A 62,572-nucleotide genomic window follows, 5' to 3' on the forward strand; every position below is an offset into this window, starting at 1 on the left:
AGTCAAACGAACAAAGATGAAATATATGGTTCCGATTTTCATCAATATTCCCAAGCCAATATGCCACCCCTTTTAAGAAAACAGAAGCTTTGTAAATAACGAAATGGTCAAGCATACAAATAGTATTCGGAAAACTGATATTCAACCCATCATTTCTAACAGTCCATTGTTGATCACGGAGTGTATAAACTGCAACATACATTTTTCTAAGCTCTTCACCCACACTCTTTTCCGATGCAATCGCAACAATTTTATAATCCTTACTAATAGCAGCGTACCCAAACAGAAAAACACAATACAGTAGCAAAGACCGGTGAAATGGGCAAGCGGGAATTACCAATGATTTACGAATACAAGGGTTCCACAATCTCAATTCCTTGTTCTTGTGAAAAGGAGGATCCTGATTTCTACTCACAAGAATCAACCCATTACAACTACCTATAATATGATATCTATACGAATCAGATATTCTGAAAATCAGATCGGTTTCTCGGAGCGTTTCGAGATGATGAAGTGTCAACGAATACCCTATCTCACCATTTAAACGGTGGCCCAAACTGTCCAGGGCTACTAACGATCTATTGTTAAACTCAAAATTAGTTTGGGAAATTTGAAGATGAATGTGAATAAAATCAGGGTTATCGATAATAGAGCACCAAGATTTACATACGCACCTTAATATTAATAGGGTTTTTGCTGGCAATTTTGCGAGAATCTGAAACCAAATTTCGGGTGGCAAGAACTTGAATTCTGAAATTTGGGTGAATTGATTGTTACTACTTGATGAAATTTGGGGGTTCGTCATTATTAATAGCTTGATTTTTCGAGAAAATGAGGGATTCGACTTTCGATTGAAGGTATATGATCAGAAGTTTTATTTATAACCAGACCATTAGGGATAACCTGATTTTTACGCAACTAACTTTTATTTATAACCAGACCATTAGGTTCCGTTCAGCAATGATTCATCTACCAATGATTCTATGAATCACTTTCATAACACATAGGTTTAAATCCGTGAAAATTTACGGGCATGCTTTAAAATATTTAATATAAAAGATTGTTATTACATTATTAATATTCATAAAAACTAATATTTTGAGATTGAAATTATTTTTTCAGTGTGTTCGTGATCCTCACAATATGTCAGGCTTTAAATATTTTTTTATTGTTTTAATGTACTCGACCACCTTATACACATTTATTATGATTCCTTATTTGCTCTTATTGACATATAAACAAAAAACTAGTTCTATTACCCGTGATAAATTCACGGGGTTAGCTGTATTGTCACGTTGGTGGTGTTATACAATCCCGGATTTGCGGTCGCACTGAGCCCTATTTACAAAAAGTACTCGTAAGAATTTTTTTTATCAATCTATACTTATACTACCATAATATATTGTCAATATATTATCAATATATATTTTCTACAATTTACTAAACGTTTGCCGTGGATTATTAATATTTTGCCACGAATATTGTTACCTTTATTAGTGTTTTCTCATGATTATTGTTATTGTCTTCAATTTTGTTTAGCTATGTAATTAATTCAACCTAAAAAAAATTCAAAATAGATTTTTTTATATTTTTATTTGTGAACAATAATTCAAGGTAGATTGAATGGTTAGCATTATTTTGAAAGATTATGGTGAGAATTATATTTGTGTTTAATATGAGATATATTGTCTTTAATTTTAAATTTATTTTTTCTTAACAAATAAAAAACAAATACTAATATTTATTGTGATTTAATTAGTTTTTAATATTATGATTTTTTCAATTTTTTTAAATAATAATGACGATGTGTCATGCTCTAATAGTCTTAAAGATGAATGTTGAAAGCTAATATTTAGGCTTGCCTTTTTATATTATACTAGTTTTGTATCCGCGAAAATCGCGGACTTGTTCTATTTGTTCCATTTATTTGTTTTTGTTGACGTCCATCTCTAACTAAAATATAAAATATTTTTTTAATCGCGAATAAGCTATAAACCAAACATTTGTAAATATTTATCTTTTACATTATTTTTCATGATCATATTAATATAGATAGAAGTTTTAATTTGAATTTTATTTCCATAGACAAATTTAACAAAAATAACCCAACGTTTATTAAGTATTCCGAAAATAACCCAACCTTTTGATTTTAACAAGAATAATCCAACGTTTGCTTTTGTGTTACAGAAATGTCCCAGCATTTTACTTATATTTCGAAAAATAATAATTTAATCATATATTAATCAATCCATTAACTTATTGACCATATATTTGCATAAGTAATTATATAAAATTATGAAAAAATTATTTAAGAACAATTTGAAGCATGGAAAAAAAATTGAAAAAATATTATACTGCCGTTCAAAATCCCAAAATGCATAAGTGATATGTTAAAAAATTGTTTGTTTTCTCAAATCCACGGTTTAAAAAATCAAAAGTATTTCTCTCATAACTATTTCCACAAATTTAAAATCTTTCTTATTTGTTATTTCTTTTCAAAAAAAATTATATATTTGTTTTATAATTAATTTTCCATTGACAAACTAAAGAAATTATAATTTTTCAAGTTTTTTGGTTATGAGTTTTTTTATATATGATATCACAAAATAGACTTTAAAAATTTATGAAACTATTTTACAAATATCATTTATCAATATTTGGTAGAAATTTGTTTAGTTAAGATTTCGGGATATTTATGTGACAAAAATACAAAGGTTGGATTATTATTGTTTACGTTAAAAGGTCGGGTTATTTTTGGAAGACTTATCAAAGGTTGGGTTATTTTTGTTAAATTCGCCTATATTTTAAAACATGTTAATATTATTCATGAATATTTTGTAGTCAACAATTTAATGTAGCTAATTTTATAACTATAAATGTTTGTTTAAATTTTTTATAAATTTGTTATTTTTATATATTTATGATGTATGTCATAAATAATTAAGGTAAAAACGGCTGCGTCGTTAGGTCGATAAACAAAGCACTCCAAGATCGCGGTTATATATCTGATAGGTTTTTTTTAAGAAAGTTAAATGGATACTATTAATTTAACTTTTCCTCAAAATCTATACTTTTTATCAAAAATATACATGTAAAATAGAGAATCTCGCCGATGATGAATGGTGATACTTTGTAAGCCAACTAAAAGAGTAAAAAATATGTTTTCGTTTTTCACATTTAGATCCAAACATGTAATCTTCACTTTTTAATAGCCTCCTCACAATCAATAATCTGCAAATTGAGATAGTTAAAATTAAAATTAAAATTAAAATTAAAATTAAAATTAAAATTAAAATTAAAATTAAATAAGCATCATCTTAATTACAAAACTAACTATACAACTTATTTACCGTTTAAAATTTTAAAATCTTAAAAGATAGAAATATGGAGTACTTTTAAGAAGACTATGAACGTTTGAATCACATGCACATATACACCTTATTTTTCACTTTTTTCGTAAGTGTGCTAATTACAATATTTAAGATGGTTTTGAAATAAATCAAAAGTAACAATATGAGAAATTGTGAAGCTTTATAATCCAAGATATATTGGATTTTTCGTTTACCACATATAAGACCTTTTAGCTACTATCTTTATTACTAATGAGGAACTAGTTTTGTGACCCGTGAAATTCACGGGTTCGGTTTAAGGATCGTTCATGCATTTTTCCCATTTTTCATTCGTGGTCTATCTCTATAATTATTTTAGCCGTTCATATTTTAGGTATGTTTTACTGAGTTAGAAAATGAGTCGTTTCTATGAATAGATAGCAAAAATAAAGTTCACACATGAAACCCTCCACGATATCTCATACTAACATACTCATATTTTTTAAACGTAAAAAAATGGGCTTTTAAAGAGGATGATGAATTTGAATTTATGGGAAATTAATGAAAGAATTAAAAGTTAGAAAAGATGAAAAGACACACAAAACATTTGTGTAAGGTTCTAACTATTGCAATATTATGATAGGGAAATTGAAAGGATGGGGTGTGGTTTATTCAATAGGAGATAATCTATTGTTAAAGTGTAAGAGTTAAGCTTTAACTTTTCATTAATTTGATGGCGTAAAATTTTTTTCTACTTTTTGTAGTAGCTTGATATTCAGTTGTTTACGATTTTACGTCATTCTTTAGTATTTTTTTACAATAACCTATTATTTTGTTATTCTCATTCTCATTACTTTTGTAACCAAATGATATCATTTTTGTTCAACGTCAAATTTGATATTTTTGTTAGTCAACTTTATTAAAATGATGATACTCCGTATTAATTAAAAAAATAATAAGTAGTATTAAACATAATTTATATAACTCTTTTTTTAGTTTGGAAATAATGATGATATTTAAGACTTAAAATATTCTTCACTTATTTTCTCTTAACTATTGTAACGTTTAATCAAATAAAAATAATTTAAATAAGGTGGGTAAATAGATAAAACATTCATTTTCACATTGAAAATTATAAGTGAAAAAGATATTCTACTCATTAGTATTATGTTGTTTTGCGTTAAATGTAAGTAATTATACTAAGAAAATTAATATAAACAGATTATCGCAAATTGATACATACGATGTACTTTTGACATCTTATCATCAAAGCAACAATAAGACAACAAAATCAAATGTATGTATCCTATCTCATCTTATTAGTATTGAAATCGTAAGAAAAATATAGATTTGCCCATCTAACCAACTTAATTATCTTAAATATATAGAGAAGTTGTTAATATCAATTTTAATAAATTTATTACACATTAACAATGATGAATATATTAAAAACATCCGCAAAACAATCTATCACTATTGAAAAGAGATTAAAAAAAACTAAAGTTACAATTTAGTCAAGTTATATTACTACGAAAATGCGGGTTACTGGCGGGCAAAATCCATCAGTAACAGCCTTTTTCCGTCAGTAATTCGCTGATGATTTCCTTCACCAAAGTTTGACCACCATTCGCTGATGATTATATCCAATCGTCGACGATATCATGTGTCTTTATATACAATCGACAATGCCTAAAACAAACTATATAATATCAATGCTTGTCGAATTCTCCACTTTTCTTCTACTTCCCTTTTATCTCTTCATTTCTTGTCCATTTGATTCCCACACACCACAAAGTAAAGATATGAGAATTGTTGAAAAAATAAATCAAATAAAACAATTTGGTGAAAATAAACAAACTTTTTCATTAATTTGTTTTTGCTAGGAATGTGCTAGAATTTTTATCAATTTATTTTCTTTTTTACGGTGAAATGTTTTCATAACGGTAGAATATAAAAAGATTAACACTAAATTATGATTATTAAGTGGAATAATGCATGGTAAATAAAAGTGTTTAAATAAGATGAATAATTAGTCTATTGATTACTACTTTGCCTTTTCATTTTATATTTTTACTTTTTTTTTATATAAAAAATAAAAAATTGATCTAACATGTAAATGTTGCGTGCCACGTGTCATTTTACTAACTACTCAATCTAGGATTTTACGTTATTATATAGATATCTTAAAATTATTAACTTATAGTTAATGCGTATTTTTTTATTGTAGCTTTTTCTAGTTAATTAAGTTTAAAGCTAATGGAATATGGATGAATTTTTAAAGGAAATAAGTGAATTAAATTAATGTAATATAATAATAAATTGATAATCCATATCATATTCATTTGCCAAGTCACATTGTTGTATGTGGCTTTTTTTCATTCCATGTGTCATTGTCTACGTGACATTTTTAAGCTAACCTTTTAATAATATTTATAGATTATATGGATAAATTTTACGATTTAAATTTAATAATGAGAGTAAATTCTTAATTTATTTTTGTAATTTAGTACATGATCTTATGGTTTCCACTAAAAAATATTATTAGTAACTTTATAATCCAAATTATTAGACTTTTTATTTACTACATATAAGACCTTTTAACTACTATCTCTATGGTTAATGAAGAGTTAGATGGATAAATTGTACGATTTAAATGATGAGAGTAAATTGTTAATTCATTTTTATAATTTAAATCATGATCGGTATTATGATTTCCATCAAAAAATATTAGTAAATTTTATGAAGAATTTTAATAAATGAGTCTGATGTAGCCTTAATATTAACCAATACTATAAAAATGACATGTGAATTAAAATTGGATGTTTTAAGTAGCCTTTTAACTATATTGTATTTTTTTTTTTTTTACAAAAACAGAGTTATAAAAAAAAACAATTTACTAAGATCCTCTAAATTCGAATTAAAAACTAAAAATGTTTGGTTTTTATATCAAGTGAGACAATTATGTACCAAATAAGTTTTAATATCATTAGAACATGGTTTAAGAACGGATATCAAGTTTTTGTTCAACTAAATCCTTCTGTTGCCTACACATTTCCCATGTAGTTTTTTTTAACACACTATGTTAATATTATGAGAAGACAAAGGAAGCATCACCTACAAAAATGGAATAAGAAACAAGCATACATTTAACGATAATTCAATTAATCTTGTAAGAGGGTTTACATAAAGATAGTATAAAATAAATCTACCACAAAGCGATATTAGTGGAATAAATTATAAAAAACTGTGCATTTTACAATAAGCTTATATAAATTACACAAACAAAACTCGTAGAACATACCTTATCTATAACGTAATTAACTGCACAATCCAGTTTTACAATAATAAGAAAATGGGATTTTCTGTACGGTACCCTCGTATTATTTTAGTTTCTACATAGTACCGTCTATTTTTTCAAAATCTATAAGGTACCCCCGTGTTATTTAAAGTTCCACATGGTGCCCTTAATCATAATTTCCATTAACTTTTCTGTCAATTAGTCATTTTTCCGTCAAACTTGTTTGCTTAATCCACAATTAGCGCTATGTTCATCAATACACATATTTATTAGCCTAATTAATGATCCGTTTTCTCTTCACCCACTATCTTTTTCACCACCATCCCATCATCTGCTCATGATTTTCTTTCTCCTTTTGCTACTCACTTTTCTGCAACTTTTATTTTCTTATTTTAACAATATTTTTGGTAGTTTAGAAGAGAATTGAAGGTAGTGGTATTGGTGCAAAAAAACGAGCATATCAGTGTGTGGTTATTTTGATTACGTAAAGAATAAATATGGGTATTATTGATTTAATGGTGTTAATGGTGAAAATGGTGGGAGGTAGAAGAAGGATTAAGAATATTAGTTATGGTGAGGTGATTGAGGAAGAAGGTGGATTAAACGTTAAATAAGGGTATAAGAGTCATTCATCTACCTAATTAGAAAATTTAACAAATAACTTAACGGTTTTCAAAGTGCAAGGTCACGGTTGGATTTGCATGTTGAATTTAGGGGGTATCATGTAGAACTTTAAAAATCGAAGGGTGCCATATAGAATTTGTATAAATTGGAGGGTACTATATAGAAAAACCCTAAGAAAATTGTACCATTCCATCTGCTAAAATAAATCAAGGTGAGAAATACAAATTGACATCAATAAAAGTTATTTAAACAATACCAAATAAAACACAAATCTTATGTATGATATAACTTTATTTTTTTCACAAATGCAAATGATTAATAAAAATTATATGCAATGGAAAGTTTCAATAACATATGAATATGCCAAAAGGTTAGAAAAAGAGGGTAAAAAATAAAAGTGCTTATTTTAAAGACTTTACTTATATTAACTTAGCATCAAATAAGGAGTTAAATTTTAGGGGGAGAAATGAATCATCAAAAAGGAAAAGGAAGAGCTAAAGAGAAAATGAAGAGTTAGAAATGAATAAGGGGTCATAAACGTGATAATAAGTATTCTATCTTAATTCTATGAATGAATATTATTAATTAGTCACACATTATCAAATGAAATTTTCTTAGTGATTCTACACTGCTGCATGTCTTATACATATGCTCAAGGTAGCCTATTTATATTATTGTATAGATATGACATGTAGATTATGATAGGTAATTTAGCATGCCTTTAAGTTAGATATATAGATTTTGTATTTAGATTATAGAGTTATTGATTTTACATACATAAATATGGAGTAAGGAGAAATGTAATATAAAAGGTTTGCATGAGAGTGGTTTAAAAATTATCTTATGAAATTAAAATAAGACATATAATTGATGGTTGATAGTTTAGCTTACTTTTTAATTATATTTATAGATTATTATTATTATTATTATTAAATCCATTTTGCATGAGAGTGATTTAAAAATTATCCTATGAAATTAAAATTATCTAAATTTAGTTTTTTACCATTAATTATGAGAGTAACTATATTTTGCCACATCACAATTAATTGTTGCCATGTCACATTTGTCTACGTGACGTTTAATGTCTAACCTTTTAATAATATTTATAGATTAACTGGTATAAGTGAAGTGATCATGGCATCAAGAAAGTTTGTCAATTATGTATATTCTCGATTTTTTACTCACAAAGTTTCTTATGTGTAGAAGTCTAATATGTTTTTGTACGCCCTAAACAATGAGACCGCTCATTTATTAAGACAATGGATGTTTATAATTATAATATTCTTATTGGTTTAAGTGCATGATAATTTCATATCCCGGGTACACCTAAGAATTTTTCTTTTATTGTGAATGCTTACAAAATTCACCAATTTATTTCTTTTATCCCAACTTACCGATTGTTTACTTTATCTATGTATAAATATTCTATTATATTAACTTTATCTGTCTCAAATATATAAGAACCCAATAAGATATTTACGTTTTTTTTAATATAAAGTGCTTCGTCGCATGTAATTTATCTGCGTTAAAGTTTTTCCTTTATCTGTGTCCAATACTATACTTTGAGTAATGGTATAGGGATCATAAAATAATTATATCTTATATTGTAATATTTTAATATAGTTGAAATCTTTTCGAAATAGGCTAGTCTAGCTAAAATTTCGTCTATTTAAAAAAAATTACTTAGTATTGCAAAATAATTTTGGCTAATTTTCGAAAAAGAAAATAATAATCCGTAAAAGATATTTTAAAAATCACATGTTAATCCTCTTTTAACTATGGGTTTGGGAGGGGTTAGGAGTGGACTTGAGACCGATATTGGGATATGAGAGAGTGAAGGGGTGGGTGGAGGACGTGTTGGGGGAGCTCGATGGGGAGGAAGTTGAGGTGTTTATTACGGGTGTGTGGGCGATTTGGGAGATGCGCAATTAAGATTGTATTCAAGAATAGGGTGGCACGGGTGGAGGACGTGGTGTTGAGGTTGAAGGGGCTTATAGATGAACTGAAAAGCGTGGAGAAGGGAGGGGAGCAGCGGGATATGGGGGAACCAGAGAGGTTCAGGGGAAGGGAGGTTGGAGCGCGGGATGAAAGGGTGGTGCCAGGGGAGGTTATTATTAGTGTGGATGCGGGTGTTAAGGAGGGTGAAGGAATGAGTTTGGGTGCGATATGTCGAGATGAGAATGGGAATTTGTTATGGGGATGGGAGGGACGCCGTAGAGAAGAGTATGAGGTAAGAGTGGCGGAAGCAGAGGCAGTTCTAAATGCGCTCCGACAAGCTCAAAGGATGAAGCATACAAGCATCCATGTGGAGAGTGATTGCAGAACTGTTATTGAAGCCCCCCAGTGTCGTCATTCTGGGCGTAGTGATTTTCATATGGTTATTAGTAATATTTTAAATTTGTGTGTAGGTTTTAATTCCGTTGCTTGGTCTTTTATTCGTAGAACATCTAACCGAGTAGCTCATATGCTAGCTCATTCTTGTACTGTGGGTGAAAGTAATTTCCTCGATGGTGCGTCTATTCCTCGTCACATCGTTGAAGTTGCTAAAACCGATTTATCATTGAGATTATAATCCTACCATAGGATTTTTCAAAAAATAAATAAATAATTGTAGTCGTAATTTATAAGACTTATAAATTCAGCTAAAATGTATTTCAAAATATATTTTAATATATCATAAAATGAGACATTTATAACGCATTAAAGATCATTGAATATAATATTTAGTAATTATTTTTTATTAAAGCCGGGTTTTAATTAGTCTTTGTTTTTTCCTTATTTAGTTGTGCTTTATTTAACCGCCACATCAACTCTAGATGAAAAACTATGATGCCACAACAACACATTTGGCTATTGCATTAAAGATTTATTTATAAATATTCTATTATATTAACTTTATTTGTCACAAATATATAAGAACCCAATAAGGTATTTATGTTTCTTTTAATATAAAGCGTTTCGTCAGATGTAATTTATATGCGTTACAGTTTTTCGTTTATTTGTGTCCAATAATATACTTTGAGTAATGGTATAGGGATCATAAATTAATTATATCTTATACTGTAACATTTTAATGTAGTTGAATTTTTTTCGAATTAGGCTACGTCTAGCTAAAATTTCGTCTATTAAAAAAAAAAACTACTTAGTATTTTTCAAAATAATTTTGGCTAATTTTCGAAAAAAGAAAATAATAATTCGTAAAAGATATTTTAAAAATCACATGTTAATCCTCTTTTAATTGTAATTGTAGTCGTAATTTATAAGACTTATAAAACACCACTAAATAAGGAAAAAACAAAGACTAATTAAACCTGCCTTTAATAAAAAAAAATTAATTATTACTAAATATTATATGGCTATGGCAGGACCGTTCTCAAAATATTTTTTTAAAGTTTTGGGTGTCTGAAAACCAATACTGCTATTGTTTTAAAAATTCAAATATTTCATACACTTCCAGTTTCGCATCCTCCTAACCATAATATCTAAGACCCTTCTAAATGTATGGACTTTGGAAAATAGCTCTAATGAGCAGTAGAGCAGTAACATACGTGCTCAACATGTGATGCACAGTATTCGTACTCCTTTCCCTCTTCTGCTTTCTCTTCATTTCTTCAGAGCTTTGCTGCTGCTCCTTCTCTCTTCGTTTCTTCATCGCTTCGTTCTTATCCTTATCTCATTCTCATTCTCTAAATTTCTTCATACCGATTAGTTACTCAATATCAACCATCAATTATTGTAACCCTTTTCCCTCATCAAACAACAAAACCCCATTTACCAACTCCAATAACCATATCCTTGAGACAGCAAAATCGGATCGGGAGAGATGGTTCTTGTTGGGTAATGAAGATGGTCGAACTATTGGGTGATGAAGATCGCTCGCCTTTGTTACTATTAGGGCTACAGCTAATATTGATGATTCCCAATAGTACGACCATCAATATTAATCATTCAATCTTGGCATTAGCTTCAAAGAGGCTGTGGATCTGGAATTTTATCATGCGTCTGGTATTGATTTCATTTGCTGATTTCCTCTTTTTTAATTTACTCATTTGTTGTGTTTTGATTTCCTTCTTTACCCATTAATAGAACCTTAAAATTTGTTGTCAACTCATATGTTTTCCAATTCCGATATTTGGAAAGTACTGTGTTATAGTATTGATCTAATTGTAATGGATTTGATTGCTTTTGCAACGGAGACATAACTGACTTGGCTGAAAGCTCGACCGATGCTTTGGTGGCATCTGTTTCAAACGACTTTGTTACTGTGCCTAATTGTGGCCTGTGATTGAATTTTATTTTTATTTGTTGTTCAGTGGTGCTTGCCAGATGGGTATCCAATACTAATATTACAGGGGCATAGAGCTGTTATTGCAATTGCATTTACTCACAGGACTGCTGCATACCAGCTGTTGTAGTAAGTGTTCTTTACACCTCGGGTACAACACTCACTACAAAAAGATAACCTGGAGGTGATGGCCATATATAAAATCAGATATTAGCTTTTCTTTTAATAAGATTGATAACAGGTAATCTTGAATCTTGACATTGTGTTTACCACTTTACCATACAGTTCATCAAGTGATGGGAACTGTCGGACATGGGATGCAAGGAACTCTCAGTGCAAGTCTCGAATTTATGTGCCAAAGCCGGGTGTGATTGGGATTGGTGAGTTTTTTCGGTTGTACTTTGTTACTTTTGACACGGGGTGCTATGATTCTAATATAAATATGCTTCCCTTGCAGCTACTGCTCAGCAAAATCATCAAATTTTATGCTATATACCTTCGCCAGTCTATTCTCAATCACCATTTTTCCAGATATGTACCCATGTTGGAATTTCAGTATATAGTTCATTGTATTGCTTGAGTTAGTCTATCCGTTTTACAATCTTTGTTGTTCAATTCATTGAGGCTTTTAGTTGTTTTTGCTTGAGTAAAGTAAAGTGTTGGACAGTGGACCGAAAAAGCCCTGATATGGTCTGTTTTATTTTTGACAGTGTTTGGAACAGGCGGATGGTTCACATTATTCTGGTAATGACCCCTTTTCAATTTATATCTTCTTAATTCTTAAATCAACTATCATGTATGGGATTTGATAACTAACGCCGCCAGTGGTATGATGATCCGACAGTTGCATTAATCGTCTAACTTCTTACAGTTCTTATCAATTAATTTTTAAACGCCTTCAATTTGTTAACTGATTTACTCTTCTTTTTTTCAAACCTGCCTTGACGTTTGAATCGAAGGATTCCCCATACAGTGGGTCAATGTGGGATTTCGGGTATCAAGCTTTGCACAAGGTTAGTTTCAAAAAATGCAATAGAATGAGATTATACGAACATTTTCTTATGAAGTATCTATGTTCTATCTTCCTCTTTTACCAAAAACAAAAAAGAAGCTTATTATAGAAAGATGATGATCTATTTTCTCGCCTTGGTTGTTTACTTTCACACTTGTATTCAAGTGATTCTTATGGCAGTTCTAATTTCCTTGTAAAACTTTTATCTTCAGTGATGTGGCTATGATTTTATGAATATACTCTTTCCTATTCATCTAATCTATTTTGCCGCTTGTTTACCTTTGTTTCAGATGATTGATTCTGGATTCAACAATCTTTTGACAGAACTAACCATAAAAAATACAGACGACAAACTCTTTTAATTTAGCACTGCTTTGCATACATACTTTCAGGTAAGTATTTAAGTTGGTAGTGGCGTGGACCATTAATGCCAATTTGATTGAGAAGCACCCGTATTTAGTAACAAAGGGTAATTTGCTCAATTCACATCATTTTTCATTGGAGAAGAGATTAACTGCCAATGTGATTTTAAAAAGTAGATTGAAAATGTTGTTTTTCCTAAATCTTAGTAATATTGCTTTTTGAATGTTACTCCAAGCCAGTCATATGAAGTTATTTTAAGTTGGGCAGGCTTAACTTATTTCGAGGTCGAATCAAAATATGTTTTTTAATTAAAATTAAGCTAATTCGGATCAAGTCATATTGCATCGGCCCCTTTCGACATGCACTAGCTAATGACAGATCATATAGTGACCTCCCTATACCACATTCCTGATCACGTACCGTCAAAGCAATATTTGCATCTAATCAATTTTGACAGCTATTACCTCGTCTCCTATCTCTCCTCTCTAAATCGAGTTCGGACGAAATATGTGAACTTCAATTTGAAGAAACTGGTGAATGAGTGTGGGGGTGCTATGGTAGAATCTTAGGTAAAAAAATTGAATCTTTGTACGCTATTGTGTTTAGTATACACATTTATCGAGACGCTAATTAATTCATGATATATCAACAGCCTAATCGTTCTACTGCCTGACGATCTCGCTACATCACAAAGTTGAATACTTATAGTTGGTTGAAGATATATTGGGTAATCTGGGAAAGTAGTGTGAAAGCTCAGGGGATTGAGCAGCTTTTGAGGTGTAGATACCTCCTTATGTTGTGAACTGATTCTTGAAGTAGTAAGATGGATGAATTTTGTAGATAGAGGGTGTATCAGTTGATTAAGAATGCAGGTTGTATATAGTTTGCTTGTGTAACTGTGTTAGGGTGGGCGCACTTGAACTTTCTTTTTTATTTTCAGTTCTATCTTCAGTGATGTGGCTATGATTATATGAATATACTCTTTCCTATTCATTTAATCTATTTTGTCGCTTGTTTACCTTTGTTTTAGATAATTCTGGATTCAACAACTATTTCGACGGAACTAACCATCAAAAATACAGACGATAAACCCGTTTCATTTAGCACTGCTTTGCATACATAATTTCAGGTAAGTATTTAAGTTGATAGTGGCGTGGAACATTAATGACAATTTGATTGAGAAGCACCCGGATGAATGGAAGCCGACTGGTATGGCTTTTCGTGTTCCTATTGTTGATGTTTCAGTTGTTGACCTCAGCGTCAGAATTGAGAAACCTGCAACCTACGAACAAGTCAAAGCTGCCATCAAGTAATTCACCGTGACCAATACAGTAATATCGTGTAAATGGCTGTTAGTTACTACTCCCTCTGTCCCGGTCATTTGTTGTTCTTTTCCATTTTGGGGTGTCTCAATCATTTGTTGTCCTTTCTATTTTAAGAATGAATTTGATGAGTAATTTGATCATTCCCTCTCAATTTATTCCATTTGTCATTTAGTAATTGGCTCTCTCCCATTTCCTTGGTCTTAGTGCCAAAACCAAAGGACAACAAATGACCGGGACGGAGGGAGTATTAGTTTCTAATTATGATTAATCTCATTTATTCTCACTGCATGAAAATAATGTAAAATCTTAATGCGGCGATTGGCAGGGAAGAGTCAGAGAGCAAGATGAAGGGAATTTTGTGCTACACCAAGGATGACGTCGTCTCCACCGACTTTGTTGGTGAGAACAAGTATATTAATAATATGATTCCCTAACTTCATTTCAGAAATTTAACCATCTTTGTCGTCATTTTTGAATCTATTAGCCAGTTTTGATTAATTGTTCTTTTCTCCATGAATATACAAATCAAGCAATTTTGATGCTAAGGCTGGTATTGCCTTGAATGACAACTTCATTAAGCTTGTCTCATGGTGCAATATCGAATGGGGTGATTTACGGTTCCAATACATTGTTAGGCTGATAAGATTGATGTTTTTGCATAACGTTGGGTCGATCTTATAACGGATTTGTTGTGCTAGCTACTTGTGAGTTATGTCAAAATATCCAGGTCACTTGCTAAAATGTGAGTATAGAATAAAGTTGATATGATTAGGTTAATAGTATTCATATATCATAATTACCTGATACTATCTACACTCTTTTAGCTGATGTCCAGGTTTTCATGTTTCAGTAGAGAAGTCGCAAATACGGATGAAAGGTGACGGAGAAATGAAGCACCTAGAGGCTGCAGGTAGTGAAGGATCCAAAGATGAATGAAGCGCAGACAGAGATGAAGAGCTGGTGCTTTTTTTCCCTTTTTTTGTATAGTTGGGTAACCCATTGGATTATGGGCGCCTTAAAACTGTTTACTGCGAGATACTTCGCATCATTTACTGTCTGAAGCCCCTTTTTCTGCCTATCGTAGGGACAGTCGCTTCAGACTCATGCATGCATTTGTGATGTCCTAATTACATGCATTGTTCCCCAATGTGTAAATCTATTACGTTTGTATGTATTTACTTTAAAAAACAATTAAAGTAATTTACATGTTACTACTGTCAAGGATAAACATTTATCGAAGCAAAGACCGAGTCCGAGCTCTTCAAAGTCAAATTTCGTATTTTCATAATTCATTTATATGTCAAATAGACAATTAATGGTCTCACATGGCTATTTTATCCTAATAAAATTTTAAAACCAATAAAAAATGTCACCAACTAATCACTTTTAATGAATCTATTGCTCTACATTATCATTTAAAATGACTAAATGATCTCCATTTTCTTTGGACACTTAAAATAGCGCCAAATGAATGAAATAATGATGCTACTTTAGATGGATAGCTTGCATAAAGTTTTGCAAGACATTGTTTCAACCACATCCTATCCCATTTAACAAATTTGCACGACAAACCATTATAAACAACAAGAAGATTTCATCGACAACTAAACGCTTGCTTTTCTGTGATTGTTGCTGCTGTTGTCGGCTCCTAAATCGTCAAGGAATCCTATGTTAACCTCAATATCGAGCAAGACATTTATAAGACATTTATTCTTTGTGAGGGCTATTTTAATTAAATGTAAACAAATGACTAGGACGTAGGGAGTACATAGATAATTGTAAACCTCAACGTTTAATTGCCCATTTTGAAGACAATTGTTGTTTGAGAAAATATTGTAGAACACTCTTTAGCGAATATATGCAAGCTTGATAGTTCGAAAAAGACGGAGATGGGCTTTGGAACTCCGCGCGCATCGCGCGCGGAGGAACAACTAGTACATTAAAAATGATGAACTTTAAGACCTCGCGAACTTAAACAATTACGAGTAACATTTTATTCTCCGTATAACTTTACTACCTATCGAGCAAGACATAATAAAATAGTAAGGGATACGAAAGAAGGGTTAATCCAGTGGCTAAAAGGAAACAAATAACATGTTCGAATTCTCTTACTCTCCTTTTTTTTTTTATTTATCTTGGCCACTTATGGAAAAAAAAAGACGCAATAAAATGTCATCAACATAATAAATACCAAGTGTTAAGGGTTTATCTAGTGTAACTAGACATCACACAGTCAAGACCATACAAATGCAAACGTGTTAAAACTCGAAAGGGATGGTTCTGGTTCACCACCCTTGTGTCCTACCCGGTCATATCCTGACTATAAATCGAATGGTTTACACGAAAACAAATACCTGATAAGTCAACATCGTTCTCCTGTCAGGACCAGCATATGTTACTCTCCAAATAGTGCTAGCCTTCAACAAGTAGGCATATTATAAAACATGACAGTAAAGACACAAACAGAAATAAATTTTAAAATACATGATTCAGTCTCAATCCACCTCAAAATCCACATAAATAGCAGAAATAAACTTGTTAGAAATAGATCAAGCTCTTCTGATCAGCTAGCAATAGAAACCGAAAACAGCAGTCGTAACTCGTAAGAAGAGCCACACAACATCTAGCTAACAATGTTCAGTCAATGCAAGTGATACTGAAACGACCTTTCAAAAGATTTGCGTACTTTGACACTGGAATTTCTGTAGACGTGGCTTCAAACTCGAATTATTCTCTTTTGTAGCCGAATAACGACAAAAATATGCTAGAAGAACGAGTATTCCATTGTTTACCAGCAGAGGTTCTCTTTTTAATGGGAAAGTCATCAAATCCTCGGCTTCATATACTTTGCACAACAATAATGATAATGAATCAAGTAATTCAGACTGAAAAAATTAGGTAGGCAAATCAGATTTAAATTGAACCATAAGCTATACATTATACAAACACACCTGCTTAAAATGTTTTGCACAACTGGTCAGTTTTGGTTAAATAACCACAACTTTCCAACAGCACGAGAGGTTATGAATCCAAATTCTCTCAAGTCTTCGTTTTATGCTGATCACTCATATACAAGATGTTTATGGTGTCAAATCATCCTTTCCAGCTCTGATTCGTAAACAACAATCATATATTTATGGTTTCTCAATGAGTTTCCTACTAGTATGTCATAATCAATCAGTAACTTTATTATACTACAACTCAGCATGCAACTAAGCACATTCATTCATAAAACAGTAATCCAAATTCGTACTTCATGTTTACACTCTAGAGTCTCGACTCTAGAATGACAGCGAATTTCATATATACTGTAGCGGTGCAGCAAATACAACAGATGCATACATATCATAAAAACTTGTACCTGCAGAATTCAGCTCTCTAAGCAAACAGCAAGAGGAATGCGTAGCAGTTGACATATTTAAGGTCGCTTGACTAACAGCCAAAGGTTCTTCCCGAAACCATTGGTAAGACACAGAGTAGCATCCACTCAATCATGGAAAAAACCTCAAATCGCGTGCTCCGTATCCGTTGGACAACACCAAGCTCTCCGAATACATTTCCAGTTGTAAATCTAAGCAATCCAGACCTCTGAACCTCTGCAGTCCATTGTTGATCGAGGAGTCTATAAACTGCAAGATACATTTTCCTAGCCTCTCCATTCCGACTTTTCCGTGATCCAATCGCAAGACTTTATAATCCTTACTAACAGGAGCGTACCCAAACACATACACACAATCCTCTAGCATATACGAGGGAAACGGACAAGCGGGAATTACCAATGATTTACGAATACAAGGGTTCCACACTCTCAATACTTTCTGGGATTCATAAAAAACACCAGTTCTACTGACAAGGAGCAAACCATTACAACTACCAATAATACAATACCGGTAAATATCAGATTTTCTGAAAATGTGACTGGTTTCTTCAAGAGTTTCGGGATGACTAACTGTCAACAAACACCCCGCACGATGATCTGCATAGATTTCCAAAGCCTCAAGGGCTAATAATGATCTATTAATATTATTATTCCCAGAATTGGGGATTTGGGAAATTTGAAAATGCGTGTGAATGAAATCAGGATCATCAATAATAGAGCACCAAGAATTTTAATAGGGTTTTTGCCGGCAATTTTGTGAAAATCTGAGTCCAAATTTCGGGTGGGAAGAAATTGAATTCTGAAATCTGAGTCGGATGATTGTTAGTGCTTGATGAAATTGGGGCCTGTTCTGTTGTCGTCATTGTTTTTTTTTTTTTTTAAAAAAAAGAGGGATTTTGGTTGAAGGAATGATTGCAGGTTGTCATATGGTTATGCGGGATTTTTGTTTATGAAGGGCGTCTTAACGGAAAATTTCAATCCCCCTCTGACTCCGTCTCAACAATTGTTATTTGTTGAGACGGAGTCATAGAAGATTAACTAATTGTTCCATTTCATGCTTTGCATTTCACATCGGTAGAATAAAGATGAAAGCTCATCTTTATAAGTGTCTACAAAATATAATAGTACGAGGCCTTTTGGGAAGGAGCCCAAGAGTAAATCCGTGAGGGCTTGGCCCAAAGCGGACAATATCGTATTATTATGGGTTGTGGACACAGATGCAGCAGATGCCCAACACAGGATATTCACGTTTCCGCACAATCAGACATACTAAAATTGCACAATCGGACAAACAACGATTTAAATTCAAGTACCACCTCAACATTGAAACGGAGAAAGCAAGAAATAGAAAGAGCCATACAACAGTTAACTAACACACATTCCTTCTCTTTTGCAGCCACATTGCAAGGTTGCAGGCAATTACAATCAACAGAAACAAAATGAAGAACATCAAAGCCAAACAGCGACAATAATATGCTAGAGGAACGAGTAGCGATAGGACATATCCATTGTTTACCAGCATCCATAGTATTCTTCACTCATGGGAATGACATCAGATCCTTGGCTCCGTATCCTTTCAACAACACCAAGCTCTCTGAATACATTTCCAGTTCTATACTCGAGTCATCCTTAGATTCATTCACTTTCTGCACATGGCGAGTGACAATGTTGTAGGAACAATTCCCACAAATAAGACGGTCGCCACCATCACTCTCACAATAGAACACATTATTCCATGGGAACGCATAGGGGCTGAATACAATATAACCATCCTTACTCGAAAACCAAATAGTCCATTCCTCCTTTTCCAAAACCCATACGCCGGAGCTTCTATTGAAAATACTGAAAATCGCTAGTGACTCCCCAAGAAGAAATAGAATATTTAATGGGTCTTTTTTGTACAAAGCAAAGGGCAGTTCAGAACAGGTGAATTTTTCCGTATCAAAATCAAACGAAACAAGATGAGTTGATTTGGTCGGCTCAATACTCGGCCCAGAAGATTGATCTTTTCCGAGCCAATGTGCTTTCCCTTGAAAGTAAATTGCATTTGATTTGTACATGTTGTGATAACCCCTTAACAAACCCTCATAATACGAAAACTCAATATTAAATCCATTGTTTCTAACTGTCCATTGTTGATCACTAAGTGTAAAAACTGCAACATGCATCTTAGTAGTCTCATCACCCTCACCTTTTCCATATTTCATCGCAACCACTTTATAATCGTTAGTATCAGGGGCGAACCCAAAAATATACATAGCAGTGTCGAGCAAATTCGGAGGAAGTGGGGTTTTGGGAATTACCAATGATTTGCGAATACTAGGGTTCCACAATCTCAATTCTTTCTGGTGAAGAGGACCACATCGTTGCACCACTAATAGCAAACCATTACAACGCCCTAAAACGAAGTATCCATGTGCAGCACCCGTTTTCTTAAATATGCGGGTTTTTTCAAGAGTGTTTGCCTGAACAACTGTCAAAGAGCACCTCTTTTCTCTATTGCTGAGAATGCTGACCGAGTTCTTAAGGACTAAAAGTTTTTTATCCTTGTCGCAGTTAACACGGCTATATTTAATATGCATGGATACGAAATAAGGGTCAGCAATAATGGAGCACCAATATTTACAAACGCACCTGAATCTCACTAGGGATTTCGCTGGCAAATTTACGAGAATTTGAGTCAATACTTCTGGTGGCATGTAACTGGATTCAGACGGCAAGAAATTTGAGTTCAGGATTTTGTGAGGTGATTTGCAATTTGTTGTCATTATTGTTTCCGGAGCAATAAGTTCAGCATCGAACAGCAAGAAATTGATGAGGGACAAATTATGGGCGATTGGGTGAACACAGCAAGAAATTATTAGGGACGGAAATATTGTTTATATATACTCTTGCTATTATAGAGCTTGATTCCGATTCTGATGATTATTCTTCCTTTCATTATTGAGGTTCTAGTTTCCTATTATTAGCGGACCTCTTGTATTGGCCGTATATTTGGGGAAATTGATACAGTTACACCCGTGTATATGATAGAATATCTATTTTTATGTAGAGGGAAAATTAGGAAAGAAATCAGGATTAAGAGGGAAAATAAAAATTAGGAAAGAAAATCAGTATTTTTCTTGTAAATAAATTATTACTTCCAAATATTGGATTATAATCATTTCATTTAATTAATTAATAAAAGAAAATACTCCATGTATTTTCTTCTAATTTGGAGGTGGAAGACATTGGCCAAGTTTTTCACTCATATTTGTGATGGTATAAATGCTAGGTAAAATAAAATTATTCCAGTTGTTTGATAAGAGGTATGGTTTCCTCATGTTAAAAGAGTCGGTAATGTAGTTAAAAGAGTCGATAAAGAGTCGGAAATGTCGCTCACTTGATAGATAGATCTTTAACCTCCAATGGGATGTTGGAGTATTGTTCCAAAATTAGTTTAAGATATTTCCTATTTTTTAGTCGTGGATTATGGCCTCATTGGGTATATTAGTTGTTCACAAATTCTCAAAAGAGACTGTCTCTCATTAATGTTAGTGAGAGACCTCTCTCATAAAAGTTGCTTAGTTTTATAGATTGTAAGCCAATATAAAGGTCATTAGTCCATGTTTATTTCACTGACTGTTTTTTTATCGTGGTCCCAAACTCGCGTGCTTCTTGGAGTAAACATGACGAAACATTTTAAAATCAAATGACTTCGAAGAAATGTAACGTCATACAAGAGATTAGCAAGTGATAATGGATAATCTCCCGCCTGTGAGACATCTCCGAAATGGAGGGACAGGGAGTGTAGTGAGCTGCTGTTTTGGCAACAATAAGGTAAGTGGGGGACTGTGCAAAACGAACAGAGAAATTGTGTGGAAACGAACAGAGCTGTTTTATCACAAGCTGCTTCAGTTTTTGCCAATTTAAGTGCATTTCCGACTTTTTATTGAGCCCCGTCTCATTTGGTGCTAAACCATTCTGAGGCAATGTTGGTTGTTTCTTGCAGAATTAGAATCTTGCTCCATTGTGCAGAAACTATTCTCAAATTTATTGTTACAAGACACATTCATTTTTTACCTGGAACTTCGGCTTTCAATCTGCCGAACCAGATTTAGTTATACCGGAAACTAAAATAAAAATAGACATTGACGGAAATATTAATCTGCGCAATTATATTCAATTGTTAAACAAGAGTAGGAAGAAATAAGAAAAAAAACAACAAATACGAATAACAATAGCAAATCTAGTATTTACCAGCATCAATAGTATGCTTTTGCTCATGTGAACGACATCAAATCCTTGACTCCGCATTCTTTAAGCAACACCAAGCTCTCTAAATACGTGTCCAGTTCAAAATCAAAGCTCTTAGATTTAGTTAACTTCTGCACTTGGCAAGTTGCAATGTTGTATGAATACTTCCCACAAATAAGATAACCGCCATCATCACTCTCACAATAGAATACGTTTCTCCATGAGTACTCAACCAAATACGAGCTGAATACTTTATGACCATACTCGCTTGAAATTCCCGAAAACCACAGAGTCCATTCCCCCTTTTTCAACACCCTAACGCAGGAGCTTACAGCGGAAATACAGAAAATTGCTAGTGACTCCCCAAGAACAAACAGAGCACTTGATGAGTCTGTTTCGTACAAAGCAAAGGGCAGCTCCGAAATGGTGAATTTTTCCGTATCAAAGTCAAAGGAAATAAGATGAGTTGATTTGTTCCGTTTAGTACTATTACCATATTGATCATTTCCGAGCCAATGTGCTTTACCCTGAAAGTAAATTGCATTTGATCTATACTTGCGGTGATAACCCTCTAACAAACACTCAAAATACGAAGGGTCAATATCCAACCCGTCATTTCTAACCGTCCATTGTTGATCACTGAGTCTATAAACTGCAACATGGATCTTAGTCGTCTTTTCAACCCGACATTTTTCAAATACAATCACAACCACTTTATATTCTTTACTACCAGGGGCAAACCCAATTAAATACATAGCCCGGGGGATCAAATTGGGGCGAACTGGGATTGCGGTAAGAATCAATGATTTGCGAATACAAGGGTTCCACAATTGCAATTTTGTCGAGGAACAAGTACGATATCGTTGTACTAATAACAACCCATTACAATTCCCTACAATGTTGTATCCATAGAGATCCGATATCATTAAAATGCGACTTAATTTTTTAAGAGTGTTAGCGTGAAGAATTGATAAAGTGGACATCTTATCTCCCTTGCTTGCCGACCTCTTAAGGACTAACAGTTTTTTATTCTTGTCGCAGTTAACACGGCTATGTTTACGATGCATGGATACGAAATAAGGGTCATCAATAACGGAACACCAAGATTTACAGACGCACCTGCATCTCATTAGGCATTTCGCTGGCAAAGTTGCGAAAATTTTAGACAACACATCTGGTGGCAGGTAACTGGATTGAGACGGCAAGATATTTGAATTCAAAATTTTGGGAGATGATTTGCAATGTGTTGGCTTTCTAACTGTTGTCATATGGACGATTGGGTGAATTTTAACAAGAAGCTAGGGTTTTTGGTAAGTATACATGTGGATGAATGATTTATATTTACGGCTTCTTACACATGTGTCCTTAGGTAGGGGTGAGCATTGAGCATAGGTCCAAGACCGGACCAGATTGAATCGGACTATACTGATGACCGACAAAATAAATTAAGTGGATCTTACTAAAGACCTAAAACTTTCGGTCCTGAACTGGCCTAAATCTGATTTTTTTGGTCTTAGATCAAACTGGACCTTAAATTAAGGGGTTGTTTGGTTGATCAAGGAACTTAATTTTCCTAGGAAAATACAATTCATGGGAATTAAGTTCCCTCATCCAATTCGGGTGAATTTCGGAAAAGTGTTTGGTTGCTCATGTAGGAATTAAATTCCACAGGAACTTCCAATGACCAAGGGGGGAGTAGGTAAGCAACTTCCCACATCATGTAGGCATTGGAAGTTCCTGGGAAGTGCTAATTCCTACATTTTCCAAAATTTATGGCAACCAAACAACCCATGTTTTTCAAAATTATGGGATTTTCCAATGCCTATGTTTTCTAAGTGGCAACCAAACGACCCCTAAGATTTTTCGCTATTTTGTTTACGATTAATATTAAATTTTTAATTTCATTAAATCAAATAACCATTTGTTGAAATAAAAGTTAACTGAATATATAAGAATTTATTGAGTTTAAAAGAATTTTTAGGTGTAAAAATTTACGATATTAGAACTCCAACTTATTTTAAAAGATTGATCATAAAACCATAAGTAGCTTCCCGACCAAAGGTAAAATAGGCTTATTTTTCCACTCACAAAAAGTGAGTCTATGTTACTTTTGGTCTGGATGGAAGGGAGTATTAGTAACGAGATAGTAGGGTAATAGTATCTATTGGGTTGGGGGGGGGGGGGGTAGCGGGAGAGAGGGTTGTTTAGTGTATTTTTACCTATTGAGTTAGGATAATGATCGGGCGTCACCGGATAGTCCTGAGATTGGGTGTCACCCTCTCACATAGAGGTGAGCAAATTTAAGTTCGGACAGGAAAAATGGACCGGACCGGACCATTTGGTCTGGATCAAACCCGGACCGAATTATTTTGGTCCGGTCCCCGATCCTCATTTTTTCAGGTTTCGGTCTTTGGTCCGGTCCGGTCCAAGGCCGGTTAATTTAGGTCTGGACCAAATTCCATGTTTGTAAAGAGTAATCATTAAAATATTATAAATTAAGTAACATTTTTTCAAAGGACATTATAAATTAGTATTGTTAATGATTTTCATAAAAAGAGTAGCTTAATTATTTAAATGCATTTTATTTAGCGGAATAAAATGTAATTATCATATACGAAATAGTGGAAAAACTAGTTTTAGGTCCATTTCGGTCCAAGACCGGACCGGACCAAATATTTCGGGTTTGGTCTGGTCCAAGACCAAATTTTTTTTGGTCCGGTATTCGGTCCACTTAATTTTTATTTTTGGTCTTTGATCCGGTTCGGTCCGGTCTTGGATCGATGCTCAGCCTTACCCTCATATGCATCCTTTATTGAAGAGGTCTCTACTTATTTCATGTGAGAGGGTGACGCTGAGATCGGGCGCCACCCGTCACCCTCTCACATGCAATAAGTGGGGACCCCTTCAATAAAGGATGCATGTGAGAGGGTGGCACCCAATTTCGGGGTTACCCGATGACGCCTAATATTATCCTTTGGTTATTTAATATAGAAGGCTAATAACGTCATTTACTCGGGCTATATTAGTAATTTTTGGGCGATAAAAAAAAGAAAAAGTTTTTGTGAGATGCTAAAGGAAAACATGGTGGCTCAAATTTGGAAGCTAGGGCTAGACAAAATCTACAAATTAAATGAAGTGATATAAACTACGCAAACCTTAGATCAAGACGGAAGAATAAGAAGTGGGAGCGGTTGGATCAGCAGACAAATTAGGTGATGTCTTTCAGTCTTTGCATCATTAGAGCAATTTTAATGGTTTCTTAAGAAACGTACTTGCAATATTTGTAAAATTGCAATCAAGTAGTAGCTTGTCATTGGAGTAAGAAATAGAGTAAATTATCAATTACATCCACGCTTAATCCACTTTTTTAAACTAACTCCCATGTCAATTTTTTTAATAATTTACCCCAAATTATTTGCTCAGGTTACATTTTGCACCCAATACTATTTTCAGGCTAATTTTCCGTCAAAATTCAAATTTTGTGTTTAAATATGACGATTTTGCCCTTGTTCTTTTATTAAGTAGATTGTTGACTTATTTCCCCACTTTCCCATCTCTATCATTCTCTTCTCGGTGTATGTATACTCCGTCTGAAACCCCAACCGACGTCAACAAACCCAGCCACGCCCCACTACTCCCAGTCATAGGCCCAACCGCAGCAAGCTGACACGACACAGTTCGATCCGATATCGTCCTTTGCAGCTCCATCAACACCTTCTTCGCTCCCGACCACATTTCAATCCGCAACAATCATGATTATGTTCTTTAGTGAATGGTTCAATTAGGATTTCGATTGGTTCTTCATCTTCATCAATTGCTTGATTATGATGGAGATTTGGGGAAAATTTTTGGTGGAAATTTTTTGGGGAAATTAGATGAACCCATAAAATGAGGTGGAAAGAAGAGTAAGAGAAAGCAAAAGCGTTCGTGTCAACTGTTAAGGCTGTAATCCTATTTAGAGGCCAAGATGTTAATTGATTGTTAACAATTCATTAATGTTTGTGAAATCTTGGATAACAAAATATAAACAGAGACAATCAAAACTCTGTTGAATTCACTAAGTAAAACTTGCATACTAATACTAAAGCAACGCAATCAAATATCTCTAATGCACTCAAAAATTTAATCTCCTAGTATAAAAAACAGAATAATCATCTTAAACAACTTGAAGGATTCCAGGAACAATGCGTTTGAGAAGGTATTGAGCCATATGCAGATATGCGTGCTGGGTTAGATGGATTCCGTCCCAACTGTATCTTTCTTCTGGGTTCGCATAAACTGACGCGCCTTCGCTCCACAAAGCTTGTTCATGTTGAAGTTATACTTGTTGTTAGCATCTCCACAGCATGTCTTCTGAAGGCCTTCCTCTTTAAACTCTATATACATTGAAGTGATTAGTCATCAAAAATGGTTTGGAAATGATCACTTGTTTGTTTACAAAGTTGTATAGAGAAAGAGAAAGCAAGACGCGGGGGCAAAATCGTCAATTATTTATTTTTTTTGCCTGAAAATGGTAAATGGTGCAAAATATAACCTGAGCAAATAATTTGGGGGTAAATTATTAAAAAAAATTTGACGTGGGAGTTAGTTTAAAAAATTGAATTATGCGTAGGTGTAATTGATAATTTAAGTAAAGGTTTTTAGTAGAGGAATTTTTTTTAATGTGGAACCCATAAAGACAAGCTAAAAAGTGTTGTAGCCAACCACTGCAGCGGTATGTAGTCGAAGAGCAAATGAGATTAAAAAACCGACTTGGCAAACTAAGCTGCTCTATTTTGTGGTTGTCCATTGGGATGTTCTTAGAACCGGGATTTTCATTTCTTCAATTCTATGCAAAGCCAGCTCATATGTTTCTCCGACCTCAGGAGCTGGATCAGAAGAAAGGCTCTTTCTCAAGAGAGGAACATTTGTCTCTTCAATCAAACTTATAGTAATACAGGAAACCACAATAAAAATAGTTCCTGATGGAACTATTGTATTAATCTGCGCAAATTATATTCTAAGTTAAACAAGAGTAGGAAGAAAACAACAAGTGAAACCGAAAATCCAGTCATAGGAGGAGCTAGATAACCGCTAAAACAGCTAACTATCCTAACATCTTCATATAAAAACACGAAAAAAAAGTATAAGTGATGACGTGGACCCATTGGACTAAATTAGTTTGAAACCGACCCCAAATCGGAAATTAATTTGTAAAAGAACACCCCGATTTGCCAAAAAATTCCATTAAAACCAACTAATCAACTACAAAAATATTCTAGGAATATGAATAACAATGCTGGCAAATCCAACAGCGAGAGGAGATAATAACAATGCGGAATCTATTATCTATCAGCATATAGATTCCTTCACTCATGGGAATGACAATAGATCCTTGACTCCGTATCCTTTGAACAACAACAAGCTCTCCGAATACTTTTCCACTTCAACAAACAAGCTCTTAGAGTTACTCAACTTCTGCACTTGGCAAGTAGCGATGTTGTAGGAATTCTTCCCACAAATAAGACGGCCGCCTCCATCAGTCTCACAATAGAATACGTTTTTCCACGAGTAAACACGGGCGTTGGACCTGAATAATTTATACCCATCCACGCTTGAATTTCCCGAAAACCACATAGTCCATTCCCCCTTTTCCAGCACCCTTATGTTGGACCTTACAGAGGAAATACTGAAAATCGCTAGTGACTCCCCAAGAAGAAACAGGGCACTTGACGACTCTCTTTCGTTAGAAGCAAAGGGCAGCTCCGAAATAGTGAATTTTTCATTATCAAAGTTAAAGGAAATAAGATGAGTTGATTTTTTCCGCTGGTTACTATTCTGATATTGATCCTTTCCAAGCCAGTGTGCTTCCCCTTTAAAGTAAGTCGCATTTGATTTATACTTGTGGCTATAGCCCTTTAACAAACGCTTAACATACGGAAAGTCAATATTCAACTTGTTGTTTCTAACAGTCCATTGTTGATCACTAAGTGTATAAACTGCAACATGAATCTTAGTAGTCTCGTCAGCTTGACCTTTTCCAAATTCGATTGCAACCACTTTATAGTCGTTACTATTAGGGGCGAACCCAAAAATATACATAGCGGTGTGGGGCAAATTCGGAGGATGTGGGGTTTTAGGAAGAATCAATGATTTGCGAATACAAGGGTTCAACAAGCTTAAATTTCTCGTGTGATGTTTCACTAATAGCAGCCCATCACAAATCCCTGCGATATAAAACCCGCCATATAGCCAGGGTATCTTAAAAATACGAGAAGTCTTTCTAAGAGTGTTAGCCTGAAGAACAGTCGAAAAGCACTCTGTATTTTCATCGCGTACCGATCCCTTGACGACTAAAAAGTTTTTATTGTTGTCGCAGTTAACACTGGTATGTTTAAGATGCATGGATATGAAATGTGGGTGATCAATAATCGAGCACCAAGATTTACAGACGCATCTGAATTTCACTACGGTTTTCACTGCCAAATTTGCGAAAACCTGAGTCAATATTTCCGGTGGCATATAAGACAGCAAGAAAATTGAGCTCAAATTTTCAGAGGCGGTTTGCAAAGTTTTGGCTTTCTTCTCGGTGTTCATTGTTTCCATAATTTTACAGGACTAAGTTTACGATCGAACAGTAAGAAATTGACGAGGGATAAATTACGGCGATTGGGTTAATTGGAGCTTGTAAAAGGATTTATACAGATGGAAATTAATGATGGATGAGTCGATGTTAGGTCAAATCTATTTTTCCTGGATTGGCCCAAAATTGTACGTAGTTTTTTAGGTGCTAAGGAAACATGACTCGGGGTAGACCACTCTTTCATTCGTAAGAGTTGGGAATCGAATCCTCATTTGCAAAGGTTAGAAATCGAACCCCTGACTAAATCAAACTTTAAGTGAAACTAAACAAAAACACTTAAATATCTAAAGTTCTATCCGCAATATTCTCTTAACTGGAAAAAAAAAATTCTCTCTTTAAGATCTAACATTTGAAGAAATATATATATTTTCCTTCCGATTTACTTTTTCCACGGTCTTCAAAACGGAACTTTGACCGTGTTTTATTATTTTTTTTTTAAGGGAAAACGAGGGATACTTATATTAAATCAAACTCCGCTAATGCCAAATTAGCATCCGGGAAATTTTCAGTGTACATAGACTCTCCTACTGAGGAACACAGCCTAGCCACAGTATGCGCCACTGTATTTCCCCCTCGCTTCACATGAGACCAAACACAGGTAGTAAAGAAATTTGCATAGAAAAGAATATCAGCAATACACAGCCCTCGAGGAGCTCTCGTGACTCGGTTTTCCTTCACTGCATCAATAATCGTCTTGGCATCGCTCTCCATGACCACATTCCTTGACCCCATTCTCGTTGCTATCTCCACCCCATAATCCACGGCTTTGGCCTCTGCTATCGATGGCTCCCACTGCGCCTTAACCCGTCTGCAGCCGACCACAATCACCTTCCCCTCCGCGTCTCGACCCACAACCCCTAACCCAATTTCCCCATTCTCGAAAACAGCTGCATCCGTATTGTACTTCATGACTCCCTCCACCGGTCTTGACCACGCACACCCCTCCTCCTGTGAAATGTTATGAGGACTTCCATTCACCTCGCACCGGTAATGGACATAGTCCATGGCCATTCTAACCATTCCTATAATGACTACCCCGACATTTGGGCTCCCCTCATCGAAAGTGCGTAGGTTTCGGACATACCAAACACCCCTTGCAATTGCCAGGAACCGGAGCCCCTCCAATCTCTCCAATCTCGTAAGCACTTGTCTTACTATTCCAGCACACGAACCCGCCTGGACCTCGGACAGAAGCTCACTGAAACCACTGGTACTTCACACCTCCTTTGTCCAATCACACTCAAAGAGGGCATGCTTAACCGTTTCCTCCACCACATTACACGTACCACACCTCGGGTCATTTCCACAATGTCTGCGAACTAGATTAGCACGCACTCCTAGGATATTGGCACATGCTCGCCACACAAAGTGCTGCAATTTTGGCGGGGCTTGCGTCTTCCAAATTAGCTTCCAGATAGAAGCTACCTCCTCTTCCTCGTTACTCAAATCCACCGGAGATACAACCCTCCGTCCAAGCCAATAGCTCGACCGTACTGAGTATTCACCATCCTTTGCCGGCCACCAGAAAAGTTGGTCTTTTTCTTCATGGCGACTAATAGGAATTGTGAGAACCAGTTCCGCATCCCTTGTGTTTAAGACCTCCCTGACTTTCTCCTCTCGCCAAGTTCGATTTTCCTGGTCAATAAGCTCAGCTACTGTCATGTTTGGTAAGGCTTCAATATTTGGCGTGGGTATACCCCCTCTGTGATCACTTGGTAGCCATGCGTTGTCCCACACCCGAATCCCTCTACCGTCCCCAACTCCACCTCAGACCATCCATAAGCAGAGCTTTCGCATTCCATAAGCTTCTCTAGGTATAGCTAGGGTCGTGGCCCCTTCGTGCTTCAAGAATAGAGCCATGCTTAAAGTATTTGGCCTTAAAGATACAGCTCACCAGCGACGTCGGGTTAGAGAGCATCCTCCACACTTGCTTTGCCAATAGCGCATGGTTAAAAACTTTAAGATCTCGAAAGCCCATACCACCCACACTCTTCGGTTGACATAGTTTTATCCCATGACCACCAATGGAGCTTACGTTCCCTCTCCGAAGAACCCCACCAAAATCTAGCCATAGTCGCATGAAGTTCCTCAATAATCCCCTCCGGTATCACAAACAAGCTCATCATGTATGTCGGAATAACTTGAGCCACCGCCTTAATTATGACCTCCTTACCCGGTTTTGATAGCATTCGTTCCTTCCATCCCTGTAACTTTTTCCAAATTCGATCTTTGATGCCAGCAAAGATTGCCTTCTTGGACTTTCCAATAATCGTCGGGAGACCCAGATACCTCTCATATTTATCCACTTCCCTTACCCCGAGTGCACTAAGGATCGTTTCTTTGCAGCTGTTCGTGACCTTCTTGCTAAAGACAACTTCGGACTTATCATAATTAATTTTCTGACCGGATGCTCCCTCATATAAGCTGATAATTTCAGCGATTTTTGAGCATTCTCGTAAATTTGCCCTTGTAAAAAGAACACAATCATCTGCAAAAAACAAATGTGAGACTCGAGGAGCCCCACGACACACCCGCAGGCCATGAATCAAGCCCTTCTCCGCAGCATCCTTAAGAAGATAAGAGAAAGCATCCGCACAAATTAAGAATAAATATGGAGATATCGGATCCCCTTGTCGTAGACCCCTGCTCGGTATCACCAGCTCAGTCGGCTTCCCATTCACTAAGAACGAGTGCGTAACAGTTGTGACACATGACATAACCCGGCTACACCAATTCTCGGAAAAGCCCATACGCCTCATCATCGCCTCTAGGAACTCCCATTCCACCCTATCGTACGCCTTACTCATATCTAATTTGAGAGCTACATTCCCACCTCGCCCCTCACCCCCTCTCTTCATAGCATGAAACGACTCAAACGCGATAAGGGCATTGTCAGTGATCAATCTACCCGGCGTGAAAGCACTTTGGTTCTCTGTGATAATACCGTTCAAGAACCCCTTAAGCCTATTAGCAAGAGTCTTAGATATAATTTTATAAATGACATTACAGAGACTAATAGGCCTATATTATGTTATCTTAGTGGGATTGTTGCACTTTGGAATGAGCACAACAGCGGTGGAATTTATGCTCCGTAAATCAACCCCTCCAGTCCACCAATTTTTAACCAGCGAGCACACCTCCCCTCCAACGATATTCCAGAATTTTTGATAAAATAAAGCGCTCATACCATCCGGTCCCGAGGCTTTGTGAGGATGCATATTGAAGACCGCTTGTTTTACTTCCTCATCGGTAATCGGTTTATCAAGGGCTTGATTCATCTCCCTTAAAACAACCTTCGAAACCCGCTGCAGCACCTCATCCACTCCCACAGGTCTGCTGGAACAGAACAGCTCTTCATAGTATTCCTTCACTATCTCACAAAGTTCGCTTTCCTCCCTACAAACTCGCCCAGTAGAATCTTCAAGATTGAAAATCCTATTCCTCTTTTTCCTTTGTTTTGCCTTATGGTGGAAATATGCTGTATTTCTATCTCCATCCCGTAACTCGTGTTTCTTAGCCCTCGTGTACCAGTACGTTTCCACCTGCATGCGTAGCTTGTCAACTTCTTTTACCAGATTCTGACATCGTTCTAGCATATCTGCCGACGGGTCTCTTTTCTGCCACCTTAACAATTCCTCCTCCTTCTCTTTAAGTCTCCTCTTGATGTCTCCAAAAGTGCGCCGAGCCCACGATGCCAACCTCCCTGCACAATGTTAGACCCTCTCTTCCACATCTCCTCTCGTCCCCTCTTGCCACGCCTCAGAGACGACCTCCGCACACCCTGCATCCGAAAGCCAGAAAGGTTTGAATATAAACTGCTTGCGCCCTCTCAAAACATCTACATTATCATCACCACCCTTAATAATCAGGGTGGCATGATCTGAAGCGTAAATTGGAGAATTAAAAACCTCGGCTCTCGGGAATAACTCACACCAACACTCCGTTGCCACCGCCCTATCCAACCTTTCTCGAACAAAGGTGCGTATAGATTTCCCTCTCTGCCACGTAAATCGATTACCCCGAAAGCCCAGGTCCCTTAGGGCACAGTCATCCAAGGTCTCACGAAAAGCATCCATCTGTCTTTCCCCTCTATGGCTCCCCCCTTCCTTCTCTTCCGGGCTGAGAATCTCATTGAAATCCCCGAACATAACTATCGGGATCGTACTCATATTGTATAACTGACGCACCATACTCCAAGTTTTATGTTTATCCTCACTACCGGGCTACCCATAGATCCCCACAGCTCCCCACTTCGGTACACCACTAGCATCTTTAATCTCTATCATGATATGGTTGTCATTATAAGAGATTAACTCCGCCTCCACGTCCCTCCACCACATCCCCAAACCCCCGGCTCTCCCTCTACTGCTTATACACAACCCCTTAGTAAAACCACATTTTCCTCTAACTTAATTTAACTCCCTCTCACCAATCATTGTCTCCATAACGAAGACAATGTTCGGGCACTCCCTCCAACACAAATCCCGGAGGGTATTAACTGTCCGGGGATTGCCCAACCCCTGACAGTTCCAACTTAAGGTTTTCATTGTTGTTAGCGGTGCTGGTCTCCGCCAGCATCCGCTACTTTCAAATGATCAGTAACATGTCCCGCATCTCCACAGTTCAGTCTCTTCGCTGCCACCTCTGCCAACACCTCATCACCACCCTCTCCTCCTTCTTTTCTCTTCCCTCCCACAACAGTTCGTCCCTCTACCCCTGCACCACCTTGCCCTTTCGTAGCGTTTCTCCTGACCTTCACAATTTTCCTCCGAGTCAAACTCACACCCTTCTCGGCCATACTAGGCTGCCCTCCTTCCCTTCTGCCCTCTTCCCTCTCCTGTAACACCAGATCATTCGTACCCTTCTCGCCACTCTGCACCTCAGGCTCTTTTTCCCCCTTACTCCCCCGTGTCACCTGCTTGCCGCCCAGAGAGACCCCTCGTAGCAAAGTCACCATACGCTCCAGAGCCTCCACCTCTTTATCTCCTCCTTCCTCCTCAACAAACAGTTGCCTTGCACACGAACCTGATTTCTCATGTTCAGGTTTAGAGCTCTTTCCTATCCGCCACGGTGAAGCCCTCAACCACTCCCCAAACTTCCTTCCCTCTCCCACCTGTCCCTCCCTCCCTTCCTTTGACCGTGTTTTATTATAGTAGTTATACATTACTCCGAATTATATTTTGTTGAAATTATAATTTTATAAAAAAGATTTTTTGATAACAAATGTAATTATATGAAAATCATGTTACAAAATTTTATACTTTGTACTTTTTAGGTAGTGAGGATCATCTCTCTCATATGGTGTCCCATTGTACGTGTCACACCACTTACTTTCTAACACATCAACAAGTAAATGAGAAAAACATAGTGTGATATAGAGGGAGTACTTTTTTTTTAAAATTCGTGTAGTACATACATGGACATAAAAGTCGGATAGGGGATCCATACTGGATAATTGGGATTGTTTGATTGAGTACTTTGGAATAAACTGGAATGTAGTTTATCTAGTCAAATGGTCGGTGTATTTTCGGATGAAATTAGATCTCTAATGAATTATAACTTGAATTATTTTTTTCATAAATGTGCTTTAAATCCAACCTAAATTACCAAAATAAGGTTAAGTGTATTTAAATAGAGCTGTTTATGGGTCGTCCCGTCCATTGAATCTGGCCCGCTAAAAAAACGGATACGTATAAGGCATTTTAAAAAAAATGCAAAGGCTCAACCCACTAACCCGTCTCGAACCTGCTTGTCCGTGGGCCAAAAATTTAACATGAGCCCAGCCCATATCCGGCCCAAACCCATATTTAAACACCTCTAATTTAAAGCAATTTACATAAGGTCCCCGTCATGAAAGTCTAGGGAAAAGTGTAAGAATTATTAATTCTCTATTATGTGGACCTAATTACTGATGTCAGTCACTTTAATTAGAAACGGTTAGAAATAATGTTTCGGGTTTTTATTGGGAGTAATAGAATAAGTGGATTACGGTTAATGTTTACAGGCCATTAACATATTAGGCCCACTTATCTATTTAAGCCCCTCCTGCCACCTATATAAATAGATCACACCTGTTTGTGGTTTTAACCTAATTCATATTAATTGAGTGAAAACACACAGAAAGAGAATTAGAGAGTAAGGAAGGCAGGAGAAGGCAAAACATTAGGATTTATCTTCTTGTTCTTAAGAAACCTCCTCATCAGATCTAATGACTACTCCATGTATGTATCTATCAGTAATTATCGCTGCAATCAAGATCCTATAATTATTGTTTATATGTGGTATCAGAGCAGGATTATGATTGCAGTTATGGTTCTGATTAATGTTTCAATTATGATGTTATTATTTTCATTCATGGTTGATTATATATCCTTTGATTATGATTGTTTCCGCTGCCCTAATCGAATTATTTCGATTCGTATGATGTTTTTGATTGTTGATTGCGTTTAAATCGTCATGTCGGGTTTTGAGGAGTACTCGATCGAGGGAATTTTTTATCGATCGAATTAGTGCGTCACTCGATCGAATTAATGTGTCACTCGATCGAGAGACATCAAGAGTGCACATCACGATCGAGTATTAAGGTCACTCGATCAAGGTGTTTTATCGATAATAGTTCTCGATCGAGCTAATGTTTCACTCGATCGAAGATCTTCCGCATGAATAGTTTCCTTCTCGTATTACATTTTACGATACCTCATGATTGATTATGTATGCTCGTATGATATTAATATTATTATGTCAGTTAAGTTTATATAAATTATCACATTATTGTTGTAAGCACACATACTAATTATGTATATATATATATATATATATATATATATATATATATATATATATATATATATATATATATATATATAGTTTTGGTATCAAATGAAAGAGACATTCGCATTATGACGAGTTGAAATTCACCACAGTGATTTCTTCTCGTACGCGATCAAGTCTCATAAAGGAATCATATTGGACATTCACATTAGGTTGAGGTTCACCACAGTGGACTCAAATTATGTAGTGAATATCCGACTAAGCATCTAAAGGGGTAAATTAACTTGTATTAAGGTTTTACCCACAGGTAACCTGACATTAAAGTGAAACACTCATTAAGAAGAGTATATTCGATTATGCAATTAAGCATGTGTAGGTTGTCCACAGATACTATACTTGCCTAATGAATGTTTGTGAATTACTCATTTAAGTTTCAAGTCTTAGTCATAATTGATATTGTGTGTTAAACTCAAAGCCTAATGTTTTGAGCATTGTTCATAATGCAGTACCGTTCCAAAGCTCTCTCAATAACTTTGTCCATGCAGTTCCACAACTTGATGGTACTAATTACTCAGAATGGAAAGAGCATCTCGAGTTCTATTTAGGGATCCTTGAACTCGATCAAGTGCTTACAGGGATGCTCTCTGAACCGAACCCATCGATGCGAGTAAAGAAGTACTTGAAGAATATAACTGGTGGAAGAAATCTGATAGTCGTTGCCTAAAGTTTTTACGTCTTACCACTGCACCAAACATTAAGTCTTCCATTTCGGAGACAGGCTGTAACATAGCCAGTAAGTACATGGAAATCATTAAGGAACACTTTCAGACTACCGATAAAGCGGTAGCAGGAAGACTTATGTCTGAACTTACCACTGCTAAGTATAATGAGAGTGTGACCACCATGCAGCAGCATGTGTTACACATGACGAATCTGGCAGCTAAGTTGGGAAAACTGGGCATGAAAGTTGAGGATCCGTTCCTCGCCCAGTTTATCATCAACTCTCTGCCTGATAAGTTTGATGCTTTCCATCTTCATTACAACACTGTTAAAGAAATTTGGAGTGTCAATGAATTGACCAATAAACTGGTTCAGGAAGCAGCAAGAATCAAACAGAAAGATGAGGCTTATGCCTCAAGTAAGAGTACTGGCTTATCCCAAGCACATCATGTGCATCATGAAAGCGGGAAATCTAAGGGTAAGTTTGGAAACAGAAAGGGCATGAAGTCTGGCCCTTCTGATAAGCTGTCTGCATCTGGCATAAATAAGGATATTAAGAAGTAGGAAAGTTGCTTTTTCTGTAAGAAATCTGGGCACTTTCAGAATGACTGCATAAAGCGTAAGAATTGGTTCGAAAAGAAGGGTAAGCCTTTGGCTTTAGTATGTTTTGAATCAAATTATGCTAAAGTTCCTTCTAATACATGGCGGCTAGATTCGGGCTCTAATGTACATATTTCGAATTCCTTACAGGGATTCCTTACGACAAGAACCATAAAGCCAAATGAGGCCTCCTTATACATGGGGAATAAAGATAAAGCCTCCGTAGAAGCCATTGGAAGGTTTAGCTTGGAATTAAACACTGGATTTAAGTTGAATTTGGAGGATACACTTTATGTTCCCTCTTTCGGACGCAATTTAATTTCAGTTTCTAAGTTAGATAATGATGGTTTTAGATTAAGTTTTGGACAAGGTTGTTTCAGTATGTTTCGAGACAGTGTTTTTATTGGTTCTGGGATTTTGGAAAACGGATTGTATCGTATTTATTTAGATAAATTATTTCCAGAATCTCTTTGTGTTTCTCATAATGTTTCCCTGCATAATAATGTTAGTTCGAAACGTGGAAGGTCTAATAAAAGTTCTTCTTTCTTGTTGCATAAACGTTTGGCCCTTATTTCAAGGGAAAGGATGAGCATGTTAGTTAAAGACAATATACTACCTTCTCTTGATTTTACGGATTTTGGGACGTGTGTGGAATGCATTAAGAGTAAGCAAACCAAACACACCAAGAAAGGGTCCACAAGAAGCACTGCTCTTTTAGAGATTATACATACAGGCATATGTGGTCCATTTGATGTTCCCTCCATGAGTGGAGAGAAATATTTCATCACTTTTATCGATGATTATTCACGTTATTGTTTTCTTTACCTTTTGCATGAAAAATCTAAATCAGTAGACGCTTTAGAGGTTTACATTAAGGAGGTGGAAAGACAATTAGGAAAGAAAGTGAAAATCATAAGGTCAGATAGGGGTGGTGAGTGTTATGGCAAATATGATGAATCAGGACAACATCCCGGTCCTTTTGCAAAACTCCTTGAAAGTTTGGGTATTGTCCCTGAGTACACAACTCCTGGTTCTCCATGGATGAATGGTGTTGCTGAGAGGCGTAATCAGACCCTATTAGAGGCTGTGAGGACAATGATGAGTAATACCAATCTACCCATGAAGTTGTGGATGCATGCCCTTATGACTGTTGTGTATGTTGGAAACCGGGTTCCCAGTAAGGCAGTTTCAAAGACACCATTTGAACTGTGGAAAGGGTGGAAACCGAGTCTTCAACACTTACATGTATGGAGATGCCCAGCAGAGGCACGCATTTATAATCCACATGAAAGGAAGCTTGATCCTAGAACCATTAGTGGGTTCTTTATCGGCTATCCAGAAAAATCCAAAGGGTATAGGTTTTACTGTCCTACACACAAGACTAGAATTGTTGAAACCGGAAATTCCAAATTCCTTGAGAATGGCGAAGTTAGTGGGAGTGATCAGGTAAGGGATGTCGTCGTCAATGAAGTTAGGGTGGCAATTCCAGTTCCTTTGCCCCCAATTTTTATTGATGAAGTTCCACATAATGATAATGTTGACTCAGTCGATATTGTGGAACCTAATGTTGATAACCCTTCACTCCAGAATGATAACATCGCCACTGAGGTTGTTGATACAGCACCTGAAATAGTATTAAGAAGGTCCACAAGACCTAGAAGGTCATCTATTCCAGATGACTATGAAGTATATCTACAACAATGTGAATTTGACATTAGTATGGATACTGATCCGGTTACGTTTTCACAAGCTATGAACGTTAATGATTCCGATAAATGGATTAATGTCATGAAAGAAGAGATGAAGTCTATGGCTAAGAATGAGGTCTGGGAGTTGGTCAATTTACCAATAGGTCATAAGGCTGTCGGCTGCAAGTGGGTCTTTAAGACCAAGCGCGACTCCTTAGGTAATATTGAACGACATAAAGCCAGACTGGTAGCTAAAGGCTTTAATCAGAAAGAAGGCATTGATTATAATGAAACCTTCTCTCCAGTTTCTAAGAAGGATTATTTACGGATCATATTAGCTTTAGTAGCTCATTTTGGAGCTACATCAAATGGATGTGAAAACGGTATTCTTGAATGGGAGTTTGGAAGAAGAAGTCTACATGGCTCAGCCTGAAGGCTTCGTTATTGATGGCAAAGAGGACAAAGTCTGTATATTAAAGAAATCCATTTATGGGCTTAAGCAAGCTTCTCGGCAATGGTATATTAAGTTCCATAATACCATTACCTCCTTTGGGTTTCAAGAAAACACTGTTGATCAGTGTATCTACCTGAAGATCAGTGGGAGTAAGTTTGCATTTTTTGGTCTTATATGTCGATGACATACTCATTGCGAGCAGTGATTTGGGACTACTACGTCAAATTAAAGATTTCCTATCAAGCAACTTTGAGATGAAGGATATGGGAGAGGCGTCCTATGTGATAGGGGTGGAAATATGTCGAAACAGATCACAAAGGACATTAGGATTGTCTCAGAAAGCCTATATCATGAAGGTCTTAGAAAGATTTAACATGGTAAAATGTAATCCCAATGATGTTCCTATTCAGAAAGGGGATAAGTTCAGCTTGAATATGTGTCCTAAGACTGAACTAGAACAAAATGCCATGAAAAACTTTCCTTATGCATCTCTGGTTGGAAGCTTAATGTATGCACAAGTTTGTACAAGACCTGACATAAGTTTTGCAGTGGGTATGCTGGGTCGATATCAGTCCAATCCTGGAATGGGTCATTGGAGCGCGGCTAAGAAAGTTTTAAGGTACTTAAAGGGAACAATGAACAAAATGCTCACTTATAGACATCTTGATCACTTGAGGTTCTTTGGATATCGACTCAGATTTTGGAGGGTGTGTGGACTCAAGGAAAAGCACTTTTGGTTATGTGTTTGCTTTGGCTGGGGGAGCAATCTCCTGGAAGAGTGCTAAACAAACAATTATCGTCTCATCCACTCTGGAAGCTGAATTTGTAGCGTGCTTTGAGGCTACTATTCAAGCTTTATGGTTGCGGAACTTTCTTTCAGGGCTTAGCGTTATGAATTCCGTTGTAAGGCCGCTGAAAATTTACTGTGATAATGCCGCAGCTGTCTTCTTTTCGAAAAATGATAGATACTCTAAAGGAATAAATCACATGGAAATGAAGTACCTATCAGTTAAGTAGGAAGTTCGGAAAAACACTGTGTCATTTGAGCACATCATGACTAGTGCTAACATAGCAGATCGTTTGACTAAGGGATTACCTCCAAAGACATTTCTGAAGCATGCTACTGATATGGGTATGGAGGATAATCATTAAGGCTTTTCATTTATGTTGGATCCTGCTAGTATTTTGTAATGATGATACTTATGTTTTGATTAATCAACTTATGTTTTCTTATGATGATGATTTTCGAACAATTTCTGTATCGTATTATTGTTATTGTATACATTGTTGTTGCACGATTAACATAATCAGTTCTTTTCCTCAAGGACATTATCGGGGATTATGTTTGCTCCTTGTACAGACTGATTATTCTAAATGATCGGTCCGTAGTACATGGAAGGGCCACTTCTCTTGTATAGTAGTGTCTCCGCCATGACTCAACCAGTTGTTCGGAATGACCAGGGTAATTAAGACAAACCCATTATGTGTTCATTTAGCCGTTTACGCGTCTTATGGTTCTACTTATGCGTGACATTATGTTTCGGTCAGTAATATGGTCCAAGTGGGAGAATGTAAGAATTATTAATTCTCTATTATGTGGACCTAATTACTGATGTCATTCACTTTAATTAGAAACGGTTAGAAATAATGTTTTGGGTTTTTATTGGGAGTAATAGAATAAGTGGATTACGGTTAATGTTTACAGGCCATTAACATATTAGGCCCACTTATCTATTTAAGCCCCTCCTGCCACCTATATAAATAGATCACACCTGTTTGTGGTTTTAACCTAATTCATATTAATTGAGTGAAAACACACAGAAAGAGAAACACACAGAAAGAGAATTAGAGACTAAGGAAGGCAGGAGAAGGCAAAACATTAGGATTCATCTTCTTGTTCTTAAGAAACCTCCTCATCAGATCTAATGACTATTCCATGTATGTATCTATCAGTAATTATCGCTGCAATCAAGATCCTATAATTATTGTTTATAGAAAGTCGCTATGCCCCTTAGCTACTTATCCATTTCCATTTTTATTTAAAGTGATAAGTTAGTCGATATGACATATTGATGACTGGAGTACTAAAAATTGGTTAATACGGTTTTTATCTCTTAAACAAGTGGTTATGGATTCGATCCGTGACTCTTGCGAATGAAAAAACCAAATTTAAGAAGTCAACCCATTAAATTGCCTTCAGTACTTCGAAAGAGATTGTCCAACTGTCGGTAGAGGATACTCATACTTCTGGTTAACATCAAGACAAAAACAGAGTACATTGCACTAGCTAATCTGTGGCTAATTCATTGCTTTAGTGGTTTCAGTCGGCTTAAGATATAATAATTCATTACATTGTTTTAAACCAATGGAACTGCTTAATAAGAATCTTCAGAAAGCACACGTAAAAAAAACTGTAACTTACTTCAAATATACTCCATTACTCCGTAAGTATATAACTCTATTCAGCAAGACATAATAAAAACATTAGGGGAAAGTAAAGAAGTCTTAAAACAATATTGATGCCTTCTGTTTTGTAGCCATAACAATCAACAGCAACAAATCCAATATATTAAAACCAAAAAAGCTAAATAATCATGAAAAAACAAAATGAGTGAGTAGAAATTGCCATATTCATTATCCATCTTCATACTATTCTCTTATTCAAGGGAACGACATCAGATCCTTGGCTCCGTATACCTTGTATAACAACAAGCTCTCTGAATACGTTTCCAATTCTATATACCTGCTCTTCGATTTTACTGACTGTCGGACTTGACAACTAGCAATGTTGTAGGAATCTTTCCCACAAATAAGACGGCCACCACCACTCTCACAATAGAACACTTTTTCCTTCGAGTACTTAAAGGGGTAGGAGCTGAATAATTTATATCCATCATCACTTGAAGATCCAAAAAACCGCAGAGTCCACACACCATTTTCCAGCACCCTTATGCTGGAACTTACAGAAGAAATACTGAAAATCGCTAGTGACTCCCCTCGAAGAAACAGAGCCCTTGATGAGTCTTCTTCGTACGAAGCGAAGGGCAGTTCTAAAAAGGTGAATTTTTCCGTGTCAAAATCAAAGGAAACAAGATAAGTTGATTGATTACTCTGCTGGTATATGTCCCCATGTGGATTATTTCCGAGCCAGTGTGCGGCTCCTTGAAAGTAAATCGTATTTGATTTACTACTGAGGCAATTATTACCCTTAAACAAACTCTGAAAATACGAACGGTCAATATTCAATACATCATTTCTAACGGTCTATTGTTGATCACTAAGTGTATAAACTGCAACACACATCTTCTTAGTCTCATTACCCTCATCATTTTGTCGAAATGTGATTGCGACCACTTTATAATCCTTGCTATCAGGGGCGAATCCAAAAATATACATAGCATCGCTGATCAAATTGGGGGGAAGTGGGTTCGTGGGAAGAATTAATGATTTGCGAATACAAGGGTTCCACAATCTTAATTCTTTCTTGTAACAAGGAGGACCATATCGTCGCACTAGGAGTAATCCATCACAAGCCCCTAAAATGTAGTATCCATATACATCCGATATCCTAAAATGCGATCGTTTTTTTTAAGAGTATCACTTTGAAGAACTGTCAATGTATTAGGGCCGGCTTATTAAGCTATGTAAACCCGACCCTTGTTATGTATAAATACCGTTTATCGATTAATGAGAAGCTAACACAAACCAATTACACAAATATACTCTTTGACATGGTATCAGTGTCAGGGAAACCCTACCCTCCTGTCTTCTCTGCCGCCTGATCGAACCTCGACCTCTCACCCTAAACCGTCTTCCTCTTCTCGACAATGACAATAGGAACGGAAGACTCTAACAATTCCAAACAAAAAATCGATCCCTTATCCCCGTTCTCCCTTCATAATCAGGAAGGACCCGGCCAATCCATTACCCATATCAAACTCCGAAGCGACAATTACGAAGAATGGAGTCGTTCGATGCATGCGTCGATCTTTGAAATCAAGCAGGCCCGTCTAAAGGCTGGTGCACTATGTGCATTGGCACTGGGCCTCAAAATTTTGGAGCCCAAATCTGGCATTACCCATGTGATTTAAAAAAATAAAAAAAAAGTAAAACAATGAAATCAGAATTGAGTAATTGACGCTACATCTGACTGATTATCCAATTCTCAACAATTTCCTTCCCCTAATAATTAAATTCCTTTCCCAAATTAAATTTGCTCTTTAACTTTGCCTCAAATTTATCCCACGTTTCTTTTGTAAATGTTTAAACAACCCTTGTTTAAATATGAATTATCTAAATCAATTCCTCACAACTCAATCCAAATTTAAAATTAGAGGGATTGGAGTCAAAGTTTGGTACAAAGAATTTCTTCTTAGTTTTTATAAAAATCTCAGATTTACCCTGAGTTTTAAATTTTAATTGCCTATAAAAATCTCATATTTACACTGAGTTTTAAAGAGGTCGACAAGTGATGTTTCTTCTTAATTTTTATTGTTTATTTGCCTATAAAAATCTTAGATTGTGAATCTTCAATCTTGTAAGTCTTTATTTTCTTTTATATTATTGTATTATTATCTGCTCTACGAATTTTTAATATTGTTCTAAGATTTAATGCATTTGCAGCTGTTGAATGAAGTACAAAATAAAGTCGGAGATCAAAAGACATCATTTTATCGGTTTATATTTCACAGACGAAATATCGATTTTTAAATAATTTGGAGCTTGCATTAATATTTTATATAAATGTTCTTTTATATTGCATATTTGAGGCCTCATAATTTTTTTTGCACCGGGCCTCCACTTTTCTTGAGACGGCCCTGAAATCAAGGCGCAAGTTCGGTTTTTGTGATGGGTCAATTGCCAAACCAACGAATGATTTTATGCTCGGGCAATGGGAAGTTGTCCACTGTACCGTAGTTCAATGGATTCTTAATTCCATTGATCCGTCAATTCTGGATAGTGTTTCCGACACCGAAGATGCTCGAGTTTTATGGTCGGAATTAGCCGATCAATACTCTGTTGTCGATGGGGCGAAAATTCATGATTTAAAAACACGATTACATGAATGTCGTCAATCTAAAGGTATGACCGTCACAACATATTATGGAAATTTAAAAACCTTGTGGGATGCTCTCGCTGCGCAGGAACCGCCCTTCTCGTGCAACACTGTTGGTTGCGATTGTGGTGTCACTAAAGCCGCTCTTGCTAGACAAGATACGGAGCGGCTCCATCAATTTCTTATGGGATTGGACAAATCCCTCTATGGCACTATTCGGAATCACCAACTTGCTCTTGACCCGCTTCCGACTCTTAGCCGCGCCTATCACGCGGTATTACAGGAGGAACTACTCCTCGTGGGTCCCGTCGTTCCAGCAGAAGTCACAGAGGTTATGGCATTCACCGTACGAGGACCTACTGCCACGGCTGCCTCGTCCGGTGCCCCTGATTGGCGCGCGCTACGTGACGCCGTGCGACAAGAAAAATTGAAGTTGAAGTGCTCGTTTTGTACCGCACCAGGACATGAAGTAAATAATTGTTACATAAAGACTCAAAAATTTCCGGAATGGTGGAGAGACCGCCCCCGCACTGTTGAAGAAGTTAAGGCCAGGCGTGAGCGTTATGTCTCGCGTGCTTCCTCTGGCCGCGTGAATTTTCTTGGTGGGTCGGGACAGTCTTCCTCTCAGGATCATCTTAGTGGTATGTCTCCTCATTGGATCATTGACACGGGTGCTTCTCATCACGTAACCGGCGATGATACGTGGTTAGCCGATCCACATCCTATTCCGTCATTCCCGGTTACGCTTCCCAATGGTCAAAGTGTCTCGGCTAATTTAGCCTGCACCGTTCGATTAAATGAATTTCTAGTTTTACGAGATGTTTTATATATTCCTACTCTTGCTTGTAATCTTTTATCAGTCTCTCAACTGGTAGCTGCAACGGATTATGTTATCAGTTTTACTAACACTTCTTGTCATATTCAGGACCGTTTTTTGAGGACGAGGATTGGAGTCGGTGAGCAACGAGATGGACTGTATCTGCTCCGTACGGTGGTTAAACCAACAATACATCGGGTTAGCGTTGATTCTTTTGATTTGTGGCATCGACGACTTGGTCACCCTTCAAATAAAGTAGTAAAATTATTGCCTTGTGTTGGTAATTTACTTTTCAATTCCAATACTGTTTGTGATATTTGCCATGAAGCAAAACATAGTCGTCATAGTTTTGATTCGAATAATAATAAAGCCTCGACATTTTTTGAATTAATACATTGTGATTTATGGGGTCCATATCGATCTCCGTCTTCCTGTGGCGCAAAGTATTTTTTAACTATTGTGGATGATTATTCTCGAACTGTTTGGGTTTATTTACTCCTCGATAAAAAGGAGGTTACCGATATGTTTTTACAATTCTTTGCTATGGTCAAAACGCAATTCTCAGCCGTAGTAAAGCAAGTACAATCAGATAATGGGACGGAATTCTTTAATATGGCCAGTTTTTTTCGGCAACATGGGATTTTATTTCGTACCTCATGCGTTGGTACTCCTCAGCAGAATGGGCGGGTTGAGAGGAAACACCGTCACATCTTGAATGTTGCTCGGGCTTTAATGTTTCAGGCATATTTACCGATTACTTTTTGGGGGGAATGTATTTTAACTGCGGCATATTTGATCAATCGTACTCCTACTCCCTTGTTGCAAAATAAGACTCCTTATGAGCTTTTATTTGGTTCCGCTCCAACTTATACCCATATTCGGATTTTTGGCTGTTTATGTTTCGCTCATAATTTACATACTAAGGGCGATAAATTTGCTAAACGAAGCCGGAAGTGTGTGTTTATTGGCTATCCTCAAAATAAAAAAGGGTGGAAGGTTCTTGATTTGGCTACTCGGGAAATTTTGTGAGCCGTGATGTGCATTTTTATGAACACATTTTTCCTTATTTTCCGGATGATACAACTACTCCGATACATTCTACCCCTGGGCTCGACCTTTCTTCCGCGCTTACTGGTGATATGGGTTCCTCTGATTCGGGTTCGGATGCAGCTCCCTCTGTTGGGCCTGATTCGGCCTCTCCCTCTAATGGGCCTGATTCGGCCTCTCCAACTGCTGGGCTTGATTCGGCCTCTCCAACGGCTGGGCCTGATCAATCCGCTACAGCTGCTCCCTCTGTTACTGCGTCTGCTGCAACTGGGCCGCATAGCACGGCCTCGGCAGTACCCGGTCCATCTGCTGAGCCTGGACATGATATGGGGCGGGGTAAGCGGGCCAAGTTTCCGTCCTCTCGGCTTTCTGGTTATATTGTTGGTACCACCGCAGATACGTCCTCTGATTCCGACTCCTCTCTCGACTCTCCTCGCTCCTCAGGTACACCTTATGCTCTAGCTAATTATTTGTCTTGTCAAAATTTTTCTTTGCGCCACCGGGGTTTTATTGCAGCTATTAACTCGGGTGTTGAGCCCCCTAATTTTCGAGCTGCTCTTGCTAGCCCGGATTGGTGCCAAGCTATGAAAGATGAGATTACGGCCCTTGAGAATAATGCTACTTGGGAAATTTCGGACCTTCTGTCTGGTAAGAAGGCTCTTGGTTGCCGTTGGGTTTACAAAATTAAATATAAATCCGACGGTACTGTTGAACGACATAAGGCTCGTTTAGTTATTTTTGGTAATCATTAGGTCGAAGGTATTGATTATGGTGAAACTTTCGCTCCTGTTATTAAAATGGTTACGGTTCGCTCTCTTTTGGCAGTTGCAGCTATTAAAAATTGGGAACTCCATCAAATGGATGTTCATAATGCCTTTTTATACGGTGATCTTGATGAAGAGGTCTACATGAAGCTCCCCTCGGGTTTTGGGCAGGGCCGTGAGGGTAAGGTATGTCGCCTTAAAAAATCTCTTTATGGGCTTAAACAAGCTCCGCGTTGTTGGTTTGCCAAATTGGCCGCTGCTTTGCGCAAATACGGTTTCAGCCAATCGTATTCTGATTACTCTCTTTTTAGTTATACCCGTGATGCAACTTGTATGCATGTTTTGGTCTATGTGGATGATCTTGTGATTTCGGGTAATAACTCCCTTGCTATCTCGACATTTAAAAATTATCTTGGGAAATGTTTTCATATGAAGGATTTGGGTCCCTTGAAGTATTTTCTTGGCATTGAGGTGGCGCGTAGTTCCGAAGGTCTTTTCTTAAATCAACGGAAATACGCCCTTGATATTATCTCTGAAACTGGCTTGTTAGGAGCTAAACCCGCTCCTACTCCCCTTGAGCAAAATCACACGCTCGGGAATGCTAAGGGGGAGCTCTTGGACGACGTCGAGTCCTATCGTCGTCTTGTTGGGCGATTGGTGTATCTTGCTGTTACTCGCCCGGATCTTTCCTACTCTGTTCATGTTCTGTCACGTTTTTTGAGTGCTCCTCGTAAAGAGCATTTAGAGGCCGCACTGCGCGTGGTTCGTTATCTAAAAGGGAGTCCGAGTCAAGGTATTTTGTTACGGGCCGATAGCACGCTCGACTTATCTGGGTGGTGTGACTCGGATTGGGGTGGTTGTTTGACTACCCGTAAGTCAGTATCCGGCTGGGTTGTCTTTCTTGGCCACTCGCCCATTTCGTGGAAGACCAAGCAACAACACACGGTCTCTCTTTCCTCCGCCGAAGCCGAGTATCGTGCCATGGCTACTATCCTATGCGAAGTTAAGTGGATTCGTGGCCTGTTCAAGAGTCTCAGTTTTGAGCTAAAGTGTCCTATTCCCATTTATTCCGACAGTAATTCTGCAATTCAACTTTCTCAGAACCCGGTCTTCCATGAACGGACCAAGCATATTGAGATTGACTGCCATTTTATTCGTGATGCCATTACAGACGGCTTAATTACTCCTATCCATGTTTCGACGCAAAATCAGTTAGCTGATATTTTTACTAAGGCTTTAGCTTCGTCTTCTTTTTCTTTTCTCCTTTCCAAACTGGGCATTCTTGACCTTCATGCTCCAGTTTGAGGGGGGTATTAGGGCCGGCTTATTAAGCTATGTAAACCCGGCCCTTGTTATGTATAAATATCGTTTATCGATTAATGAGAAGCTAACACAAACCAATTACACAAATATACTCTTTGACACAATGAGCACCCTCTTGCTCCAGATAATCCCAACCTCTTGAGGCGAATAATAATTTATCCTTGTTGCGATGAACACGGGTGTAGTTAAGATGCTTGGAAACAAAATTAGGGTGATCGATGATGGCGCGCCATAATTTACATACGCATCTGAATCTCATTACGGTTTCCACAGGCAAATTTGTGAGAATTTGGGTGAAACGTAGCTGTTTACCGACATCATGGGTGAACTTTTTTCCGATGTTTTGCTAGTTGTTTGCCGAGTTTTGGCCTTCTTGTTATTCATTGTTTTGCTATTTGTTTGCCGAGTTTTGGCCTTCTTGTTCTTCATTGTTTTGCCAGTTGTTTGCCGAGTTTTGGCCTTCTTGGTCTTCATTGTTTGCACAACGATAATGTTTAGCATCAAATGGCACTTTTTTTTTTTTTAGTTTTTTGTTTTCTGAAAGTAAAAAAAAAAATCAATTATTATTCATATGAACTACGTACATAGATATATAAATTGATCAAAGTAATTTGGGAAAATAAAAGAGAGATGGTGGAGATTAGGTCGATTGAAAGTAGGGTTTTATTCAAACGGACGCTGGGCTTGCACAAAATGTTACGAAACTGGGTTGTTTGTGTATACCGGATTTTTTTTTGGTCAATCAAAGCGCGCACTAATCACATTACAATAGAGGGGAGGGGGGATTCGAACCTGGGACCTAATGTCCACAATACCTCCGTCTTAACCACTAGATTAAGACATCTTTGGTTGTGTATACCGGATTTATACTTGCATAACCCGCAATTCTCTTATAAAACCGTCTCAGTGTCACTTTTATTGTGAAATCAACTAATTGAGTAACTAGTTTAGATCCCGCGCAAAGAATACGCGGTATTTATAGAGTTGGTAAATATGACATTCGATTGAATGGCCCCACAAGATACGAGCTTTTCTTAAAATTTGTGATAAAACAAACGTAAACAGCTTAACGGAGCGGAAGAAACAAGATTTTGATGCTTGTTTTGTAATTTTAAACTTGGTGGCCTTTTAAAGATCGGTGAGGTATATGTTGGACTTCAGTTTTTACGGCTTTTGCTCATAAAACATCTGAGAAAAAATATGGAGCCCTAAAATATTTACAGTATCACGTAACATTCGGCCACTTTACTGAATTAAAACCACAAATTCTCTGCATCATCAATTTCTTCAGTGAGAAAAATGAAGAAGACAAAAAAGAAGAGTAAGGGCAGAAAAAAGAAATCATCATCATATTCACCCAATTTTACGAAGAATTCGTCATCATCATCCTCGTATTCACCCCAGTTTACGGGATACAGGTACGTACCACCAGAATTGTTGACTCAAATTCTCGTAAATTTACGAGCAAAATCCCTATTAAGATTCCGGTGTGTATGTAAAACTTGGTGTTCCATTATCGATGACCCTGATTTTGTTAACATGCATCTTCAACTTTGGAATAAGAAATCTATGTCGGGTAAGTTATTAGCCCTCGAGGGAACAATATGCGGAAGTTTGTTGACTCTTCGGAAGGTTGACACACTTAAAAAAATATGCCACTTTTTTAAGAGTTTTAAAAGATACGATTTTCATGGAAGATGTAATTCTTTGGTTTTATTGTGGCACTGGTATAAGACACTGCATGATGGAATGAGATTGTGTAACCCTAGTATTAGAAAATCATTGCTACTTCCTCCCTGTCCTCTTTTTACACCTTATAATTGCAAGGTTAGCCTCATTCTTGGATTCGCGCGTTGCAGCAAGGATTTTAAAGTCATCGCCTTCTCATTTAACTATATTATACAGGTAAGGGTTCCTGAAATACGTGTTGCAGTTTATACACTTGGTGATCATCAATGGAGTATCAGAAATCCTAGGTATTGTTCAACTTTAGGACATGTGTTGAAGTCAACTTATTATTCTATACCAAAAAAGTATTATTATTGTGAAGGAGCGGCTCACTGGCTTGGAAATGATCCATATGGGCATAGTAGTAATCAGAAGGAAACTCATCTTTTTTCCTTTGATTTTGATACGGAAAGTTTTGAGTTTTTGGAAGTGCCAGTTGCGTTGGACAATGAAAAATGTTCAAGGTTTGTGTTTCTTCGTGGGGAGTCTCTAGCGATTTTCAGTATATCTTCTGTAAGTGCCGTGATTTGGATGCTAAAACAAGAGGGCGGAAAAAGGGAGTGGAGTCTATTTTTTTCGGGACCGTCAAGTGTCGATGCTTCTTTATTTTTCGAGAATAGTTACCCTTATAGTTTTATAACCAGGGAAAGGCTTTTGTATTATGAAGGTGCAGGCGGCCCTTTTTTTATTTATAAGCAGAAGTTGTATAAAATTGCTACTTGTCAATTCCAGTCGCATGGAAACACTATGGACGATACTCTAGGTACAATAGAATTTGAATTGTTTTCAGAGAGTTTAGTATTGGGCAAAGGATACCGAGCTGATGATGCAGCGTCTTCCTCCCTTTGTTGGGATAAATAATTGTTCCAAAAGCAAACGTAAATTATCTACAAGGAATCGAGAGGACTGAAAGTATATATCTCTCTTAGCTCTTATGGATTATTGTAGGAAGACTCAAGTTTGCTACTTCAATTCCATTGTTATGAGCACTGATTGACTAGGAGAATTGCTTAATAATATACGCCTTCCTCGTCGTGACCGCTACACGCCTCTTATAATTTGGACTGTTCTAGCTTACAGAATGTTCTACCTTCTTCTGGCCCATTGTTATCTAACAGGTTAGGAAAACTCAATCAACTACGATACATCATAACTTAGTTGCAGAATCACACAGCATAATTTGCAATGCTATGATCACACGAGGTGGCTCAAATCATCTTTGGCGTACTTTATAATGATGTATCTCAATGCAATTTGGCTTTAGTATGAATTCAGACATGACAAACGGGCCAATTGGATTGGGTGTAATAATAAGTCGGATCAATTGTCATGCCGGCAATTGGGTTAATATCCTCATTTTTCATCACTAATTATCATCAATAATCTATTCATCTCTTGCTTATCCTTATTTTCATTTCACTTGTTTCTTCCCTCTGATGCCGGTCATTTGTTTACCTATCAAATTTAAGGTGTCTTATCAATCGTTTACCTTTCTATATTGAGAATGCTTTTGATGAACAATTTGATTATCCCTCTCAATTTGATCCATTTGTCATCAAATAGTTGGTCCATTCCTCTTTCCTTAGTTTTTTTTTTTTTTTTTTCCAAAAATCAACCATAAACAAATGACCGAACATGTATAAATTGTACTCCGTACTTTATTATGAATTTATGATGATTCACGCGGCTAGCATAATGTTGTACCCTATGTATCACTTTCTTTTTACTGTTCTTTAACAAAACATTGAAAAACAAGCCAGTGCAATTTTACCCGAGTTCAAAACTAGTAATCGTATTTGGAATGCACCCTAAGAAAAGGGAAATGATAAATACAGCCCTTAGGAATAGTAATAGAAGAACTCTATATAAAGTTTTTCTCATACCATATCATATTTGTCTATTTCCAATATTTACGAACTAATTTAATCCTCAATAGACGAACTTTTTTTTCCTTGAAAATAGACAAAGTTTAAATACATTTCACATTTTTTATATCATAGTCATTGGTCATCACATTTCCATATCCTTAACAACCTAGTTATTATTTTAGAACTCAATTTTTAAAAGTAAGAATCAACTTTATGATTTAGTAGATCAACTCTTTAAATAAAGTTCTTGGTGATAATCTCAAAAATAAAAACTATTATTGGTAATGGCTCTTAAGGTTGTATTTAAGGAGCCAAAAGAAAAAATAAAACTATAATATATGCATTATTTACATTGATTTGTGTGTAATTTAGTCTATAACTAGTATAAATCCCGTGCAAATGCGCGGTAAATATGGGCCTTATAAATTTTACTGTATTACTTATAGATTTTAGATTTATATCTCACGAATCTTATAAAAAATAATTAATCTTACAATTAATATAGAGAATTGAGTAATTACATGAATTATGTTTTTATAAAAATATTTTAACTACCTCAGATGATTTTAATAAATTATTTTTTCGTCACGAAGTTAATAATAAGAGATACAATTTATATGATGTATAGATTATTTTAAATGGAAAATTAGTTTAATAAATGAAAATCTAATTTTTTTTCCATATATAAGCATAAACACCTTGGAGGGAAAACTTTAGAGAAATTTTATTCTCTTAGTATATAGGAGGATTTTTAAATTAATACCAAATATAGATAGTATTAAATGCTTAAATACAACTTAGGGATGTATTTATCATTACAAAAAAAAACCTAATATTTGGTTATAGTCTTATATAGATTTTTTTTTCCCGGAAATTTCCCATGACACCCTTGAACTTTGGCAGATTACACACGGTACCCCTCATTTTAAATTCCTACATATGGTAACCCTGTATTTACCTTTTTCTTTCCCAGAATGCCCTCTGTCAAACTTCGTCACAACTCCGTTACTCTTTTCACAAATGACCCTTTTCTATTATTATTTAATGCACTAATCCCTCATCATCTAATATATATAACCTTATTTTATACAATAAACTAACTTTAATATTAAATCCCCAAATCATACATCATCATCTTCTTCTTCAAAATCGCCCTAAAACGCCACCTCTTTCTGTAATACTACGGTTTTATGAGTCTTTGGGTACTCTATCGAGTGGGCCTTACTCTGTCGAGTAAGGGTGTTTTGATTAAAGAAACAGTAGTCCGCCTGTAGGGTACTCGATCGAGTAGCCTGGGCACTCGATCGAGTAAGTGGCACTCGATCGAGTACGTCAGTTACTCGATCGAGTAGCTCGGTTTACGGGTAATGTTTTGTCGGGTTTTGTTAATAATGCGAATAAGTATATATAACTTTCCGTCATCTTCACTAAACGATTTTATTAAACCTAATACACTCAAAAGAGATTTCAAGCTACGTTCTTCGCATCCTTTGCATTATTGACAAATCCCAGAGTTTGAGAGGTCGGATTTCGTCGTTCTTTGCATCCTTGTGATCCTTGCGTCGAGGGTAAGATCTACGTACCAATTTTATAGTAATTAGTTAAGTTTGTTTAAACCCTAATTTGGGGGATAGGGGGTTTTTGATGGTTTTGTGATTGTTAGTAATTATATGTTTGTATGTTAGGTGGAGAGTTCGTAGAAGAGAGATTTGATATAGCTGTTGAGATCGTTTGCGTGTGTTGCATTCCAGGTAGGGTTTTCCTACTCAGTATTAGTCACATAATGTGGTTTATTGTTGATTGTGGTTGTTGTAAAGTATCATATTCATATTGTGACGGTTGTTGGATTTGGTTGCTGTTGACTGTTGTGATTGTATCTGTCTGTGTTCTTCGGGGTGCGTCCCTGGCTGAGTAGAGTCACTTGCGGGAGTGGCTTCATGCCCATTATTCGCCTTCTGTGGAACCCGCCACAGAAGGGATGTGCACATTAATGGATTTGGGTTTATCGCTCAATGGAGATGAGCGGGGCTTAGGTGGGAACGGCTGCGGTCCCCCACTGGCGGAGTGGAGTTACCTGTTGCGATGGGTACTCTAGCAAGGCTACACACTTTAGTGTGTAGTCAGTGATGAGGAGTTGATTACGGAGTTTGGGTTATGTGACGATTGAGCTGTGTTGGTTTCTGTCTTATTGTAATTCTATATATTTGTGTGATTAGTACTGACCCCGTCTTTGTTTCGAAAAACTGTGGTGATCCATTCGGGGATGGTGAGCAGTTGTTGAGCAGGTATGAGTCGAGACATATGGGCTAGCTGGGATGTGACACCACGAGATGATAGAGTCTTCCGCTGTAGTTTGAGTAGTTATCAGACATTTTGATTAGTTGTTAGACTTTTGGTTTGAGAACATGTAACCCGTATTTTATCAGTTGGTTTTGGATTTTAATCACTAAACTTTATACTATTTAAACGTTGTTTCTTTGTTGTCTTTTGATTATCATTGCCTCGGGAAACCGAGATGGTGACATCTTTATACCTGAGTGGTCCTGGTAAGGCACTTGGAGTATGTGGGTGTCACAAAGTGGTATCAGAGAGACGATCCTGAAACCTGTAACTAATGAATCTAATGAACATAGGGAGTCAGGTAAAATGAACCCGGGGTAAACGTTGTAGGAGCTAATGCAAAAGCTTGGGAGACATCCTAAGGTCGCGAACTCGCCCTGCAATTTTGAACCGGTCACATGGGGGGTATGCGTCAAGGTCGTATGTGTCGTCTTTTGGTTCAAATGTGTACATAACGGTATGTATTGTGAACTGTTGGATGTTGGGAGTGGAGGATTGAAAGTATGGTTAAAGATTGAAAAGATATGTTTTATATGTGAATTGAATGAAGAAGCATGTTGGGTGTTTATAATGTGGCATTGTGATAATATGAAGTAGATTGCCTTAATGATTATATGAGAAATTGTGTAGATTTGCATACGTAGTTATAATTATAATGCCGAGATTATAAAGATTGCATATTATGTTGGGGTAAGTGAGATAACATGCGGGTAGTGTATACGAGTCTGCATGACTCGATCGAGTAGGGGGCACTCGATCGAGTAGGTGAGGTGCTCGATCGAGTGGGTCTAACTCGATCGAGTGGATAGTTTGACGTTTTTATGGTCAGAACCGTGTTTTTAGGTACTCGATCGAGTACATAGAGGCACTCGATCGAGTAGGGGGCACTCGATCGAGTGGCTAGTCAGCTCGGTCGAGTATGTTTGAGATCAGAAGGTCTGTTTGGGGTCTGGAGTCGAGGCACTCGATCGAGTATGTTCGGCACTCAATCGAGTAGCCTCAGCTCGATCGAGTGGGTTCTAGTACTCGATCGAGTGGGGTCTGTCCAGGCTGTTTTCGTGTTTTGGGGTCATAGTATGTATGTTTATATCTACCTTTTCTTATATAGTTTCAAGATGCCGCCAAAGAAAACCGCCTTGTATGCTAGAGCTGAGAGCATGAACGTGGATGACATAGTTAAGATGTTGGAGCACCAAGATGCTCTTACGGAAGCGCTAAACAGAGTAGGGAAGGATAAGGAGGTTGATCATTCAAAGATCAATCTCTATATCGCGAGGTTTAACCCGAAAGAGTATAAGGGGACCGGGGAGGCAATTCTTCTTGACAATTGGCATCGTGATATGGAGAATATTCTGGATTTGGTGCATTGTATGGATGAAATGAGGGTAGAACAAGCTGCGTTCTACTTGAGATAAGCGGCAGGTGAGTGGTGGGATAAAGTGAAGGTGAACGCTATGGACATGTATGCGAAGCAGGGGCTGCCTGCTATTCCTTGGGAAGAGTTTAGGAAAGCTATGAAGAGGGAGTTCGCGTCGGAGCATGTGAGGAGTAAGCTAAGGGAGGAATTTGATGGGTTCAAGATGACATCTGAGATGTCGGTAGCTGAGTACTACAAACAGTTTAATGAGAAGTCTAGGTATGCTGAGGATATGGGATTGAGTGATGAGAACCTAGCTCTGAGGTTTGAGAAGGGGTTGACCCCCAAGATAATGGATAAGTTACCCGTAGGAGTCCTTATTGATGTTAAGGAAGCTTATGAGAGGGCTGGGAGAGCTGAGAGGTTAGTAGAGATGGCCCGGGAGAGAGGTGCTGAGAAAAGAAAGGCTGAGAGCGAGGATGGTGGCCAATATAACTACAAGAAGGGGAACCACTCTCAGGCTAGAGCATATTCATCTGGCTCGGGGTTTAGTACAGGGGCTTCCTATGGGCGTGGCCGTGGGAACAGTAGCAGCAGCTGGGGGATGACCTGTTTTAACTGTGGCGGTGTAGGCCATAAGAGACATGAGTGGACCAGTGCGGTGAGAGGGGGTTACCAGAGGCCGGGACAGGGAAGCTTTTCTCAGGGGCCGGCACAGAGTTTTGCGAGTAACAGACCAGCTGGGTCATGGAACAACTGGGGAGGCCAGAACAGCAACGGGGGAGGTAACCGCAATGGCGGTAATTCTTATTAGAAGCCAGCTACGAACACCAACAACAACCAGGGGTCGGGTGCTAAGCCGACTAGCTCAGCCAGTACTGTCCAAGGAGGTGGGCAGAAGACCAGTGGAAAGCTGTTTATGATGGAGAAACAAGAAGCTGAGGACGATGCACATGTTATCACTGGTACTTTTCTTGTTAATGGTGTTTACACCTTTGTTTTGTTTGATTTGGGGGCGTCTCAGTCGTTTGTATCTTCGAGTCATGTTAAACAGCTGGGTCTGAGGGAATATGAGTCTGTAAGTGAGAAAGTTTTCATACCTTCGGGAGAGTCTGTAACATGTGGGAGGTTGTTTAGGGATGTATCTATGATAGTTGGGCAAGTTGATCTACCAGTAGACTTGCTAGAGTTTCCTTTAGACGGTTTTGAGATGATAGTCGGGATGGATTGGTTAGGAAAGTACAAAGCTAAGATAGACTGTCATCAAAAGAAAGTGTCTCTGAGAGGTCCTAAGGGCATTAGTTTGTCTTATCGTGGGTTTGTTATTAAACCCAAAGTTAAGTTGATTGCAGCTGTGACCTTGAAGTCCTATCTGAGGAAGGGGTGCCCGTTGATCTTGTGCCATGTGAGAGATGACCGGATAGGGAGTCCGACAGTTGATCATATACCAGTGGTGGAGGAGTTTTCAGATGTCTTTCCAGAGGAGATTCCGGGGTTACCACCGAAGAGGGAGATAGATTTCAGTGTTGAGCTGAAACCGGGGACGGGGCCAATCTCTAAGGCACCGTACCGGATGGGTCCTAAGGAGTTGGAAGAGCTCAGGAAGCAGTTAGATGATCTGATAGAGAAGGGATAAATTAGACCTAGTGTATCAGTGTGGGGAGCACCAGTTCTTTTTGTGAAGAAGAAAGATGGGAGCCTGAGGTTGTGCATAGATTACAAGGAGCTGAACCGAGTGACGGTGATGAACAAGTATCCTCTGCCAAGGATAGATGACCTGTTTGATCAGTTGAGTGGTGCATCAGTCTTTTCCAAGATTGATTTGAGGTCGGGGTACCACCAGGTGAAGATTAGAGAGGTGGACATACCAAAGACAGCTTTTACGTCGAGGTATGGCCATTATGAGTATGTGGTGATACCTTCTGGGTTATTTAATGCAGCGGCTGTGTTTATGGATTTGATTAACAGAGTCTTCAGTCAGTTTCTGGACAAGTTCGTGGTGGTTTTCATAGATGACATTTTAGTCTATTCCAAGACTAAGGAGGAACATGAGGAGCATCTGAGGATTGTGTTGCAGACCTTGAGGGAGCATGAGTTGTATGCTAAGTTGTCCAAGTGTGAGTTCTGGTTAGAGAGAGTTGCTTTTCTGGGGCATGTGATCTCTAAGGATGAGGTAGCTGTGGATCCGGCAAAGATTGAGGCAATTACCAAGTGGGAAGCACCAAAGAATGTAGCTGAGATTAGAAATTTCTTGGGTTTAGCTGGATATTATAGACGGTTCGCGAAAGATTTCTCCAAGATTGCTAGACCTATGACGACTTTGATGAGGAAAGAGAACAGGTTTCGTTGGGATGAGAGTTGTGAGACGGCGTTCCAAACATTAAAGGAGCGTTTGACCACAGCTCCAATCTTAGCATTGCTTGAAGGGAGTGAGAACTTTGAGGTTTATAAAGATGCCTCAAAGAATGGGTTGGGATGTGTGTTGATGCAGAACGGTAAAGTCATTGCCTATGCTTCTAGGCAATTGAAGCCTTATGAGGAGAATTATCCTACACACGATCTAGAGTTGGGTGCAGTGATGTTTGCTCTCAAGATTTGGAGACATTACCTTTATGGGGCGACTTTTAAGGTATTTTCAGATCACAAGAGTTTCAAGTACATCTTCACTCAAAAGGAGTTGAACATGAGACAGAGGAGGTGGATGAAGTTGATTGGCGATTATGACATGGATATTATCTACCATGAAGGGAAAGCCAATGTAGTTGCAGATGCTTTGAGCAGGAAGAGTGTACATTCCTTGTGCACAGCCATATCCTTGATGAGATTGAGAGATGAGGTTGGGAGGTTTGTGATACACATGATGTAGAGAGGGGATGCCATGGGAGATTTGACAGTGCAGCCCGATCTTTATGATGACATTCGAGGTAAACAGGTGTTGGATCCTAAGATGGTGGAGTGGAGAGTTGGAGTAGAGAAAGGGACAGTGTCTAGATTCTCTATTCATACAGACGGTAGTCTGAGGTTTGATGGGAGGTGGTGTGTCCCTAATGATGAGGAGCTGAAAAAGACAATCATGACAGAGGCACATTGTACACCATATTCGGTACATCCAGGTGGTGACTAGGGGTGGGCACCGGTCCAAAACCGGACCGGACCGGACCGGAACCGGTTTGGACCGGAACTGGAATCGACAAAATTCATGGACCGGGACCGGACCGGATTACAAAAATTCCGGACCGGGACCGGACCGGAAAAATTCCGGTCCAAGACCGGACCGGACCGGAATTACCCACTTTTTCAAATTCCGGTCCAAAAATTCCGGTCCATTGGACCGGATTGGACCGGTTGGACCGGATTGGACCGGAATAAAAATACAATTTTAAGAAAAAAAAATGCAAATAACAATAATTCCGGGCATTCGGTCCAAACCGTCGGACCGGAAAATACGTCCCGAACCAGGACCGGACCGAAACCGGAATCTTGGAAAATGGTGGACCGGAGACCGGACCGGAATTTTTAATTCGGTTCGGTCCACTTGATTCCGGTCGGACGGTCCATTTTTCCGGTCGGGACGGATTATGCCCACCCCTAGTGGTGACAAGTCGTACAAGGATTTAAAGAAGACGCGTTCGTGGCTTGGGATGAAGAAAGAAGCAGTGAGCTCGTGGCCCGTTGTTTGACATGCCAGAGAGTTAAAGGGTAACAGCGACGACCACAAGGTAAGATTCAGTTTCTTGAGGTACCTGAGTGGAAGTGGGAATCCATTTCTATGGATTTTATCGTGGGTTTGCCAAAGAGTCAGCAGGGTAACAACATGATATGGGTTATAGTGGATCGACTTACCAAGTCAGCTCATTTTGTGCCAATGAAAGATACATGGACTAAAGCACAATTAGCTATGGCTTATCGGAAGAATGTGCTAAGGTTGCATGGGGTGCCTAAAGACATAGTATCTAACAGAGATGCGAGGTTTATCTCAAGGTTTTGGAAAGAGTTGCAGGAATCTTTGGGAACGACATTGAAGATGAGTACAACATTTCATCCTGCGACAGACGGTCAGACTGAGAGAACAATCAAGACTCTTGAGGATATGTTACGAGCTTGTGTGATGGATTTTGGTGGTAGGTGGGAACAGAGGTTGGATTTGATTGAGTTTTCCTACAATAACAGCTATCACACTAGTATTGGCATGGCGCCATTTGAGGCTTTATATGGGAGGAGATGTAGGAGTCCGATTTGTTGGGACGACAGTGCTGAGGCAGTGGTTTTAGGACCAGAGATGGTACATGAGATGGTTGAGCAGATTAAGATGATCAGAGAGAGGATGAGAGCAACTCAGGATAGGCAAAAGAGTTATGCCGATCTACATCGCCGGGATATAGAGTTTTAGGTTGGGGACAAGGTTCTTCTGAAAGTGTCTCCTATGCGTGGGGTTATGAGATTTGGGAAGAAAGGCAAGCTGAGTCAGAAGTTCATAGGACCTTATGAGATCTTAGACCGGGTTGGAGAGGTTGCTTATCGTTTGGCCTTACCGTCTTCTTTGGATAAGGTACATAACGTGTTTCATGTATCTCAGCTGCGCAAGTGTGTGAGTGATCCGTCACATGTGTTAGAGGCACAGAGCATAGAGCTAGATGAGTCTTTGTCTTATCTTAAGGTGCCTAAGTAGATTCTTGACCGGAAGGTTAGAAAGACTAGACATGTTGAGACAGTCTTACTTAAGATCCTTTGGTCCAATCATGAGGTTGAGGAAGCTACATGGGAGGCAGAGGAGGCCATGAGAGAGCGTTACCCGTTCCTTTTTGATCAGGTATGTATGGTTACGGGGACGTAACCTTGTTTCTTTTTTAGGGGGGTAGGAGATGATCGCGAAGAGTTTTTACACCTTTCTTAAGTTGTTTTTGGTATAGTTAGTAGTGGTCTGTGTCGGGTTGAGTTTGGTTGGTAGCATGTGTCGGAGTTTTTATGTTGCATTTCGTTTTGGTTGTTGTGTCGGGAGTGTGCTAGTATGTTTTTATTTTGTTGTGGTTTGAACTTCGGAGATGAAGTTCTTTTTAAGGAGGGAAGACTGTAATACTACGGTTTTATGAGTCTCTGGGTACTCTATCGAGTGGGCCTTACTCTGTCGAGTAAGGGTGTTTTGATTAAAGAAACAGTAGTCCGCCTGTAGGGAACTATCGAGTAGCCTGGGCACTCGATCGAGTACGTCAGTTACTCGATCGAGTAGCTCGGTTTACGGGTAATGTTTTGTCGGGTTTTGTTAATAATGCGAATAAGTATATATAACTTTCCGTCATCTTCACTAAACACTTTTATGAAACCTAATACACTCAAAAGAGATTTCAAACTACGTTCTTCGCATCCTTCGCATTATTGACAAATCCCGGAGCTTGAGAGGTCGGATTTCATCGTTCTTTGCATCCTTGTGATCCTTGCGTCGAGGGTAAGATCTACGTACCAATTTCATAGTAATTAGTTAAGTTTGTTTAAACCCTAATTTGGGGGATTGAGGGTTTTTGATGGTTTTGTGTTTGTTAGTAATTATATGTTTGTATGTTAGGAGGAGGGTTCGTAGAAGAGAGATTTTGATACAGCTGTTGAGATCGTCTGCGTGTGTTGCATTCCAGGTAATGTTTCCCTACTCAGTATTAGTCACATAATGTGGTTTATTGTTGATTGTGGTTGTTGTAAAGTATCATATTCATATTGTGACGGTTGTTGGATTTGGTTACTGTTGACTGTTGTGATTGTATCTGTCTGTGTTCTTCGGGGTGCGTCCCTGGCTGAGTGGAGTCACTTGCGGGAATGGCTTCATGCCCATTATTCGCCTTCTGTGGAACCCGCCACAGAAGGGATGTGCACATTAATGGATTTGGGTTTATCGCTCAATGGAGATGAGCGGGGCTTAGGTGGGAACGGCTGCGGTCCCCCACTGGCGGAGTGGAGTTACCTGTTGCGATGGGTACTCTGGCAGGGCTACACACTTTAGTGTGTAGTCAGTGATGAGGAGTTGATTACGGAGTTTGAGTAGTTGTCAGACATTTTGATTAGTTGTTAGACTTTTGGTTTGAGAACATGTAACTCGTATTTTATCAGTTGGTTTTGGATTGTAATCACTAAACTTTATACTATTTAAACATTGTTTCTTTGTTGTCTTTTGATTATCATTGCCTCGGGAAACCGAGATGCTGACATCTTTATACCTGAGTGGTCCTAGTAAGGCACTTGGAGTATGGGGGTGTCACACTTTCACCACCACCATACCAACCGCAATCATCATCTTCTTAACTGTCGCCACCAACCCCGCCCTAGTTGACCACCACTGCGCCGATACCACCACGCTGCCATAACCATGCCAGCGTGGCGACGTCGCCAAACTAGTCCACAACCCACCATTGTCGCCTCTCTCGTCTTTCCCTCCTCTCTCATTCCGCACTCCTTCCACACGACAACACTGTGACGACCATGCTGTCACCACCAAAATCGACATCCACCGTACAATCACATAACATTCACCAACGCACAATCTCCTCCTCTTTTTCGCATTTCTCCTTCCTCTTATCCTTTCTTCTTCCACATATTGTCGATATTCCCGGAGTTCAGGCGACCACTTCTCGCTGCAACTCGTCGTCTCGCTCTCAATATCGCTACCACTCACCACCAAAACAGATTCGATGATTGTTGGTGGTTGGAGGAGGCAAGGTGGTTGAGGGTGGGGTTGGTGGAGAAAGTGCGGTTGGTAATGTCGTCACTTTCTACCTTTTTTTGGTGAGATTTTATTTTTTAAGATCTGGATTTTTTTAGTGATGGTGGTTGTTGTTTTGTGAGTTGGTGTTGTTGTTATTGTTGACGGTGGTGGTTGTTGTTGGTAGTGTGAGTAGTGGTGATCGAAAATGATGATGGCGGTTGATATGGTGGTGGTGAAACTGGAGGTTTTTTGGGCTGATTTTGATGATGGTAATGGGTGGTTTGAGGATTTTGATTATTAAAGTTAGCTTATTACTCCCTCCGTCCCGGTCAATTGTTGTCCTTTTGTTTTGGCACAAAGACCAAGGAATGAGGAAAAGGCCAATAACTAAATGACAAGTGGAAAAAATTGAATGATAATGATCAAATTACTCATCAAGTTCATAACTTAAAATAGAAAGGACAACAAATGACTGAGACACCCCAAAATGGAAAAGGACAACAAATGACCGGGACGGAGGGAGTATATAAAATTAGAATCTATGTATTAGATAAGGAGGGATTAGTGTATTAAATAGCCAAAAAAAAGGGTCATAAGTTAGATGAGTAAGGAAGTGATGACGGAAGTTTGGGAAATGGCACTCAGGGAAAGAAAAACGTAAACACAGGATACTATATATAGAAACTTAAAATGAGAGGTATCAAGTGTAATCTGCCAAAGTTCGAGGGTAGCATGAGAAATTTCCGTTCCTTTTTTTTTTTGTTAAACTAGTATCCAAAATATATTTCTTGATTCTCTCAAAATATCTTTCTTGATTGTTATAATGTGAAATCAAAAATGCCGAAATGCTGCCGATATACCTAAGAAAGTTTTCCAAA

General features: G+C 37.6%; 5 protein-coding genes across 5 annotated transcripts in view; all 5 read right to left on the bottom strand.

The window, feature by feature from the left end:
• Positions 1 to 805, bottom strand: part of LOC141587649 (putative F-box protein At5g47300) — an 894-nt gene extending 89 nt beyond the window's left edge. The window contains exon 1 of the mRNA XM_074409122.1: positions 1 to 805. This exon is cut by the window's left edge and continues 89 nt beyond it. Within this exon, the coding sequence (XP_074265223.1) occupies positions 1 to 805 (805 nt within the window).
• An 18,348-nt stretch (positions 806 to 19,153) lies between these two features.
• On the bottom strand, positions 19,154 to 20,383 carry LOC141587650 (F-box/kelch-repeat protein At3g23880-like). The gene has a single exon (XM_074409124.1). It carries the CDS (start codon positions 20,381 to 20,383, stop codon positions 19,154 to 19,156), a length of 1,230 nt encoding a protein of 409 aa, XP_074265225.1.
• Positions 20,384 to 21,877: 1,494 nt separating this feature from the next.
• Positions 21,878 to 22,918, bottom strand: LOC141587651 (F-box protein At2g18780-like). The gene has a single exon (XM_074409125.1). The coding sequence runs from the start codon at positions 22,916 to 22,918 to the stop codon at positions 21,878 to 21,880; it is 1,041 nt and encodes a 346-aa protein (XP_074265226.1).
• Positions 22,919 to 27,203: 4,285 nt separating this feature from the next.
• LOC141587652 (F-box/kelch-repeat protein At3g06240-like) lies at positions 27,204 to 28,436 on the bottom strand. The gene has a single exon (XM_074409126.1). It carries the CDS (start codon positions 28,434 to 28,436, stop codon positions 27,204 to 27,206), a length of 1,233 nt encoding a protein of 410 aa, XP_074265227.1.
• Positions 28,437 to 32,186: 3,750 nt separating this feature from the next.
• On the bottom strand, positions 32,187 to 32,621 carry LOC141587653 (uncharacterized). The gene has a single exon (XM_074409127.1). It carries the CDS (start codon positions 32,619 to 32,621, stop codon positions 32,187 to 32,189), a length of 435 nt encoding a protein of 144 aa, XP_074265228.1.
• Positions 32,622 to 62,572: the final 29,951 nt, after the last annotated feature.

The sequence above is a fragment of the Silene latifolia genome, chromosome 6 (assembly GCF_048544455.1).
Source record: "Silene latifolia isolate original U9 population chromosome 6, ASM4854445v1, whole genome shotgun sequence".
Lineage (NCBI taxonomy): Eukaryota > Viridiplantae > Streptophyta > Magnoliopsida > Caryophyllales > Caryophyllaceae > Silene > Silene latifolia.

What these genes read in the sequence shown, in the direction of transcription:
- LOC141587650 (XM_074409124.1), bottom strand. Translation starts at nt 20,383, where the DNA reads ATGACAACAAATTGCAAATCACCTCACAAAATCCTGAACTCAAATTTC.
- LOC141587651 (XM_074409125.1), bottom strand. Translation starts at nt 22,918, where the DNA reads ATGCATCGTAAACATAGCCGTGTTAACTGCGACAAGAATAAAAAACTG.
- LOC141587652 (XM_074409126.1), bottom strand. Translation starts at nt 28,436, where the DNA reads ATGGAAACAATGAACACCGAGAAGAAAGCCAAAACTTTGCAAACCGCC.
- LOC141587653 (XM_074409127.1), bottom strand. Translation starts at nt 32,621, where the DNA reads ATGTTCGGGGATTTCAATGAGATTCTCAGCCCGGAAGAGAAGGAAGGG.